The sequence below is a fragment of the Lactuca virosa genome, chromosome 3 (assembly GCF_052849685.1).
Source record: "Lactuca virosa cultivar CGN04683 chromosome 3, Lactuca_virosa_CGN04683_v6, whole genome shotgun sequence".
NCBI classification, from domain to species: domain Eukaryota; kingdom Viridiplantae; phylum Streptophyta; class Magnoliopsida; order Asterales; family Asteraceae; genus Lactuca; species Lactuca virosa.
The window spans coordinates 126,143,568-126,215,656 of record NC_136428.1 but is presented as its reverse complement, the minus strand read 5'-3'; the positions used below and the strand labels follow the sequence as shown (position 1 = coordinate 126,215,656).

Sequence of the window (72,089 nt, the reverse complement as noted above, 5' to 3'; positions counted from 1 at the left end):
GTTTCCTCACACAGCGCCAACTCGGTGAGTCGACTCTCTGACTCGTCAAGTTGGTCATTAAACCCACGTGGCCAATCCGACTCTACTCGACGAGTCGGGCATACAACTCGTCGAGTCACTCAATCAACCCCAAAAATAAATATATAAATATTATACCTGGGAGTCAGGATGTTACAATCCATTTTGTGAAGCAGTCCACTACGAGTATTAGGTATTTTACCCTGTCTGGGGCTTCTGGTAATGGCCCCACGATGTCTATCCCCCATTGGTAAAAGTGGCCATCGGCTGGAGATGTTTGTCAAAGGTGTTGGGGGTTTCTCCTGGACCGGGGAATATGTCTGACATTCTATGCACCTCCTTGTTAGCTCTAGTGCGTCCTGGTGTAAATTTGGCCAATGGACGCCCATCCAGAGTATCTTCCCCCTAAGGCCCTTTCCCCTTCGTGTGCACCTGCTAGGCCGACGTGCGCCTTCTGGAGTGCGTCCCTGCCTCTTGTCTTTGTTGGATAAGATGTCTAAGTCCATAACTTATTTGGTATATACTTGACCCGACCCGGCATGGTCCATTTGGGTTGCACTTCACCCAAACTAGTTATGGATAATTTTATGAGAGTTGTATACTTACGATTTATTAATATATTATAAGTTATAGTATATTAATATAAAGTCATGTTACTTAATTAGTTTTAATCTTGAATTAATTATGAATTAATTTAGTGATTAAAAGGAAGACTAATTAAATCATGGGCTATTATATTTATATGGTGTGGGCTAACACTCATTTGGGAATGGGCTAAGCTTATATGGAAGTCCATGGATGATCCATGGAGCTTTTACCCATGGATCCTTGGAAGAGGAAAAGACATGGGTTATTAGGGTTTCACCCTAACCATGTACACTATATAAACAAGCTTATGTTGCATGAAAAAGACACTAAGTGTGTGTGTAAGTGTGGTGGCCAAAATCAAGAGTTAGAATACTCTCTCATATATTTTCCAAGTTTGGGTGATTTGTGATTTCCATTTGAGGCATTCACATTATTGGTGCTTGGCTCTCAAACTCCAAGGAATCAACAATCAACAAAAGGTATGTAATTCATCTAGTTCCTTTATGGTTAAAAGTACCCCATGCCATGCTAGATAGGTTATAAACCTTGGAAAATAATATTTTGCATGTATCTTAGACAAACATAGATCCAAGGTTTAATAGGGTTGCATGTACACTTAGGAAGTGTTAGAATGCTCAAAACCCTACAGTGGTATAAGAGCGTAGGCTTGTTTGTTTGATACTTGATGCAAAATAGTGAAAAAAAGTCGAATTTTTTGCTGTCTGCCTGATGAACTCGCCGAGTCCATGGGGGGACTCGCCGAGTTCATGTGTAAACTCATCCTACTCGGCGAGTAGGTTCGTGCACTCGGCGAGTAGGAGCCTCAGAATGCAGATTTTCGACTTTTGCTGCTGGAAATGGACTAGAAACATTACCCTAAACTGTTTTGGTGTTTTAAAACTTGTTTTAGTTGGTGTAATGGTTGTTCTAATCCATTTACAATAGCTTATATCAAAATTTCATGTTTTGTATGTGTTCATGTAATTCTTGAAACTTTGATGATCATGTTCATGTTCTTATGAATTTAGAAGATGATAGGAATTATTTGCTGAATTGTTTAGGATTAATTCTTGATCATTTATGTGTTTTAATGGAGTCCATAATTTGTCCTCAAGTTATGGATATCCAAAGGTCACTTCTTTTAAACACACACTTAAAACACATAAGTTACATGGAAATGAAGAGTCTTCATTTTTATGAACCTTTAACTCATAAGTTATGAAATGAAAAGTTTTGAATAGTTTCAAAACTTGTCCTCAAGTTTTGGAATTTGTAAAGTTACACATATTGTAGTATACTTTAATTCCAAACCCTTAGAGTTTTAAAAGTTAAAATTCAAACCTTATACTCTTTATAACATTAATGGTTAATTATTATATATATGTATAAGATTAAAGTCGTCTTACCGCTAGTACGCCTCATTCACAAAGCCAGTCTATAAGGTGGGTATAAGGTTGTTGCCTATAAAATGGCAACTTAATGGGTGTCCACTCTCACCCACCGCTTGCTTGACTGGTGGAGGGTCGTTAGCCGAACGGGTAGGACAAGGACTTATAAATTCTCATTAAAAGTATGATGAATATTATAAAGTAACTAAACCTTTTATAAATTCCCAATCTTAGTTACTTTAGGAAAATGTGAATATGGTGCTAACCCATGAAATTCACACTTTGTACCTTACCAAGTCGTTGGTGGAGCGTGTGTGGTTAACCGGCACACTAACTTGGACTAGTAAGGATCACGAAGGGTGACTTAATGTTTATCATAGATCGGTGGAGCGTGTGTGGTTAACCGACACATTGATTAGGTGATAATATTAAGGGTACCAAGTGAATTTGCATGGTTATTCACACCTTGTTTTGTGATCCTTGGCATCCCAGTCACAAAACTTGAAGGGCACAATCGAGATTGAAACATGCCATTGAAAAGTTCAATGAATCTCAAAGGAATCTAGGAATTTCAAAACCAATTAAACCTAATAATTCATTTCGTTTTCATGGTGGAAATTGGTGAATCGTCATTCACCTACCTTCAAATATATTATAGCTTAGATTACAGCATCCCTCTTCTAAGTTATAATATATTGTGTTGGATCCTAGCCTTAATATTACATTTGGGTGTATTATTAAGGATTCGATATATCTAATCTAAACTTGTTTTCTTCTTTTCAGATGTCTTCCAACAACAAAGCTTCGGGCTCTAACCCTACTGGCTCCTTTTCCCTCATGAACCTTTGTGGGAGGGTCATCTTTGATGGTTCCAACTTCATGGATTGGATTCGGAACATCAGGATGGTCACTCGTTACGAGGACAAGGAATATGTCCTCGATAAGGAGCTAAAGGAGCTTGATGAGTCCACTGCTACTCCTGAGGAGGTCGCTGAGTATCAGGCACATGAAAGAGATGCCACCAAGGTGGCATGCATCATGATGGCCACTATGACAGCTGAACTCCAAAAGTCCTATGAGGACTATTACCCTTTTGAGATGCACCAGGATCTGATGGAAAGGTGCCATCAGAGTGCTCGTCAAGAGCGGTATGAAATAATCTCCTCCATGATCACTACCCGTATGAAGGATAGCGAACCAATCACGAGCCACATGCAGAAAATGCAAAGGTATGTGGACCGTCTAATGAAACTCAATGTGAACTTCCCTAAGGAGTTGGCAATTGATATCATTTTGCACTCCTTGCCCTCGTGTTATGATCAATTTCGTATGACATACCACATGAACAAGGAGGAAGTCACACTCAGTAAGCTTCAAGGACTTCTGAAGACTGCCGAAAGTGGTCTTAAGAGTAAGTCGGTTGCTACTCCTACTCCTACTACTACCCCTGTTTTGGCTATCGGGCAAGGCAAAGGGAAGAAGAGGAAGCACCCTTCGAAGGGTACCAAGGGAAAGTCCCTTGAAGGCTCCTCATCTGGAACCAAAGGTGGTTCTATCACTCCTTCTACAATCCCTAAGGATGCTGAATGCTTCTACTGTCAAAATAAGGGGCACTGGAAGCGAAACTGCCCAAAGTACTTGCAGAATGTCAAGGATGGGAAAGTGAAACCATCCCATGCAGGTATTTACACTATATTGTCTAATAACTCACCATATTCTAATTCTTGGGTTCTTGATACAGGTTGTGGTATTCACATCTGTTGTGACTTGCAGGGCCTAAGAAGAAGTGAGGATGTGGAGCACGGAAAGATAAACTTAATCATGGGGAACAAGAAGGTTGCACCTGTTACCAAGATTGGAGTTTATACTTTGTTGCTAGATAGTGGGTTAAAGTTAGATTTGAATAAATGTGTGTACTCGTCTGAAATGGCGAGGAATATTATTTCCTTTCATGCTTTGTACAAACAAGGTTTTACCTTTTCTTTTGATAATGAAGTTGGTAGTATTAATGCTTTCTTTAATAATATTCTTTATTTTAAAGCATTACCTTGTAATGGTGTGTATGAAGCTGTATCGGTTGTAGATAATTTAGGGAATAATGTATTGTGTATTGATTCTTCTACTAGCTTGGATAAAGCATCTTTGTGGCATTGTCGTCTTGGACATGTAAGCAAGAAACGCATAGGCCAGCTCCAAAAGGATGGAGTTTTGGAGTCGTTCGACCTCAAGTCGGATGATAGTTGTAAGTCTTGTCTACTTGGGAAAATGACAAAATCACCCTTCACTGGTACTTGTGCAAGGGGTGAGGGTTTGTTGGACCTTATCCATACTGATGTATGTGGACCATTCAAAACCGCCACAAGGGATGCTAATCGCTATTATGTGACTTTTATTGATGATTTTAGTAGATATGGTTATGTCTACTTAATCAAACATAAGTCATAAACTTTTGAAAGGTTTAAAGAGTTTAAACAGGAAGTAGAAAATCAATTGGGCAAGAACATTAAGATGCTTCGATCCGATCGAGGTGGTGAGTATCTTAGTACTGAGTTCCTCGACTATCTTAAGGAGTGTGGGATTGTCTCACAATTGACACCTCCCAGGACACCACAGCTGAATGGTGTAGCTGAGAGGCGCAATCGAACTTTGTTGGACATGGTTCGCTCTATGATGAGTCGAGCTTCGCTACCAATCTCTTTTTGGGGGTATGCCTTAGAGACTGCCGCCCACATCCTTAATCTAGTCCCTACAAAGAAGGTTGCCAAAACACCTCATGAAATGTGGACTGGGAAAGTTCCCAATCTAGACCATATCAAGATTTGGGGTTGCGAGGCATTCGTGAGGCGCGAAACTCATGACAAGCTCGAACCTCGAAGTGAAAGGTGTATTTTCATCGGCTACCCATAAAAATCCTTTGGTTACCTCTTCTACAGACCCAGTGAGAATGTGGTCTTTGTGGCTAGGAGAGGGGTCTTTCGAGAGAGAGAATTTATAAGCGAAGGAGACAGTGGGAGGCAAATTGACCTTGAAGAAATTCAAGACTCAATTGGTGAAGGAACCTCAAACACTAGCAATCAACTTGAGGAGGAAATTCCTGTTGATCCAGCTGACGAGTCTGTACTTCCGAGGCGTTCCACAAGGGTTAGGAACACACCTGAGTTTTATTATGGATTTCATATTACTACGGAAGGTGATACATTTATCAGTGACAGTACACTGGTAAATCTGGATGAACCTAACAGTGTTAAGGAAGCCATGGCAGGCCCAGAGTCTGCTAAATGAAAGGAGGCTATGGACAGCGAGATACAGTCCATGTATGACAATCAAGTTTGGAACTTGGTTGACAATGTACCAGGCCGTAAGACAGTCGGGTGCAAATGGATCTTCAAGAAGAAGACCGACATGGATGGGAAGGTGTACACTTATAAGGCTCGACTGGTTGTGAAGGGGTTTACTCAGACTCAGGGAATTGATTATGATGAAACCTTTTCACCAGTAGCAAAGATTAAGTCTATTAGGGTTATGCTAGCCATTGCTGCATTTCATGATTATGAAATATGGCAAATGGATGTCAAAACTGCTTTCCTTAATGGAAAGTTGGCTGAGGATGTTTACATGAATCAGCCAGAAGGTTTTGTCAGTGCAGAGTACCCCAATAGAGTGTGCAAGCTTGAGAAATCCATTTATGGATTGAAACAAGCATCTCGAAGTTGGAATCTTTGTTTCGATGAGAAGGTCAAAGAGTTTGGTTTCTCAAGAAGTGAAGATGAGTCCTGCGTGTATGTCAGAGCTAGTGGGAGTATAGTTAGCTTTTTGGTACTGTATGTGGATGACATACTACTCATAGGAAATGACATCCCAACCTTGCAGGAGGTTAAGTCCTGGCATGGGAAGTGCTTTGCTATGAAGGACCTTGGAGAAGCTACCTATATCCTAGGGATAAGGATATTAAGAGAAAGGAGTAAAAGACTAATTGGACTTAGTCAGAGTATCTACTTGGATAAGGTTATGAAAAGGTTCAACATGCAGAATTCCAAGAAAGGACAATTACCGATCCAAAGCAATGCCAAACTGAGCAAGGCTCAGAGCCCGAGTACAGAAGATGAGATAGCTGAGATGAGTCGATTACCTTATGCTTCCGCTGTTGGTTCGATCATGTATGCTATGACTTGTACCCGTCCTGATGTGGCCTTCGCTTTGAGCATGGTCAGCAGATATCAGGGGAACCCTGGCAAGGCTCATTGGACTGCGGTAAAGAATATTCTCAAGTACCTGCGGAGGACTAAGGATTGGATCCTTACCCTTGGTGGGAGTGATGACTTGAGAGTAGTAGGGTATAGTGATGCTAGCTTTCAGACTGATAGGGATAACTTCCGCTCTCAGTCGGGCTGGGTCTTTACCTTAAATGGAGGGGCAATCACTTGGAAGAGTTCCAAACAGGAGACTGTAGCTGATTCGACTTGTGAATCAGAGTACATAGCAGCGAGTGAAGCGGCAAAGGAGGCGATATGGCTGAGGAACTTCATCGGAGACCTTGGAGTTGTACCAGCTATTAAGGAGCCTATGGAGATTTTCTATGACAGCAATAGTGCGGTTGCCTTAGCCAAGGAACCAAGTGATCATGGTAGATCCCGACACATTGACAGAAAATATCACTTTATAAGACACAAGATAGAAGAGGGACTCCTCGTGGCAAAGAGGGTATCGTCAGATGAGAACCCTGCGGATCCCCTTACGAAGGGACTGACGAGGGTTAAGCATTTGCAGCATGCGAGGCGTATCAGGCTGAGGGACGATATTAGTTTTTACAGATTAGATAATTTTTCTGAAACTTGTAAAATGTAATCGACGTTTGATGATGAATAAAATGTGTGATTTATTTATAAGTAAATTGTTACTATCATTGTCAATTATTTACTATTGTTTCAGTTTTGCATGTTTTGACTTCCAGAATAATTAATTTATTCAAACTTCCACAATCAGTCATACGTCGGAAGTAGGTATGAATCAAGATTGTCATGAATTGGGTTTGTAGATGGCTAAAGGTGTTTAGACATAGCAATGGTTGCTACAACGTTCATGAGTGCTCATAAGTTATGAGTATTGGAATAAACCCACGCTCACTTGTATCACTTCATGGAATTTATCTCGAGTGATCGTGAGACGGTAATATCATATAAGTCTTCAAACCTAGAGATATGAGTTGTTACCTATGAGTTGGTTGTGCATTGATTGCACGTAAACGTATCAGTAACTTGATGTTATAAAACATGCCTTTGTGTGCAATTCAATAAGTAGTAGAACAAGCATATGAGTCGAAGTTTATCTGTTCCTTCTAGAAATAGAAGCGATATCTGGGCCCCTCGATGATTTTGTGTTGACCCATGTACCGGGCCCGGTCAGAACTAAATTGATGTGTTCAGTTAAGTTCTTTGTCAAACAAATCGGAAATCGAGAAACAACTGCTAGACAATAAGTAAGACATTGTTCCATGTATTTGTCCGGCTGATATCATGAGAGCAGAGGATTATATGATCACTTATCTAAAATGGCGCTTCATAGTTCACAAGAGTTTTCGAGAGCTACGATTGCCGGTTGGTTCCTGAAGTAATATAGGCAAATACAGTTATTAGACTTATCCAAGTGGGAGTCTGTTGGATAAGATGTCTAAGTCCATAACTTATTTGGTATATACTTGACCCGACCCGGCATGGTCCATTTGGGTTGCACTTCACCCAAACTAGTTATGGATAATTTTATGAGAGTTGTATACTTACGATTTATTAATATATTATAAGTTATAGTATATTAATATAAAGTCATGTTACTTAATTAGTTTTAATCTTGAATTAATTATGAATTAATTTTGTGATTAAAAGGAAGACTAATTAAATCATGGGCTATTATATTTATATGGTGTGGGCTAACACTCATTTGGGAATGGGCTAAGCTTATATGGAAGTCCATGGATGATCCATGGAGCTTTTACCCATGGATCCTTGGAAGAGGAAAAGACATGGGTTATTAGGGTTTCACCCTAACCATGTACACTATATAAACAAGCTTATGTTGCATGAAAAAGACACTAAGTGTGTGTGTAAGTGTGGTGGCCAAAATCAAGAGTTAGAATACTCTCTCATATATTTTCCAAGTTTGGGTGATTTGTGATTTCCATTTGAGGCATTCACATTATTGGTGCTTGGCTCTCAAACTCCAAGGAATCAACAATCAACAAAAGGTATGTAATTCATCTAGTTCCTTTATGGTTAAAAGTACCCCATGCCATGCTAGATAGGTTATAAACCTTGGAAAATAATATTTTGCATGTATCTTAGACAAACATATATCCAAGGTTTAATAGGGTTGCATGTACACTTAGGAAGTGTTAGAATGCTCAAAACCCTACAGTCTTCTCTACACACTTTAGCCATGGTGACGTCAATCCCTTTCGATATAATTCCTCTTCTATGATCGCATACGAGGGCGCTTTAACTCATACTCTCCTGGCTTCCTCGTAACCATCTGGTAGAATACCATGTTGTAAGTATTCGACGAGTGGGGTCATCCACGTGAATTCGGCCAGTGTCAGGGAGTTCAACTGTCGCTAGTCTATACTTCTTTCTTTAAGCACCTCCACTAGGACCTTCTTCGACAAATGGTCGAAACATGTTGATGTTAATTTGCTGAGGGTGTCTGCCCTTATGTTTTCACTTCTTGGTATTTATTTGATGGTAAATTCTTTGAAGGGCCTGACGAGCCGCTATACTGCCCTCACATATTTCTTCGTCCGTTTGTCTTTTGTCTCGAAGTTTCCGTTGATTTGATTGGTGGCTAGCCTTAAATATGTAAATGTTACTATTGCCTTTGCTCCCATTTGTTTTGCTAGCCATAGGTCAGCGAGAAGGGCCTCATACTCTGCTACATTGTTGGAGGTATGGAAGTCAAAGCGAAGGGCGTAAGTGACTTCTTCCCCTTCTGAGCTGGTTAGGATCAGACCTGCTCCTGACCTTTCCCTACTAGTTGCCCCATCGGTATACAAAGTCCACCTCTGGCCGTCCTTGGGTGCCTCCCCTGTTGATAATTTTCCCTCCTGGTTCACACCTTTTCCTTCACCTGAGATTTTAAGCAAGAAGTCTGCTAGTGCCCGCCCTTTGATGTTCGTCCGTGGTCGATAGTTGATGTCGTGCTCGCCTAGCTCGATTGCCCATTTTGCGAGCCACCCCGATGTTTCTGGCTTGAGCAGTATTTGCTTGATCAGGAAGTTCGTTAGCACTTCTATCTGGTGCGCTTGGAAGTAGCGTCTCAGGCGTCGCGCAACATATATAAGTGCAAGCACTAATTTTTTGAGGGTGGGGTAATTGAGCTCAGGACCCTGTAATGCACGGCTACCGAAATAAACCCGTGCCTGCCTTCCTTCCCTTTCCACAACCAGGACTGAAGATATGGCTTCTGCTGAAGCTGAAAGTTATACCTGCAACTTCTCTCCTGGAATAGGGCTGGCTAGCGTGGTCAGCTTATGTAGAGCCTCTTTAATTCGTTGGAGCGCTGCTTCTGCTGCTGCCATCCATTGGAAGTTGTTTTTCTCAATGCAACCTTTGAGGGTATGAAAGCGTGATAGAGCTTTTTCTGCCGATTTGGAGATGAAAGTGCTCAGGGATGTCAATTTTCCGTTCAATCCTTGGGCATCTCTAAGGGTATTTGGCGACGGGGCTTCCATGAACTTGTTAACTTTGACTGGGCTTGGCTGTATTCCTTTCCTGGTAATGTAGTATCCCAAGAACTGTCCTTCTTCAACCTCTAAGGTATACTTGCATGGGTTCAGTTTCATTCTGACTTGCTCTAGTGTCTTGAAGGTTTCTTCCACATCGACCAGTAAATTCTTCTCATCGGGGCTTTTGATGACCATGTCATCGACGTAGACATCAATATTTCTTTCGATCTGTTTGGCAAATTGATGGGTTATATACAAACAATCCTATGTGTGCATGAAACCCTAATTTTGGATCTATGTTTTCACTATTAGACATACAACAAATAAACACAAAAGAAAAACCTAACATGCATCTAAAATTTTGAAATACACAAAGAAAATATTAGAATTCATACCTTTGTTGCTATATAGTAATAAAAACTAGTTTCTTGAATTCCCTTTGCTCTTGAGAACAAGTACCACAAGTGTAGTGCCTCTAATGGCTCTCAAACACACTAGAGTGAGAGAATGAATACGAGAAAGAGGAAAGAGGGTAGCTTGCTCTAAAAATCGCCTCTTCTAGGGTTTCTCCAAGGTTTGGACGAAATCTAGTGCCCGGGGGCCTTATTTATACTTGAGGCTAGCTAGGGTTTCAGGGTGGAAACCCTAATTCCTTAGCTTAGGGCCTAAGCAAGTCCATGGACCTCCTTGCCTTAGGCCTTGAACGAAAACTCCTAGATCCTTCTAGGATTTTCGGCTTAGCCCTAATATAGGTGATCCAATGGCCCAAAGCCTCAACTATCAAATAATTACAAAACAACCCATGTACTTTTAATCAGTTCCTTTAATCCCAAAATTAATTCTAAATTAATTTCTGATTAAATACTAATTAATAATATGATTCCTAATTAATATATTATTCCTATAATATATTAATAAATCATATTTATTCCCTAATTTATTATTCTTAATAATAAATCAACCTATTTCCTTAACAGTTATCCTGTCTAGTCACCAGTGTGAAGGCAACCCAAAAGGACCATGCTACTATCGGGTCAAGTACATCCGAATTATAATTATGGGCTTAGACACCTAATCCAACAGTCTCCCACTTGGATAAGTCTAATAACTATAACTGCCAATGTAACTTCAAGATCCGATTAGCAATCATAGCTCTCAATAGCCGCTGTCGAACTCTGACGTGTCCTTTAGATAAGGGATCATGTAGTCCTCTGTTCTTCAAGATATCATGTGGACAAATACATGGAACATAGTCATACTTTTTGTCCAACAGTTTGTTTCCCGATTTCTGATTTTCCTGACATAGAACTTAATTGAACACATCAATTTAGTCCTGATCGGGCCCGTCACATAAGTCAACACAAAATCATCGAAGGGCCCAAGATATCGCTTTTAACCTCTTAGGATAAAAGGAACATATAAACTTTGACTTATATGCTTGTACTATTTACTCATTAAATCGTACACAACAATACGTTTTATAACATCAAGTTACTAATGCGTTTACGCATTATCAATGCACAACCAACTTGTAAACAACAACTCATATATCTCGGTCTAAAGACTATACGATATTATCGTCTCACAATCAATCGTGATAAATTCCATGAAGTGATTCATGTGAACGAGGGTTTAATCCAATACTAAAATCTTATTTCAGGAGCACTCATGCACGTTGCAACAAACTTTTGCTATGTCTAAACACTTAGACAATCTACAAGCCAATTCATGACAGTCTTGCCTCAATACCTACTTCCAAAGTATGATCGACTGTGGATAGTTTTAATAATTCTATTATTCAGGAAGTCAAAACATGCAAAAGTGAAACAATAGTAAACAATTTACACAAGATAGTAACTTTACTCAGAAATAAAACTCCTTTATTCAATCATCAAATGTCAATTACATTTTATCTATTACAAGTTTCTAAATAGCTATCTAATCACTAAAACTAATATCGTCCTTCAGCCTAATACTCTTAGCATGTCGCAAGTGCTTAACCCTACTCAGTCCCTTCGTAAGGGGATCTTCTGGGTTCTCTTCTGACAATACCCTCTTTACTACGAGGAGTCCCTCTTCTACTCGATGTCTGATGAAGTGGTATTTTCTGTCGATATGTATGGATCTTCCATGATCCCTCGGTTCCTTGGTTAAGGCGACAGCACCCTCGTTATCACAGAAAATTTCCATAGGCTCCTTTGTCGTAGGTACAACTCCAAGGTCTCAAATGAAGTTCTCTAGCCATATTTACTCCTTCGATGCTTCGCTCGCTACTATGTATTCTGATTCACATGTTGAATCAGCTACGGTCTATCACACCCCCAAACCAGATGGCGGAAACGTCTGGGGGTGGATGAATTTATTTGTAGTATCACAACACATGCATTATAGTAATCAGAGTACAAACAAATACTGTATTTAAAAAGTATAAGTATTTACATGTGTTTCATCATTGTATACTGAAAACAAATAGTTATACAAAAGAAGAAGACAAGACACAAATAGCTCCATCTTCTCAAAAGCTCGGGGAGTACCTGTCTACTGGTTCCCTGAGAATACAAGTAATTTTAAAAGAGAGTATCAACATAGAGTTGAGTGAGTGCATAAGTATTTATGTTTGAATGAATGTTATCTGTTTCTTGAATATGTAAACTGTTCTAGACAATCCTATATTTTCTGCTGTATATGAAAAGTAGTTTTAATTACATAAAACTGTTCTGTTTGTAAACCAATGTTCTGTATTTGTATTCCTTTTGTAAACTTCTAACTGAGAGTGTGCCTGGTTTCATCAACTGTTATTGTAAACTGTAATGTAATACTGTAAATTGTATCTTGAAAACTAGTACTTTAAAAATGTACTTATATTTAGTTAATTACACACTAAAGTATTGTTAATATCTTTTATATGAGTTATTATAATGCATGTGTTGTGATACTACAAATGAAGTCATCCACCCCAGACGTTTCCGCCGTCTGGTTTGGGGGTGTGACACGGTCTCCTGCTTGGAACTTTTCCAAATCACTGCTCCTCCATTCAGGGTAAATACCCAGCCCGACTGAGAGCAGAAATTATCTCGGTCGGTCTGAAAACTGGCATCACTATACCCTCTCACTCTCAAGTCATCACTCCCATCGAGAATAAGGACCCAATCTTTAGTCCTTCGTAGGTACTTCAGAATGTTTTTTACCACAATCCAGTGAGCTCTACCTGGATTCCATTGATATCAACGAACCATGCTCAAAGAAAAAGCCACATCATTGCGAGTAGACGTCATAGCATACATGTTCGAGCCAACGGCAGAATCATATGGTACTCGACTCATTTCTGCCATTTCGGCATCAGTACTCGGACTCTGAGTCTTACTCAGTTTGGTATTGCTCTGGATAGGCAATTCTCCTTTCTTGGAATTCCCCATGTTGAAAAGTTTTAACACTTTATCTAAGTAAAACTTTGACTAAGTCATATTAGTCTTTTACTCCTATTTCTTACTATCCTTATCCCTAGAATATAAGCAGCTTCTCTGAGTTCCTTCATAGTGAAGCACTTCCCAAGCCAGGACTTAGCTTCCTCAAAGGTTGGGATGTCGTTTCCTACGATCAGTATGTCATCCACATATAATACGAGAAAGCTAACTATACTCCCACTGTACTCTTGGCATATGAGTTCTCTCTCTCGGAAAACCCCTCTCCTCGCAACGAAGACAACATTGTCACTTGGTCTATAGAAGAGATATCGAAAGGACTTCTGTGGGTAGCCGCTGAAAATACAATGCTCATTACAGGTTCGAGCTTGTCGTGAGTCTCTCATCTTACGAAAGCCTCGCAACTCCAAACCTTGATATGTGCTAACGAGAGAACCTTCCTTGTCCACATCTCGTGAGGTGTTTTGGCAACCTTCTTAGTTGAGACTAGATTAAGCATATGGGTGGCGGTCTCTAAGGCATACCCCCAAAATGAGATAGGTAACGAAGCTCGACTCATCATGGAACGAACCATGTCCAACAAGTTTCGATTGCGCCTCTCAGCCACACCATTGAGGTACGGTGTACTAGTCGGCGTTAATTGTGAAACAATTCCACATTCCTTAAGATAGTCGTGGAACTCGATACTAAGATACTCACCACCCCTATCGGATCTAAGCATCTTTATCTTCCTGCCCAATTGATTCTCCACTTCTTGTTTAAAATCTTTAAAATTTTCAAAGGTTTCCAACTTGTGCTTGATTAAGTAGATATACCCATATCTGCTATAATCATCGGTGAACGTAACATAGAAGCGGTTAGCATCCCTTGTGGTGGATCTGAAGGGCCCACAAACATCGATGTGTATGAGATCCAAAAATCCCTCACCTCTTTCACAAGTACCTGTGAAAGGTGATTTATTCATCTTTCTAAGCAAACAAGATTCGCATGTTTCATCCGATTTTAGGTCAAATGACTCCAACACTCCATCCTTTTGGAGTTGTGCTATGTACTTCTTGTTGACATGTCCAAGACTACAATGCCACAAGCATGCCTTGTCCAAACCATTGGACGAATCAATATGCAACACATTATTTCCTAAGTTGTCTACAACCATCACAATTTCATATATACCATTACAAGGCAATGCTTCAAAATAGAAAGTGCCATTTAAGAAAGCATTAATAGAACCAAATTCATTGTTAAACAAAAATCTAAATCCTTGTTTATACAAACCATGAAATGAAATAATGTTTCTCGTCATTTCTGACGAGTAGCAACAATTATTCAACTCTAAACCTAACCTACTACTAAGCAATAAAGAATAAACTCCAATCTTGGTGACAGGCGACGTTTTCCTATTCCCCATGATCAAGTTCATATTCCCGTGATCCACATCCCTACTTCTTTTTAGACCCTACAAATTAGAACAAATGTGAAAACCACATCCTTTATCAAGGACCCAAGAAATATCATGTGATGAGTTGTTAGATTGAATAGTGTAAATACCAGCGAAGGTGGGCTTTAGCATCCCACCCTTAATATCCTGCAGATATTTAGGGCAACTTCGTTTCCAATGCCCTTTATCGTGACAATGGAAGCACTCTGCACCCTTTGGATTTGAAGAAGGAGCAGTAGAACCACCTTTGGTCCCACTAGAAGAGGATCCATCATGGGAATTTCCCTTGTGGCTCTTAGAAGGAGCCTTCTTCTTCTTTCCTTTCCCTTGTCCAATTGCCAAGACAGGGGCAACAGCAGTAGGAGTAGGTACAACAGACTTTCTTTTTAAACTACTTTCAACAGTTCTTAGTAGGCCTTGAAGCTTGCTTTGAGTGACTTCCTCCTTGTCCATATGATACATCATAAATAACTAATCATAACAAGGAGGAAAAGAGTGTAGGATAATATCAATGGCCAACTCTTCGTCGAAGTTGATGTTCAACTTCAGCAAGCGATCCACAAACCTTTGCATCTTTTATAAGTGGGCCGTGATGGACTCTCCATCCTTCATCTTTGTTGTGATCATGGATGCAATGATCTCGTATCTCTCCTGTCAAGCGCTTTGATGGTACATTTCCATCAAATCTTGGTGCATCTCGTAAGGATAGTAGTCCTCGTAGGACTTTTGGAGTTCAGCAGTCATTATTGCAAGCATGATGCACGACACCTTTGCCGCGTCCTTATCATGAGCATTATATTCAACGATTTGCTTGGGAGTAGCAGTGGTATGGTCAATCTCCTTTAGCTCTTTGTCAAGAACATAATCCTTGTCCTCATAGCGGATGACCATGTGAATGTTGCGAATCCAGTCGTTAAAATTTGATCCATCAAAGATCACCCTCCCACATAAGTTCATGAGGGAAAAGGAGCCAGAAGCATTTTTGTTTAAAGTAGACATCTGAATAGGTAAAGAGACAAAGTTTAGATTAGATAAGAATCCTTAATATAACACCCAAATGAAATACTAAGGCTAGGACCCAACACAATATTTCACAATTCGGAAGAGGGATGACAATTGCAAAATATTTGAAGGTAGGTAAATGACAATTTACCAATTTTCACCATGAAAAACGAAAAAGATTATTAAGTTTTAAATGAATTGAAATTCCTAGATTCCTTTGACATTCATTGAACTTTTCAATGTCATGTTTCAATCTCGATTATGCCCTTCAAGTTTGTGACTGGGATACCGAGGATCACAAATAAGGTGTGAATAACCATGCAAATGTGTTTGGTACTCTCGATGTCATTTATCACCTAATCAATGTGCCGGTTAACTATACACGCTTCATTGGTCTATGATAAACATCAAGCTCCCCTTTGCCACCCTTGTTAGTCCCAAATTAGTGTGTCGGTTAGCCACACACGCAACACCAACGACTTGGCAAAGTGTAAAGTGTAATTTCATGGAATAGCATCATTTTCACATTTTTCCTAAAGTAACTAAGATTGGGAATTTATGAAAAACATTTAGTTACTTTATAATATCATTATACTTATTAATGAGGAATTATTTTGTCCTATCCTACCCGTTTGGCTAACGACCATCCACTAGTCAAGAGTGCAGTAAGTAAGAGTGGATACCCAATTGCGGTCATTTTATAGGCTGCTTCCTTAAACACCCTTATAGACCAGCTTCGTGAATGAGGCCTACTAACGGTAAGACTGACTCGTCTAATACATATATATAATTATTAATCTTTTAATATTATAATAGTATAAGGGTGTATTTTAAACATTTCAAAATACTAGGGTTTTTAATCAATTTAAAGTTTTCAAAAAATTAAAGCCTTTTAATTTTAAAATCTTAAATATTAAAAACCTTGATTTAATAATTATCCAAAATTAAACAATTAATTTAAATTATTAAATCTTAAAGGATTATCCATTATATTAAACAATTAATTTAACCTAATCCCTTCATCCCTTAGATTTCGAAAATTTGAGAAAGGATATTTCAAAATCTTTAATTATCCATTTAAACAATTAATAAGATAATTACAAAATATGGCATTATCCTAATCCCTAAAATTTTGAAATCTAATCTTGGGAAGGAAGGCATTTTCGAAAACCCTAGGGTTAGACAACCGTAAAATCGAAAATTCGATGCCAAAGGAAAGGGTTCAAGAACCCTAACAAATTTCGAAAACTAGGGTTTTGAAACCCTAATTTCGAAAATCCAAGTCCTAGGGTTTATTTGCCATAAACCCTAATTTGTCAAGTTCATACTTTTGTATCAAATCTAATTAAAAAAGACAACCAAAATCTCTGATACCACTGATGGGTTTTATACAAACAATCCTATGTGTGCATGCAACCCTAATTTTGGATCTATGTTTTCACTATTAGACATACAACAAATGAACACAAAAGAAAACCCTAACATGCATCTAAAACTTCGAAATACACAAAAAAAAGATTAGAATACATACCTTTGTTGCTATATAGTAGTAACAACTAGTTTCTTGAATTCCCTTTGCTCTTGAGAACAAATACCCCAAGTGTAGTACCTCTAATGGCTCACAAACACACTAGAGTGAGAGGATGAATATGAGAAAGAGGAGAGAGGGTACCTTGTTCCAAAAATCGGCTCTTCTAGGGTTTCTCCAAGGGTTGGAAGAAATCTACAGCCTAGGGGCCTTATTTATACTTGAGGCTAGCTAGGGTTTTAGGGTGGAAACCCTAATTCCTTAGCTTAGGGCCTAAGCAAGTCCATGGACCTCCTTGCCTTAGGCCTTGCACGAAAACTCCTAGATCCTTCTAGGATTTTCGGCCTAGCCCTAATAAGGGTGATCCAATGGCCCAAAGCCTCAACTATCAAATAATTATAAAACAACCCCTGTACTTTTAATCAGTTCCTTTAATCCCAAAATTAATTCCAAATTAATTTCTGATTAAATACTACTTAATAATATGATTCCTAATTAATATATTATTCTTATAATATATTAATAAATCATATTTATGCCCTAATTTATTATTCTTAATAATAAATCAACCTTTCTCCTTAACAGTCATCCTGTCTAGTCACCAGTGTGAAGGCAACCCAAAAGGACCAGGCTACTATCGGGTCAAGTACATCCTCATTATAGTTATGGGCTTAGACACCTAATCCAACATAAATATAGAGTCGACTAGCCTCTGATAAGTTTCCCATGCGTTTTTTAATCCGAATGGCATCTTAGTGTAGCAGAAGGCCCCGTGGTCTGTGTAGAAAGTCGTGTTCTCTTCATCTTCCCTACTCATCAGAATTTGATGGTATCCTTTATATGCATCAAAGAAACATTTTAGCTTAAACTCTTGCAAGGATTCCACCTTTTGATCAATTTCTGGTAATGGGTAGCAATCTTTAGGGCACACCTTATTAAGGTCAGAATAGTCAACGCACATGCGCCACGATCCGTCATGCTTTCTTACCATAACAGGGTTGGCGATCCAGCTCAGGAAAACCGCTTCTCTTAGAATTCCTACTTTTGTTAGCTTGGCTACTTTGGCATTAATTGCTCTGTTGCGGTCCCCCCCCCCCTTGAACCCTCTTTTTTTGTTTGACTTCTTTTGTGCCTGGCTTGATCATGAGCTTGTGTTCTATAAATTTCCTGTCGACCCCTACCATGTCGGTGGGGGTCCAAGCAAAGACGTGTTTGTATTGTTTCAGGAGGCTGATCAGCGCCTGCCTGGTGGGCGCAGGAAGGTTGTTACCGATGCTGACCGGATGGTCCGGGTGCTCTTTGTTGATAACTTCTTTGTCGTTTGTTGGCTCGACACACAACTTTTTGCTCTCCTGTACTATCTCTGTCGGCTGCATGATCTCATAACACTGTAGTTCTTTTGGTGGTGTCACAAGGACCGTGCCCGGCCCCTCGGCGGTGCTGAACTTTACGATCTTATGCATTGTTTACGGGACCGCTCCGAGCTTAAGCAAGGTTGTCCCATGATAATATTATGCTCTGTTGGATGTCGTATTACTACGAAGTCTATCAGAGCCGTCTTCCTTCATAACTTTTCGTAGCTAGTCAATGTGAGAGGCAGGTGGATTGTTCCCATTAAAAATAGGTTGTATCCTATGAAGCCTATAAGCCTTCTTGTAGCGGGTTTGAGGTTCTCCTTCTATCTATCACGGAGGAGGCGGAAAGAGTGTTCGTAGACGATGTCCGTCGAGTTGCCCGTGTCGATGTATACCCTGTGAATCGTTACGTTTTTAATGGACCCTTGAATTATGAGCGGGTCATCTCCCTGCCAGCCTTTGGGCGGGGGTCTCTACTTGAGAACGTGAGCCCCTGCATTGACTTGGTGAGACCCATCAAGTCGTCGTGCTCTTCTTGTATTTCTCGCTTAACTCGTATCATGAGGATTTTCCTGGGTTGCACATGCTCTTTCGTTGCATCCTTGGCGTTTTCGGAGTCGAATTTAGCACGGAGGCTTCGCGCTACCTCAATGAGGTTTCCCTTTAGTTATTTTCCTCCATTTCTCTCTTCAACACCAAACAATTGATAGTGTCGTGATTTTTACTCTTGTGATATTCACAGAATCGTCCTTTTGCTCCTTTAGCTGGCTAATTGTCTGTAACCACATAAACATCCGGTCGTCGACACCTTCTGTCGTCCCTTGGGTATGGCCTGAAGCGCCCATGCGGATGCTTTCCACACCCAAATGCCTGCTTCCACCTTGTGTTTCTGCGTGGGGCGGACTATGTCGCTTCGACACGGAGGCTGTCATGGCATTCAAGTATGCTTGCTTTGTCGCTTCTCCTTCCTCTTTCCTCAGATATTGCTCTACCTTTCCTTTAGTTTTGCCTGTGTTTGCAGGTTTTTGCCCATTTGTTTCTGTGATAAGGGGTCCGGTAGGAGTCCCCATGTAAAAGCACATGCTATTAAGCCTTCATCGCAGTCTAGGACATCTAGTGTGGCGTTTGTGAATCTTGTGACATATTCTCTTACAGTTTCCGCCTCCTTCTTCTTATAGCCGATGATAGAGTGCAAGTCTCCCTTGTATTTCCTCGGTTGCATGAAATTTGTAAGGAAGAGGTACTTTAATTGCCCAAAGTTGTATATGCTTCATGGCCGAAGCGTTTTGAACCATGTTCCAGCGTTGCCGTCTAGATTCGTCGGGAAGTATGTGCACCAGAATCGTTCGTCCAACTTGAGTGACGTCATCGTCCACTCGTAAGTGTCGATGTGGCTGTCAGGGTCTGTGGTTCTATTGTAGGTCTTCAAGTGTGGGAGTTTAGCTGTGTTTGGGATTTCATAGTCTAACAGCTCTCTAATGAATGGAGACAGCACGTTACGCGATAAGTAGTCTTGGTTTGGAATGGGTAGTGCGCCTTGCAAGTTCTATTGTTGGGCCATGGCATATGGGTGCACGATTGTGTTATTATATTGGGTGTAATGACTAGGGTTTGGACCATAGAACACTTGTTGTGAGAACGGTAACGTTAGCAGATGGTTGGGTGGTATGGGAAGGTTTTGTGTATGAAGGTTATTGGGCATAAGCTGCTGGTGATAGGGATTGTAGAAGGAAAAGGTGTGCTCGCTGGGAATGGCAGTGTCAGGAAGGCTGTTGTTTGGTTTATCATCGCCTAGGCCAGTGGTGGCATTGAGAAAGTTGCTTGCATTTCTCCCGGCGTCTGGGCTATCAATGGCGAGAAGAGTGTTGGTTGGATGTCGATTGTCTGGTTTGCCCGCGACGTTGCTTGGAAGGTCGTCGGCTGTGTTTTTGCCATCAGGTTCAACAGTGGTGGTGTCTGAGACACTAGCGACTGTGCCGTTTCCATTTGGTTCAGCGATGGTATTTGAAGAATTGTTGGTTGTAAGGCTACCATCTGGTTCATCGTCGACTGTTGGGGTGAGGCCATTGACGGCGTCGTGGTTGTTGGCGCTATTGGTGTTTGAGATATCTGTGTCGGGGTGATTGTTGTCAATAAGGTGGCAGAAGAGGGTTGAACCTCGTCGGCCGGTTGTCCTTGTCTACCTGGTGTTTCGGTGGTTACCACTGAACCTCCATCATTTGGCATCTCTCTGATAACCATTGTGGGAGGTGGGGTTTGTTATAACGACGCCATTGACCGAATAAGACTGGTTGGCGTTCCACTGGTTCCTCCGGTGTCGTCGGATGCCATTTTCTTCAGGTGAACGGTGTGCTTTTAGTTTGTTTTTTGTCACACAACGGATGGTGCCAAATGATGTTACCTCGAACACCACCTTGATAGTATTCCGGGAAGAATGACTTTGGTGATCGTGCATGGTCACAACAAGAAGAGGCCGTCAGCCGTTTCCCGGGAGGAGTTTCCGGAAAGACGCTCCGACGGTTAAGTCAGTGGGGTGTTTCTAGGGTTTATCGAGTGCAACTGGAGAAAGATCACTTACTTGTCAAGGCATTGAAGATAGCCTTTTATACCAGGCGCTCCTGATCGTCCGTACGGGACAAGGATGTCAGAGCCGACAGGATCAAGAGCGCTGATTGGAGGACCCTGCTCCTCTATCTGTCAGAGCGTAGCGATTGGATCTGGTGGTAATGCCCTGAGCATTTTCTTTGTCTCTTGACCTTTGTATTTGTCCCGAAGCGGAAGGTTCCCCAAGCGAGGGCGAGCCTTTCTTCGGGAGCGTCGTGCTCTTAGGGGCGCTGGCGGGTGCTAAGCTCCGTCGGGTTTGGCCTGTCGGGCGCGCCTTGCTTTTAGGCGCTCTGCTATGACCGGGCAGGGTCGACCTACTAGAGGTTGGTTGAATCTCTGTTCACTAACCAAATTGGCCGGAACATCAAAGTCTACGTAGATGACATGGTCCTAAAAAGCCCAGAAGAGCAGAGGTGGATGGCCGACGTCGAAGAAACACTAAAAAACTTGGAAAAAGTGAAGATGAAATTGAACCCCACAAAGTGCACCTTTGGGGTAGAAGAAGGACAGTTCCTGGAATATTACGTCACAAAAGAAGGGATCCAACCTAGCCCCACCAAGATAGAAGAACTCAAGGAAGTGTCATCACCCCACATGCTGAGAGATGCTCACGGCCTGAATGGTAAACTAACAACACTAAGCCGCTTCATCTCTAACTCAGCCGAGAAGGGCATGTCGTTATTTGACACACTCGAAGGATGCATCGAGAAAAACAACTTATGTTGGACACCAGAAGCCGAAGCTGCACTACACTAAATAAAGGAGGCATTACAAGCATTACCCACATTAGCTAGCCCAACTCCTGGCGAAACACTCCAAATGTACCAATCAACATCTAATGAATCCATTTCATCAGTTTAAGTAGTGGAGCGACAAGGAAAGAAACTCCTGGTTTAATTTGTTAGTCGAGCATTACAAGGGCCAGAGCTCAACTATCTCATCATGGAACAACTAGTACTAACTCTGATCTACGCATCCGACGATTACGACGATACTTCCAAGCCCACCAAATAGAGGTATTAACCACATGCCCAATCAAGCAAGTGCTCCCAAACCAGAAACCTCATGGCCCCTCGTAAAATGGGCCATTAAATTAGGGGAACATCATATCAGCTACCTTTCCCGAACGAATATCAAAGGACAGGCGTTGGCAGACTTTTTGCTAGAAATACTAGAAGAGCTACAAAAGCAAATCCAAAAGAGCACCTAAAAGGAAGCACATCACGAAGAAGACGACCAGGCCTGGACCTTATACACAGATGGAGCCTCCACAAAAGAAGGATCAGGGGCAGGCCTCATCTTCACTAGCCCCACGGGCGCAGAGGTCACATACGCCCTACATTTCGATTTCCACAGATCCAACAATGAAGCCAAGTACGAAGCCTTGCTAGCAGGGATGAGACTCACGGTGAGAATGGGGGAAGAAAAGGTGGCGGCCGTAACCGAATCGCGATTGGCCGCCAACCAAATTATAGGGGAATTCGAGACGAAGGACAAAAGGATGGATAAATATGTGAAAGCAATCCAGAAAACCACAAGCTCACTAAAAAGCTTCATCATCAAATAGATACCAAGGGGATGCAATAGGCGAGCCGACACTTTGAGAAAACTTGCGTCGACATGCTTCACCCACCTATCCAAATAAATCTTAGTAGAAGTTCTCAAAGAACGAAGCATCGACAAGTACCAGGTTCACTCCTTATCCACGACACAGCCAAATTGGATGACGCCCATCATAGACTACCTACAACATTACATCCTTCCAAAAGACTATGCAGAGTTACGTAAGACAAGAATACTGGCCCCACAATATGCCATCCTGGGAGGGTTGTTGTACAAAAAGGGTACACAACTCCATGGCTCAAATGCATAGACAAAGCTTGTGGTGAAAAGGGCTTTCAAGAAGCCCACGTTGGGCCGACGGGGGCCCACGAAGGGGCGAGAGCCCTTACAGGAAATAATACTCTGCATGAGACTCTACTGGCCGGACATTCACCACGATGTAACCAAGTTAACCCACACATGTGTAGAATGTCAGACCTTTTGCCCGATGCATGACGTTCCCCCGACACCACTAACAAGCATTATCAGCCCCGTACCCTTCTACCAATGGGGAATCGACATCGTAGGATCATTTCCGGAAACCCCTGGTAAATTCAAATTCCTAGTCGTAGCAGTGGATTACTTTACAAAGTGGATAGAAGTAGACGTATTGGCATGCATCGCGAGAAGGCGGATGATCAAGTTTCTGTGGAAAAACATCATCACAAGGTTTGGAACGCCCAAAGTTGTAATCTGCGATAACGGTTTACAGTTCTCTGAAAACCCATTTAAAGCTACTGTACGGAGAAAGGCATAGATCAAAGGTTCTCATATGTGGCATACCCTTAGGCGAACGGACAAACGGAGGTGTCCGACCGGACGCTTGTGAATGGAATCAAGAAGCGGCTCCGGAAAGCCAAAGGCAATTGGATAGACGAGCTCCCAGGATTTCTATGTTCATACAAGACCATGCCTCGTACAAGCACAAATGAAACCCCATTCAGCCTAGCCTATGGCGCGGAAGCAATGCTACTAGCATAATTAATGATGGGATCAATACGCACAACATATTTCCAGGAGCAGGGAAATGTCAAGGATTTAAGGAAAAACCTAGACCTCCTTGAAGAATGTTAGGAGCATTCCAGCATGCGCCAAGCTGCATACAAAAAGGCTGTGGAAGCATATTACAACCAACGAATAAAAGATAAGGCCTTCGGAGTAGGAGATCACGTCCTGCAACGGAACGAAGCTAGCCATGCACAACCACGCGGAAAATTGAGCCCAACATGGGGAGGACCATACAAAGTGGTCGAGACGCACCACAACAGGTCCTACTCTCTCGAAAACACCGAGGGGAGACCGATACCAAGAACATGGAACATATGACACCTAAAGAAATTCCATTTCTAAGGGCGTTCCAAGATATCACCGAGCAAACCCCTATGCAGAAGGGGCAATACGCATCACAAAGCAACCCACATCAAAAAGAAGTCGAGTAGAAGAAGTCGCCGAGGGAAATTTCAAGATTTCGCAAGGGTTACTCTATTTCTTTTAGATTCAGGGTAAATTTCATACCAATCTCGAATTAATTTGTGGTTATGACAAACATGATTATAAAATGGTGTTGAATTGAAATACAATTATGCATAGTTTTTGTAGAAATTAATCTCAGATAATTGTTAGTCAGTACAAATAGAGATACAATATACAGTTTATTAATTGGTGTAGTTATAAAGAAGCAGGAGGCTTCGATTCTGTTAATGGCGGCAGCTAGACGTATCCAAAAGCCATTTTTATTTAAGTATTTGAAGTACCCATGTTTTCTATCAATTCCCCTATGTGTATTTACTTTTCAATTTAACCAGAAAACTAATTCTTTATAGGTATAATGATAAAGTTGTTTTTCACCATTTATGTAACTATTTTCATTTTTGAATCAGTGTTAATATGAGATTTCTTTTAGATGTTCATAATACAAAGTGACTTTACATTTTAAACATTGTGACCAACTCTTTATCCTTTTAAATCATCTTCTTTACCCTTATTCACACGTTCAAGAAAAACACTAGGTCCATTCATTTTTTAGATTCTTCTATAGGAGCTATAACCATTGACCCATAATAGAGTCCTCCGCTAAAAAACATTGATTTCGGATGTAAACCATACTCTACATTCTTTGCCCATGTCCGATCTTGTCTTCCCATACCAACATTAGGGGGTGTTTGACTTAGTTTTTGAGAGGGCAAAAGTCATTTTAGGAAAAGTTGCAAAAAATCAGGTTTATCTGATTTTTCTAAAAAGTTCATTTTTCTTATATCCAAAAGTAGCTTTTACAAGATCTGTTGTTTTAATCAAACATCTTTTAGTTTTTTATCTTTTCCTAAAAGTTAGAAGATGTTTTAAAAGATAAAACAAACACTCTCTAGCTATTAAAATATTAATGCTATGTTTGAGAGACTAGTTTTTTCTCAATGTATATTTTATTTTGAATTTGTTAAAAAAAACATTTATAAAAGTACTAAAACGTAATATTAATGTTTGTGCACATATTTACTTGCTGGTGTTTAATGGTTACCGCTTAGGATTCGTCAGTTTAGTTGTGGTTTAGGAAAATTTTCCTTTTTGTTTTGTATTTAAGTAGTGTGGAATAAGTCATTTTATTATTAATAAATGGTATGTTTGGAAGAATTTTAAAAAAGATTTTTAAACTCGTTGAAAAGTTAATATGTGTAACTTAAAAAAAAAAAAAAAAAAAAAAAAAAAAAAAAAAACTAGCTTATAATCTATTTGTGGTTTATAAAACATGAGAACTTCAATAATCTCGAAAAATAAGCTAACTTATAAGCTAGTTATGACTTACCAAACATAACCTAATATTAAGATTTATTCATTGTAAGTTTTCCAGTAGTAAATTTTCAATTACAGAGGTTAAATTCTCTCTCTCTCTCTCTCTATATATATATATATATATATATATATATATATATATATATATATATATATATATATATAGTATGATATGTAATTTGAAATAATTGTAATCATAATCAGATTGATTTTGGAACCAAATATACCCAAAATCAAAATCAGATTGAGCATAAAAAAAAATCGAAGGAAAGTTTCAACCTTCGCAAGTGTTACTCCACTTCTTTTTTATTCAGTGTAAAATTTCATACCAATCTCGAATTAGTTTGTGCACACAACAAGGAATAAGTCCTTTAGAGACGACAGCTTTAGCGACGACTATAGGCTTTAGCGGCGACATTAGATAACGTCGTCGCTAAAGGGCTCCCACTGTCGCTAAAGGACTTCTACCGTTGATCCTCTACTGCCACACGCCATTTAATCGTGACTGTAGGCTGCTATAGTGATCCATCGGTTAGGGTTTCATCTGGTAGGAAGCAATAGCGGCGACGCCAATTGTGACGACATGTCGCCGCTATTGACAGCGATCGGCGTGAATGTCATCGTGACCCTTCAATTGTTTATAAATCAGACGGCTACAAAACACGCGTGTTTTTCCCTCCAACTTGTCGCCGCAATTGCTAAAGGCGTCGCCGCTAAAGGGACCGACCTTTTGACTACCCCTTCGTCCCAGACGACTCAGTTTTCTGGCTACCACCACTCCTCTCGCAAATTCCGGCGGCCATCGTGTTCCGGTGCGTTTTTCCGTCAATTTCCGGCGTACTTCACCAACACAAACCACCACTCCTTCTAGGCTTTCATTTTCCATCAATTTCTAGCAGATTCCGGCAATATCCGACCATTTCCGGCGAATTCTAAGTTCTCCGGCGAGATTAAAACTCCGGTAAGGTGCGTTTTGCTCTTCTCTTTTATCTTTCTCTTGTTTTCGGACCTATATTTAACCTTAATTTCATTTTTTTGTGATTTTAAGTGAACTCCGGTGGTGCTCTCACAATTTTCCGGCGGCTAGAAGATTTTTCCGGCGACTTCCCTTTTCCGTAAACCAGGTTCTACTTTTTTTTTTTCTGTTGATAATATATATAAAATGTATATATTTTGGTATGTGAAATTTGAATATTTTGATATGTGGAATTAGATGAAGTATATGAATGTATATGCAAATATGTATGTGTGTATATGTATGAAAAAAATGTATATGTATGTGTATGTATGAAAAAATGTATATGTATGTGTATGTATGAAAAAATGTGTATGAAAATGTATGTATAATTGTATTTTTATGTGAAATATATGTGTATGTGTATATATATGAAAAAATATATGTGAAAATATATATGTATATGAATTGTAGGCATTTTTATGTGAAAATATAGGTATTTATATGAAATGTATGAAAATGTATGTGAAAATATAGGTATGTGAAAATATATGCATTTTTTTATGAAATGTATGAAAAATGTATCTGAAAATATAAGTATTATGGGTAACAATTTTGAAGATGTTATCTTGGGTAAACAAATATAAACTTGTTTTTTTTAACGAATACTTTATTTAAAATCATCAAATAAATTATATTTTTAAAAATTTAATAACATATAACGTTACGGTATCCATAAAGAAATAGTAATATCTTACTATTTTAAATAAAGCAAACTAAAAATAAAATAAAAGACGTATGTAATAACTAAGAGACACTAAAAATGAAAAATGTTATATCTTAAAAATATGCAATTGGTTGATTTGATGATGTGGGTTCTTATAAGTACCTTGTCTCTATTTCATTTTTCAAAAAACATCTACTAAAGTGACGACGCTAAATATGAAAAAAAAGATGATATATATAACAAATATATAATATGGTTTAAAGTACAATGTTATAAGAAAAAATAAAAATGAGAAATTAAGACGCTAAATTTACTAAGTTATAATTACTCAAAATAGAAAAATAAAAACAAAAATAAGTTGGAATTAAAAATCAAAATATGGAAAAAAAATGATATAAATAACAAATATATAATATCGTTGAAAGTATAATGCCATAGTAAAAAATCAAAATCAAAATTAAGACACTAAAGTACAATGATATAATAAATAAGTAAGTTATTTTTAGTTTAAGTCTCTTCTTTTTAAATCATCAAAAGCCTAGAAATACCCGCCCGAAATTGATTTAGAAATTAATTTCAGGTTGTCCCCGTTTTGGGACTGTTTTTTGAATACCTTACCTCATTTAGGATGTAAATGTGTATTACATGATTGATTGTTTAAGAAATATTTGGTTGTTATTTTATCTTTGCTCCTCGGTATATAATTATATATATATATATATTTAGGAGCTAAGGGGAAATGCTGCCGAATTTTTCTTATACGGTCAATCACGTAATACACATTTGCATATGGGGTAAGATATTCAAAAAGTGGGTTTAGAAGCCTACCCTTGTGAATAAGCTCGCGTTGTTCGGTTTTCTATTCCATCTGATTGAGCGGTTACTCTATCCTTATAAATATTCAATCCTAATTCTAGTTCTTGTAGAGTAAACAGTAAAACCTAACTAATGTTTCAGTCGCAACATGTCTATTGATAAAACGTGGACTACTATCTCTGAATATTATTAAAAGAGAACCCTTAATTCATCAATGAAACAATCAGGGCCCTTGATTGTATTTCAATCTTATGATTTCCACCATTAGATCAAATTGCTGACATCATCTACCCAAAATATAATCCAAACATTTAATTATAGAATCTTTAAATTTAGCAATTACATTTCAAACACAATTACATTTAATTATAGAATCTTTAATTATAGAATCTAGCCATACTTTCTAAAATATATTTCACAATTCGAGCACAATTACATTTAATTATATAATCTTTAAAATCAGCAATTATGTTATCGATTAAATCATATCATTCTACTTATATATGAGATATCAGTTTCTCCATAAATCTGGCCAAAAAACATGAATAGCCGCCCCATCTTTCTCCTCTATTTTTCTCTCTTAAACCATAATTCCCTAATACTCTTCGTCCTCATGTCAATGGTCGTGCTTCAATTGATGCTTTGTGTGTTCATAACAGAATGTAGCACCATAAGGTCGTTTCTTTTTGCTCATGTATTCTTAGAATTTGTGTATTGACTCTTCCTTGCTTTTCTAATTATCACACCTCTGTTTTGGCTTCACACAAATCTCTACAAACTGAAGCATGCATCTCCTTCAAGACATCTTTTGACGATCTATGCCATCATTAACCCTAATTAATATTATCCATAATTTAACTCCCTTATTTATAGCTTTTCGCTTCAAAATTCAAACCCGTTTAGTTTTTTCTTTTTTTAAAATGTCATTAAATAAGCACACTAATAATATGTTATCTTTAGTATATATTAAAATAAAAAATCTTATGACATCATCTTAAACAATCTGTGCCCTTGATTGTATTTCAATCCTATGTTTTCCACCCTTATATCAAATTGCTGACATCATCCTCCCAAAATGGAATGTATTTAATTCGTTGAAATGGATTGTATTTAATTCTAATAAAAGATTCCCAAATTTTAAATCTAGAATTTTCGGTTATCAAAGTTTTAAAATGGTCAACTTTAAAAACATATTACTAAAAACCATTTCAATTAAGACATTAAATATCAACCATTAATATAAATTTGTGGGTTGATGAAAATACAAAGGGTAATAAGGTGGCTCATAAGGTTTTACGATACTTTCCCGTGACCCCCAGACTACAACGTTTGTACTGTTCTAGACACACAACTACATATATGATTTGGCACAGTACCGGACGATCCAAAGATGGTACGATGATTCATCCAGTTGATGGTACTTCATGGAATGATGTTTCTAAAGTAGAAAAGGTTGGCATGTTCCAATATCTTTCGGTAAATTATTTATAAAGTTATATATTTAATATTGTTTAATTTGATTTATTTTTAATTTCTCTATTTTTTTTTGCAGACATGGTTTGATTTTGGAGCAATTACAAATGATCTCATGGCTACAACTTATTGGGCGTCACTGAACAATTAGACATGTGCGCGGTATAGAGGCCGCAAAAATATTGCAAAAAATCGTTTCACTGATTTTGCAGGGGATGTGGAGGCAGCAAGGGCTCAAGCCCCTACGGGTATGGAGATGCAGCGTTGGAATGCTGCTATTGACCACTTCTTAACAGAAAAACATCAAAAACGATCCGCTGGAAACAAAGAATGTTGGAAGAAGCAAGTAGTTAAGAATTGTGGAGGGACGTGCAGCTATGGTAATGTTTGTTTTAAGAAAGTAAGTTACGATAATGCTTATTTAGTTATAACATATTTTTTAATGTTTATTCAAGTATAACATATTTTGTAATGTTAAACAGAATTTAAATAGACTTGAAACATTTTATCGTGTGCATGTGAATAAAAAAGGAGAATTTGTTGATCCTTTGGTTGAAGACCAATATGTAAGTTATTATTACTTAAAAATGAAGTAAATTGTTGTTTTTTTTGTTTTAGTTTTAACGTATATTAACAATCTTTGTGAAATACAAAATGCGTTGATTTCTGAGGTTGCTCTACAGAATCATCACATAGCCGACTCTGGTGGTCAGACACCATTGGTTGTATCGCAATATTTGAGAAGGTGTTGGGTACACGAAGGGGGCATGTGAGAGGCATTATGCCTAAACCTTCTTCAACTGCGGGTACAAGTGCTTCATCCCAATGGCAGTCACAGTCACAAGCACCGCAACCAACACAGGTACTTGTTAAATTCTTAAAGAATTTGGTAGCTTTGTTATATTGTTAAGAGCTTAATGTATTTGTAGTAATTTTTGGTAGCTCGGTAGTTTGTTAAATTGTTAATGACTTAATTGATTTGGTGCTTTGATGGTTTGATAGTTTGTTGAATTGTTAATGACTTAATGTGCTTGTGACTTAATTGTAGGATGTTGATGTGAATGCTTTTCTTCAAAACCTGACATTTGTGACGGCCATTGGAGACATTATTCGCTTGTTTAAAAAGCAAGTCAACAACGAGGAAAACAACGATAGGGAGGACGATGGGGAAGACGAAGACACATAGTATTTCTTGTTTTATGATATGGAGGATGTTGTTTTGGATTTTTTTAGATAGTTTATGGATGATATATTAGATGTTTGTTTGAGATTTATTAGATATTTTATGGAATATGGTATGTTTGATGTTTTTATATAATGTGGTATGTATTTATTTATGTATTTTTATCAAAACTGCATTTTATAATATATATATATAAACTAATATTATAAAAAATATGTTTTTTCTCAAAAAAAAATTTAAAAAAAAACATTAGTAGCGACGCCTTTAGGGACGACTAGAACCAATTGCGACGACCTATACCTCCGGGGAGGTTTGCCGGAAAAACTCCGGTCGGTTGCCGGAATATCCGGAATATGAATAGAGACGACATTATTTGCGACGACATTCGTGTAGTAGGGACGACAAGTATTAGACACGACGGTATTTGAGACGACAACGGGCTAAAGGTTAGGTTTTTTGTTGTGGTGGGTATGACATTGTGAGGTGTTTATTATTCGTTTGGTTGAGCCCCCATAATTAATTCGACCCGAAAAGCTGCTAAATATATATGGTGTTTTTTTCTTAAACATGATTATAAAATGATGTTGAAATTCGATTATGCATAGTTTTTCTAGAAATTGATCTCAAATAACCGTTAGTTGGTACAAATAGAAATAAGATATATAGTTGATTATTTGGTGTAAGTATAAAGAAGTCGGAGGCTAGCTTCAGCTAGACGTGTCCAAAAGCCACAGCACCATATGGTGAATTTGAAGTACCCATGTTTTTCTATCTATTCATGTATTTGTATTTACTTTCAGTTTAACTACAAAAATTAATTATTTATATGTATGATGATAAAGTTGTTTTTCATCATTTATTTGATTATTTTCATTTTTGAATCGGTGTTACTATGAGATTTCTTTTAGATGTTGATAATACAAAGTGACTTTAGATTTTAAAAGTTGTGACTAACTCTATGGGAGATGACAAAAAAGACAGATGAACTAAACCCAGAGAATGATAACATTATCCTTCTAAACCATCTTCTCTACCCTCACTCATACGTTCAAGAAAAAGACTAGGTCCATTTCATTTTTTAGATTCTTATAAAGGAGCCATCACCATTGACCGATTAACTGTTTATATATATATATATATATATATATATATATATATATATATATATATATATATATATATATATATTTGTTCAAAAACACATTTATAAAAATATAAAAACTTAATGTTAATGTTTGTTCACATATTTATTTGTTGGTATTTAATGGTTACTACTTAGGATTGGTCATTTTGGTTGGGGTTTACGGAATTTTTCCTTTTTGTTTTTATTTAAGCTGTGTGGAAATAAGTTTTTTATAGTTAATAAATTATTAAATGGTATATTTGGAAGAATTTTTTAAAAAGCTTTATAACTCCATTGAAAAACTAGTCTGGGTAACTTTTCAAAAAACTAGCTTATAAATTATTATTGATTTGCTAAACATTGCAACTTAAAAAAAATAATTATAAAAAAAACCAAAAAAATAAGTTAGTTGTGGCTTACCAAACAAAGTATAAAAGTTTTGTTCATTAGATTTAGTCATTGTAAGTTTCCAGTAGAAAGGTTATAGTTATATTGAAGTTAAATTCGGATTGGTATGTAATTTTGTCGAAATCAGTTTGATTTTAAAACCAACTATACACAATTTCACATATAATAACTTTGATAGGTACATTTGCTTTACGATTGAACCTTTTAATTAGAATTAACTTAAAAACAAATATAAATGTGTAGCAAATCGATTGAAATAATATTACATTTCTAATTCCATGAATCACCTAGGATACAATTGTCTCTTGGCTTTAGCTAACACCTACTGCTAATTTCTTTATTAATCTTTGTTGTTCTCCAAAATCCCATGAGAAATACCACTAAAAGTTTAACACACTCCTTGTAGAAAAATATGACCATGACTTCTCAGTAAAGGACACTCCGTGTGGAAAAATATGGCATTGCCCAAATTTTCCTTTCTTGAAGAGAGAAAATAAAAAACAAGAAAATAGTGTAGCTCAAGTATAAATGAGGACATGTAAATCCTCTTTTTTCATTAAGTAACATGGCAAAGCAAATAATGTCTTCTTCAAACTTTTTATTTTTCTCTTTAGCTCTACTAATCATCACTCTATCCCCCATACCAAATTTCGCTTCTGCTTCTTTAAAGGAGGCAAATGCACTTCTTAAATGGAAAGCAAGCCTTACAATCCCAAACAACTCCTTACTCTCTTCATGGATTCCCTTCCCTATGAATTCCAATGCATCAGTTCCATGCAGTTCTTGGTTTGGAGTAGTTTGCAACGCTGATGGGAGCATTCACAAGTTGAACCTCAGTTCATCTGGCTTAAAAGGTTCACTCCACCAATTTTCATTCTCTTTACTATACAATCTTACACATTTTGATCTCGCTATGAACAACTTCTTTGGCCCCATCCCTCCAGAAATAAGACTCTTGTCCAAACTTGTCTATCTTGATTTTTCAAAGAATAAGTTTTCTGGAGTAATCCCACCTGAAATAGGAAACCTGCACAGGCTAACCAACTTGTACCTAGACTCAAACAATATATATGGCCTAATTCCTTCATCATTGGGTGATTTGACATCTTTGAATTTCCTTTATTTAAGACAAAATCAACTCTCTGGTCCTATTCCTATTGAACTTGGGAACTTGACATCTGTCACTACTCTTGATGCGAGCAACAATCAACTTAGTGGTTCTATTCCTTCATCATTGGGTGATTTGACATCCTTAAATGTCCTTTTTTTGTACACAAATCAACTCTCTGGTCCCATTCCTATTGAACTTGGGAATTTGAAGTTTGTCACCGATCTTGTGGTGAGCGACAATAAACTTAGTGGTTCTATTCCTTCATCATTGGGAGATTTGACATCTTTGAATTCCCTTCATTTAAGTCAAAATCAACTCTCTGGTCCTATTCCTATTGAACTTGGGAACTTGACATTTCTCACTACTCTTGATGTGAGCAACAATCAACTTAGTGGTCCTATTCCTTCATCATTGGGTGATTTGATATTTTTGAAAATCCTTTATTTCTACAAAAATCAACTCTCTGGTCCCATTCCGATCAAACTTGGGAATTTGAAGTCTGTCACCGATCTTGTGGTGAGCGACAATAAACTTAGTGGTTCTATTCCTTCATCATTGGGAAATTTGACAACTTTGAATTTCCTTTATTTGCACCACAATCAACTCTCCGGCCCCATTCCTATTGAATTTGGGAATTTGATGTTTCTCACTGACCTTCATATGAGCAGCAATACACTTATTGGTTCTATTCCTTCATCATTGGGTGATTTGACATATTTGAATTTCCTTTATCTAAGAGAAAATCAACTCTCTGGTTCCATTCCTATTGCACTTGGGAATTTGAAGTCTCTAATTAAGCTTGATGTAAGCAACAATCAACTTAGCGGTTCTATTCCTTCACTACTAGCAAACCTCAGCAACCTACAGCTTCTGTCTTTTCGTGTGAATAAATTATCTGGTTCAGTTCCACAAGGATTGGGAAGTCTACATTCGCTTGAGCTGTCACATAATCATTTTTCTGGTCATTTGCCTGAAGATTTGTGTCATGGGGGAAAGCTTCGACATCTTTCAGTAGCTGGTAATCATCTCACTGGCCCTATTTCAGGAGGCTTACGGAATTGTCCTAGCTTAATTAGGGCTCGTTTTGACCAAAATCAATTCATTGGAGTTATATCCAATAGCTTTGGCATCTATCCACGCTTAAAATTTCTTGATATCAGTCACAATAATTTTCACGGGCAGCTTTCTCAAAACTGGAGTAAATGCAAGAATTTGACATCCTTAGTGATGGCCAATAACAATATCAGTGGTAACATACCACCAGAGTTTGGAAATTCGACTCAACTACAAAGGCTTGATCTTTCTTCCAATCACATGGTAGGTGAAATCCCAAAGGAGTTTGGGAAGATGAAAAGTATGTTGAATTTGTTTTTGGCTAATAACCAACTTTCAGGTATTATTCCTCCAGAGCTCGGATCTTGTGATCTCCTTGAAGTATTCGATCTATCCACAAATAGATTGAATGGGTCAATACCAAGAAGTATTAGTCAATGGGAACATATCCACTACTTGAATCTTAGTAATAACAAGCTCAGTGAGAAAATTCCATCTGATATTGGTAAATTAGTTCATCTTACGGAACTTGATTTATCTCAGAATTTGCTCACAAATGAGATACCATCTGAAGTTCAAAGTTTGAAAATTTTGAAAATACTCGATCTTTCCCACAATAGACTGTCTGGTTCCATTCCTAATGCTTTTACAAGTTTGCCCAGTGGGATTGATATCGACCTGTCCAACAATGAGCTCACAGGTCCAGTTCCCCTTTCCTCTAACTTTGTGAACGCGTCCTTACAAGGCAATCCAGGTTTGTGTGGAAATTTTACAGGACTAAAATTTTGTGCAAATCAAATCTCAGAGAAGAAAAATGATCCCTTTCATCATCAACTCATACTTGTAATTATGCTCCCTCTTATCGGGGCAATTTTACTTGGTTTTTTCATGTGTGGCCTCATTGCTTATCGAAAACAAAAGAGACATTCTCCACAGAAACCATTGGACAAAGAAGGTGGTGATTATTTCTCCATAACAAGTTTCGATGGAGGAGTAGCATATGATGACATCTTGAAAGCAACGAATAATTTTGATGAAGCATACTCCATTGGGACTGGAGGATATGGGACTGTGTACAAAGCCGAGCTACAACCTAACAATTTGGTAGCTGTCAAGAAACTTCATTCATCATCATCTGAGAATGTTGATCATAATGGTTTCCTTAATGAGGTACGAGCATTAACAAACATAAGGCATCGAAACATAGTGAAACTTTATGGATATTGTTCACATGCCCGCCACTCATTTTTGATTTATGAATACCTTGAAAAGGGAAGCCTTGGATCAATCTTAAGAAGTGATGTCTTAGCAAAAGAAGTTGATTGGTTGAAAAGGGTCAATATTGTAAAGGCTGTAGCTAATGGTTTGGCTTATATGCATCACGATTGCACACCTCCTATAATTCATAGAGACATTTCCATTGCCAACATCCTTCTTGATTCTGATTATGAGGCACATATTTCTGATTTTGGCACTTCCAAGCTTCTAAAGCTAGACTCATCCAATTGGACTGCAATTGCTGGGACCTATGGTTATATCGCACCAGGTAACGTAATCATATGATTGTAGTTCTACATTTTCATAGAATCATGTCAGGTTGATATTACTTTTTTTGTCTTATGTATCTTTGGATGTAGAGCTTGCTTATACGATGGTGGCAACCGAGAAATGTGATGTGTATAGCTTTGGGATTGTTGCAGTAGAAGTGATCATAGGAAAGCATCCTGGTGAACTGCCAACATTGTCTGCTGATTATCTGGTGTTGGCAAATGTTGGAGATAGTCGGATTCCACTTCCTTCACCACAAGTTGAGAAACAAGTAAATTTAGTACTCAATATCGCAAGAGCATGTTTGAACTCAAATCCAAAAGAAAGGCCAATAATGCGCCAAGTTTCAAATATGTTCATGAAGGATCTGCTTTGAATTGACATCTCTGGTTGCCTGATACTGTGTACTTCCAATGTGTAATTTTCTTAAGTTTCTTATGATGCATCCTGATTATATGTATTAGTTTGAATGCCTAATGGTTAAAAACATTTCATATGTTTTATAGCACCCTGTAGTATACCTATAATGTGGAGACTTGTATACCGTGTATGTGATCCTGTTTGAGCAAAGAATTTACCAATAATTGCTTCAAAATTATCCTAGATTTGGGCACCTCTGTTATTTCAGGTGTGGTTTATACATACATGAAAAATAGGAACATATATCAAATACAAATGATAATTTTTCTACTCAAATACAAATTTCAAAAATGTTTTAAAATATATATACAGAGACACAATCTCTAGTTACAAATACCAATAGAGTAAAATTACCAGATGAAGGTCATCCATCATAGACTTGACCTGATGCAACAATATTTTTTCTCCAATGCATGACAAAATAGATATAGACTCAAATACAGAAACCAATAGAGTTTTACATGATACATACAAAAGTATTTTCATATTCTGTTGGTATCAGTTGCAATTAATCTTAACACTAAAAAAAATATCCTAACAGTTATATGTAGAAAAATCTTAAATAGTTTATGTTGGTTCTTAAGCAATGTTCTACAGAAGCCTTTTCTGTATGCTCGCTCAAATGGAAGACAACTCAGACAATGTTGGAGTGTTATTTAATTATTTCATATTTTCTGCAGCTGCTCAATGAAATTAGTATTTTGTTATCACCCTGAACTAATCTTATCATAAGAGGCTAAGAGGTTACTGATTTAGTACCTTATACAAAGAGGCTTTTTTTTAATATGAGAAATTAGCGAAACAAGATTTTACCAGTTAAGTACTTGTCTCCTGTAAATGTTCATTGTTTTCTAACATTCTATGAAACCACAGCACTGCGCTATGAACAAGTCATACAATAAATGAAGCATTAAATTCAAAAAATTCATTTAGGCATTTCATCAAACACTTATTATGAACTATAATCACATTTTTTTTGGAACAAGCATGTGGTAGCGAACCTAAATACGTTTTAATCAATATCCACTTCAAAGATGAGAAAGAAGACGAGCAAAGAAACCAATACATACGTTTTATTTGGTATCCACCTCAACGATGATCAACACTTCAATCACTCTGCTTCAACTATGGAAATGGATTTAAACCAATACAAAATCACCAATCTGTTTTAAATTAAAATATTTTCTGCGATTTGGTAGTGATTTCTTATGGATTAAAAACAATCTGTGTAATCGATGAAGGATTCAAATGATTTGGTTGTGATTTTTGCACTTGGGACTTCGGAGTCTAGCCATGGTTCTGAGTCGGCAACGAGAGTTACCATGGTTAGATAGACAGAGGTAATGGTCTACTGGAATCTAGGTATTGTCAAACAAAAAATTACTACAAATATATGTAACCACTTGATAGTTATCATTTTAGTTTTAACTAGATTTTACTCGTCATTTGTTGCGGTGACACTAATGGATTTAAATTTAATTTTGGTAATTATATTGACAAAAGTTTGGTAACGTTGTAGTTGTTTGTAGAGTAACATACAAGGTCGGTAACTTCAATTTTTACGGTTGAATAAAAATGTATTATGTGTGATCGAACTCATATATAGGAAACATATATAAAAATAAGCATGAAACGTACACAAAATTTAAATCGAAAGGTAAAGAAACTTGCATTTAGATCGACACGTACATATAAATAAGCAAGTAAGATTAACTTTTTTATGTTAATGAACGGAAGTTCAAATAATAAAAAACATATTATATGTGACCCGGCTCATACATAGGATATTTGTATAAAAATATGCACGAAAACGTTAAAAATTTATGTCAAAGTGTAGACAAACTCAAATTTATATCAACATGTAAATTAAAAAAAAAAATAATAATAAAATAAAATAAAATAAAAAACATTTTTTTAGAATTGACAAACGAAAGTTCTTAATTTACATCGGAACGTTGACCAACTTGAATTTATACCGACACATACATAAAAATAAGCACGTAAGAAATTAGTTTTTTTTAAGTTAACGAACAAAACTTGAATTTAACCTAACCTAATCTAATGGAAATAACTAGTTACAAGATAATAAAATCAGTGATAAAAATATCAATGATAATACTATTTGATAGTTCCAAAAAAATATATAAAAAAAAAAAGTGAGAAACACCACCAATGAACCGGTCACTCGCCATTTTTCTTTATATGTCGGCGTATGAAAATGTGAAGATGCCTCCAATTTTTGCTTGTTGTGTTCTTTTTCCAGCCCACACTAACACCCCGTTCCCACACTAACGAAAGAAAGGAAAGGAAACGGGTGGAAATGAGAAGAAAATAAAAGAAATTGGTGTTCCCGAGTTTCATTAAAGGAGGGAAGTGGAAGGAAGTTGAGGGAAAATGGGATGGTCACTTTCCCTCCTAACTTTCCTTCCGATTTGGGGGGATTTGGAAAGAAATAACAAAATAATTCATTTTCCTTCCACTTCTCTCCAACTTGGGAACACAAAAGAAAATTTTGTTTTCCTTTCCTTTCTCTTCTTTTCTCTCATGACTTTCTTTTCTCTTCTCTTCTTTTCTTTTGTTAAACTCGGGAACGAGGCGTAAAGGAAATGGTGAGTTGCAATTAAATCTCTTGTGGGCTGCATATTGGTCTGCCATATAAATTACTTGGGCTGCCAATTGGGTTGCCGGACAGCTTTCTGCACTGTTGTTAACAAGGCCGAAAATCATATCAAATTTTGTCGGAATCAACTAATTTTTTGTGATATCGAAAATCAACAAGATGGGAAGACATCTTTAAAATTTCAGCTCTATCCTTGAACATTGCCCCTCCATTGGATCTCTTGAAGAAGGTGGTGCAATGCTGTCAAAATCCGAAAAATAATATATATCATTTGTTTTTCTTGTAATAAACCAATATATCATCAATAAATTTAAATCGAAAGGTAAAGAAACTTGCATTTAGATCGACACGTACATATAAATAAGCAAGTAAGATTAACTTTTTTATGTTAATGAACGGAAGTTCAAATAATAAAAAAACATATTATATGTGACTCGACTCATACGTAGAATATTTGTATAAAAATATGCACGAAAACGTTAAAAATTTATGTCAAAATGTAGACAAACTCAAATTTATATCAACATGTAAATTAAAAAAAACATTTTTTTTAGAATTGACAAACGAAAGTTCTTAATTTACATCGGAACGTTGACCAACTTGAATTTATACCGACACATACATAAAAATAAGCACGTAAGAAATTAGTTTTTTTTAAAGTTAACGAACAAAACTTGAATTTAACCTAACCTAATCTAATGGAAATAACTAATTACAAGATAATAAAATCAGTGATAAAAATATCAATGATAATATTATTTTATAGTTCCAAAAAAATATAAAAATAAAAAAAAGTGAGAAACACCCCAATGAACCGGTCACTCGCCATTATACTTTATATGTTGGCGTATGAAAGTGTGAAGATGCCTCCAATTTTTGTTTGTTGTGTTCTTTTTCCAGCCCACACTAACACCCCGTTCCCGAGTTCAACTTAACGAGAGAAAAGAAAGAAAATGAGTGGAAATGAGAAAAAAATAAAAGAAATTGGTGTTCCTAAGTTTCATTAAAGGAGGGAAGTAGAAGGAAGTTGAGGGAAATGGGATGATCACTTTCCCTCCTAACTTTCCTTCCGATTTGGGGGGATTTGGAAAGAAAGAACAAAATGATTTATTTTTCTTCCACTTCTCTCCAACTTGGGAACATAAAAGAAAATTTTGTTTTCCTTTCCTTTCTCTTCTTTTCTCTCATGACTTTCTTTTCTCTTCTCTTCTTTTCTTTTGTTAAAATCGGGAACGAGGCGTAAAGGAAATGGTGAGCTGCAATTAAATCTCTTGTGGGATGCATATTGGTCTGCCGATTGGGTTGCCGGACAGCTTTCTACACTGTTGTTAACAAGGCCGAAAATCATATCAAATTTTGTCGGAATCAACTTATTTTTTGTGATATCGAAAATCAACAAGATGGGAAGACATCTTTAAAATTTCAGCTCCATCCGAGAACATTGCCCCTCCATTGGATCTCTTGAAGAAGGTGGTGCAATGCTGTCAAAATCCGAAAAATAATTTATATCATTTTGTTTTTCTTGTAATAAACCAAGATATCATCAATAAACACTATTACAGATCGATCCAACATCGTTCTGTGCACCCGGTTAATGAGATCCATGAACGTGGCTGAAGCATTGGTGAGGCCAAAAGGCATCACCATGAACTCATAATGACCATATCAAGTCCGGAAAGCTGTCTTCTACACATCATCGTCTCTGACCCACATCTGATGATCCCCGATCGCAAATCAATCTTGGAGAACCAAGGTGTACCTTGAAGCTGGTCGAAAATATCATCGATCATCGGGAGGGAATAACGGTTCTTCACCGTTACCTTATTCAACTCCTGGTAATCGATACACATACGATGAGACCCGTCCTTCTTCTTCACAAACAGAATTGGTGCTCCCCAAGGCGAACTGCTTGGTCTAATAAATCCCTTGTCTATCAGCTCCTGCAATTGTGTAGAAAACTCACGCATCATGGGAGGAGCCAACCAATATGACGCTTTGGCTATCGGAGCCGCACCTGGAACCAGATCAATCCTGAAACTCCACTTGTCTCTCCGGAGGTACCCCAAGCATATCCTCTGGGAACACATCCGGATACTCGCACACAATCGACACATCATCCACGATTGCCTTACCCTTATCCCGAGTATCCATGACATAGGCGACGAAACCTAAGCAACACTGATGAAGGTAGCGTCTTGCTCAAGCTACAGAACACATAATCGGCCCACGCTGCGGTCTCTCACCCTGAATCACCAAATCTCCCCCACTTGGTGTAACCACCCAAAAATCAAGGGTAAAAATTTCATTTTTAATATAGCTAAAACATTAATATCATTTATTTCAAATCATCGTTAAGTAAAACATTTATCAGAGTTCATCCCAAAATCGTTCATTGCGGAAATCATAGGTGTGTGCACTGCGATCAATCCGAGCTCTTCTTTTCCAAAACGTTCATACTTGAAACCAAAACTATAAACCGTAAGCACAAAACTTAGTGAGTCCCCCAGAGCATACCCCACACACAATCCACATAACACATATCATATTAGCCATAAAAGCTATCTCTACCGCATACCATATATCAATTAGCTATAAAAGCTACCTCTACCACATAATACAGATCAATTAGCTACAAAAGCTACCTCTACCACATATCACATATCCATTAGCTATAAAACCTACCTCTACCATGTATCACATATCAATTAGCTATCAAGCTATCTCTACCATTAGCCACAAATGCTATCTCTACCGTCAGCCCCAAAGGCTATCTCTACCGTTAGCCCCAAAGGCTATCTCTACCGTTAGCCATAAAGGCTATCTCTACTGCATATTACCACATATTCAAGTCACACACCTTTACACAACAAGTATACCAAATATCATAAAATGGGCCGGCCTTGGTGCCTTAGACCCATTGGTATGGTGAGAAGACTCACCTCGCACTGAAGAAGCTTCCCGCATGAATTCCTTAGCTGCTGCCCCGCCAGCTTCCCGAGCTGTCACTACCAATCAATATACCCAATTAGCAATTGGGTCCCACACCATAATCCTTAATCCATACATGGGGTAAAATGACCATTCTACCCCTGGCCTAGTACGATCCAAACTTAGGCCCAAACCCAAAACAAAAGCCCAAAACTAGGTAGGCTTTCCAAGCCTACTAGTGGCCCACTAATGGCCCAATTTGCCAAATTGGGCCCAACCCCTCTAATGGGCCTTACCTTAAGTCCAAACATATTCTTGGCCCAAAACATCTGACTTCTGATGGTCCAATAAGTCCCAAAGGTCCAAAGTCCACTGCTTGGCCCAACCCGAGGCCCAAAACACTCCAAGCCCAATATTGATGACTACGCGGGGCGTACTCCCTTGTACGCTAAGCGTACTAGCCAAATGGTGTGTCCGCTGGGCGTACCTGAATGTACGCTCAGCGTACTCCCCTGTTAAGTCATTTTCCCATTAAGTGCTTAATACTCAGATCCAGAAGCTACAATCACAGATCCAAGTCCTCTTCAACGTCTAAAACCATAAAGTTGCTTACTTGATGGCTTTACATGACCCACATAAGCTCAAACTCCAAAAATGATAAACGGCTTCCATGGAAATGGTCTTAACTCATGCATGAACCCATAAAGACCTCCAAGATGACAACTTTCTGCCTTAGGGACTCATCAACCCTGAGAGTGGCAACTCAAAGCCTAAGAATCAGATTTCAATCATAAAGTTCCATCCTTAGGACCAAAATGAACTAAAACTCACAATGGTAGATCTAAGAGATGAAGGATCAAGATCAACGCTTTATACCTTCATCAAGCTGAGAATGAGTCCCAAATGCTAGATCCACAAGCTCCTCCTTGATTCCCATCTTTGCAGCAAGTTCCAACTTCTTGAAATGCACCACAAACCACCCAAAAATGCACCCATAAAGCTCACAACACTCTTGGATGAAGCTACCACTCGAAATTAGGGTTTAAGGCTCTAAGAATGAAATGGAGGCGCACCCCCTCGGACTTAAGGTGATTTAAATAGTGAGCCAACCCTAAAAATTAGGGTTTAGGGACTCTGAGGGTACGCTGGGCGTACGCCTCTCCACACCCGCGACCATATATCCATATACGTTGGGCGTAACCTAACTTACGTTGGGTGTACCTAGCTAAACGCACGCATGCATTCCTTGCATGCATGGGCTGCCTTGTCACAAAACTCCATTAGGGGCTAAAATTGACAATAACTTCAAAATGCCATAACTCCTTCATTCTAAGTCCGTTTCCGACGAAATTGATATCCATGAAAAGGTGGCGGGAAGCCCTACGCTTCTAGCCACACTCCAAGCCTAAGACTTTCCGGATAAACCTGAGACCCCATAAAAGACCGAATCGCTTATATCCTGGGCCTCCGAACCCGCAACCGAAGTACTTTTCAAAACCGGGTGTTACACTTGGGGTTCGAACCCGAACTAAATGCTGCTTACAGTAGATCATTGACCCATTAGGGCTCAACCAATCCATGATGATGATAACCTTGTTCCCAAGCGGTGGAATGGGAATTAGATCAACCGGATACTGCTTGCTGAATAAATGGAGAGTACAACCCCGATGGACCCTCGCAACCCGGACCGTCCTCTCATCAGAAATCTCAATATCAAGAGGAAAAACCAGCTCCCCCGGAGTTCCTGCAAATCTCTTGCTAAGCGCAAGCGATTCAAAGGATCGGGTAGCCCCTGAATCAAATACTACCAAAGAAGAGATATCGTTCACGAGGGACGATCCTAAACTAAAACACATAAACATAAGCAAACAATTCAATATAGATAAAGAGATTAGGAGAAGATACATACCCGTCACAACATCGGGAACTACGTGTGCCTCCTTTGCCGTCAGTTGGAAAGCCCTGCTCTTTGCCGCAGGCGTATCTGTCCGGACCTAGCGGCTTTCAGCAATCCTAAGAGTCGCAGGAGCGGGTGCTGGCACTGGTCCTGCTACAACTAAAATCGGACAATGGGCCTTCTTGTGGCCCCTCTGATTGCACTGAAAGCAAATCAAATCAGATACTGGGGGTGATGATGGTGGTAGTAGTACAATCCCTGTTGATATTACCAGTCTGGCCGCACTTAAAGCAACCAGAACCACCCACCCTGCACGTCCCCTCGTGCGACCTGCCGTACTTTCCGCAGCGGCCTCGAACCTGCTGGCCCTTCCCCCTCATATCCACAACCTTGGTCCTCTTGCCTGAACCTCCTGATACCTGAACCTCATCCGACTTCCTATTCTTCTCCATCTCCAGATCGATCTCCCTCTCTCTAGCCCTCGCTATCATGTCTTCCAGTGACCTACAGCTGGACCGGCTCACAAACTGCCGAATGTCACTCCTCAACATCTCATGGTACCATGAATTCTTCATCTCCTCGTTCGCCACATACTGCGGAATCAGAAGCGCCCTCTCCCTGAACATAGCGGTGATCTCAACAACCGTATCAGTAGTGTGGCAGAGGTCCTGGAACTCTCACGCCAACTGTTACGCCTCAATCACCGGTGCAAACTCAGCTCGGAACCTAGTCGAGAAATCACCCCATGTCATTGAATCAACAACATCATCACCCACAACACGCCTTACCTCCTCCCACCAATCACGTGCCCTAACCTTCAAGAGGCACGAAGCTAGTCTAACCTTGTCCCCCTCGGGACATCGGCTGGTACGGAATGTGTTAGCAACATCTGTTAACCACTTGCTGCTCGCAATGGGGTCCCTCGCCCCATGATAATTTGGTGCTCCACATGGCCGGAACTCCCTGAAAGTCAGAGAACGCGTCCCAACCAAAGCCAAAATCTCAGCGCGGAAGGCACTCAACAGCTCATCAAGAATCTCTAGAATACCCTTCTTGGCTCCAGAACCTGAGCCCGAACCCTCCCCGATACCGGAACTGACGACTGGTCTGCCTCACATTACCACCATACTGAAAATAGACCAATACAAACCATCAGAATACGCATCGGCATATAACATCAGGGAATCACAGCTCCACAAGCTCCCTGGCTTCATTACAGCCCTCCTTAAATCGAGTACGAATCCTTTGCTTCTAGTAGTACAAGCCCATACTATATTCCACACATATCCGTACTTTCCTTAGGAAGTGCCTTAACTCAGCCAAGTTACTTTGTATTCAAGAATTCCCCTTACAGATAAGGCTCTCAACACTAGATCTCATCCTAGCTTTTCCTAGAGCAAACTCCATTCCACTCTCTGCCATCAGCTGCAAAAATAATTCCCTCTAACTTCCTCTAACTAACTCACGAATACAATTACATATCACTAAAACTAGATAATTGTTTGAATGAGAGGTCTCACACTACAACGGTTGGACTCAAACAAGAGTTGCGCAATAGGGTTAAAACCTAACCTTCTAAAATAATTTAGTTGCCATAATATGTAACTTAACATATTCGTTTACTAGTTAGCTAAAACTGGTTAGAACTCCTAAAAGCACAAAGCAAGCAGCATTCGAGCATCAAGTATCCGAACCAAGCATAACCTAATCAGGCCAACCTATCACTGACTGATCAGTAATAGCATGCAAGTCTACAAGCTCATACAACAGGCATACAAAGGCATCTCTCCTAGCATACTATCATGCAAAACTGAGCAGATCCCTAGCCCTAACTAGCATGCGATTCACAGATTTACAGATCAAGCATATCAAACAATATGTATGGGTAATTTGGGAAAACATACTTAAGCTCGACTGATTGCATGCACCACACCCTTTTCTTAAATTATGTTTCTTTTTGAAAACTTTGCCAAATCTTCGGTTTGAGTTCAGAAACACATGAGAGTGTGCCCGAATCCCTCAAACCAAGGCTTTGATACCAACTTGAAACAACCTTAAAAACATGACCCAAAATTTTCATTTTTGATTTAAGTAAAAACAATATTCCAAAACATCATTCATACAACCTAATAAAATAAGTATGTCAAACATCATAAAAATCAGAGTATGTCCCATAAACATAATCCATATGGTGTGTGCGATGCAGTTATCCCAAGCTCTTCCCCTTGGAACCGGAAGTACCTGAAACATAAACTAAAACCGTAAGCATAAAGCTTAGTGAGTTCCCCGAGATACCACATATCATACATAGCATATAACGGGCCCCGACCAATGAGATATGGGCCCTGACTACACTCGTATAACGTGCCCCACCCACACTCGCACAACGGAACCCGCCCAATAAGAATACATACACAAGCACATACAAGTATCACCCAGACACCAAGTATACTAACATATTATATCATGGGTCGGCCTTGGTGTCTTCGACCCGCAATACTCGGTGAGGAAACTCACCACGAAAAGCTTAATGAAACGAATGATCCCTGATTGTTGGTCCTACAACTCCACGAGCTATCAATTGTCAAATAAAAACCAATTACCAATTGGCATCTAAATCGTAACCAAAAATCCCTACTTGGGGTAAAAAGACCATTTTACCCCCTAACCTAGCTTGGTCCAAGAATGAAGCCCATAACCACAATCTAATGGGCCCAAAATCCAAAAAATCCATCAAGGAGAAAATATCGCCCAATCCTTTCTGATGGGCCTTAGCCCAATGCCCATGTAACACTATAAATTTTCAAACAAAATTTTCATTTTTAAACCACATAAAACTCAGTATCACATTTCGCAAAAACCACAAATGTATCATTTGTCAAAATACAAATCAACATAATGACTGATAATATCCCAGAATCCTCCAACATAATCTTGAAAAGGTATGTACAATCAAGTCGGTGCCTTCCCGCGATCCTGAGAAGTACCTGAAACACATATCACACAACACGGTAAGCACGAAGCTTAGTGAGTTCCCCAAAATACCACATACACAAATAATACGCCTCTCATGGCTATAGCTCGGCATGGACCCTCCGGTCATGCTTCTCGGTGAGGACCCTCCGGTCTCACGGCTTGGTGTGGACCCTCCAGTCATGTGTCTCAGTGAAGACCCTCCGGTCTCATAGCTCGGGTTGGACCCTCCAGTCCTGTATCTTAGTGAAGACCCTCCGGTCTCACAACTCGGTTTGGACCCTGCGGTCCTAACTCAGTAAAGCACAGAATAATATAACATATATCATAAAGACAAAATGTATAATATCACATAACTCAGTATAAGCACATAGTACCCTCCGATCGATAACTCAAATAACACCATCTGCTCACTCAGTATTACCATTCAGGTAAGTATAGTAAGAAGACTCACCTCGTAAGTAAAGCAAGTATGTCTCGTACTCGAACCACCAGTCTAGCCTCCGCTTAACATATATTGTAATTAACTCTAATTAATAAACGGTTGAATCAAGGAAGTGACCCTCTTAAACTTTTTATCCGAAGTTATCTCATGCTACCGCAACCTCAAGTGAAGATGTCATCCGCAACTACGACTAGTTATTTTGTTTCTTTAACTTACATGATATTGTCCAGTATGCCTTGCATGGACACTTTATTAGAATTTTAGTAGTTGTTTATTCACCATGTACGTTCTCGAGACTCTATAAATAGAGTTCTCTTATTCTGAATGAAATGCAACTCTTATCTCTCATTTTACATCTCTATTCTCTATCTGTATTACTCTCTCTATTCTTACCTTCAAAGATCATTCTGAACTTACACTCATATATTAAGATCGAACTCTCAAACTCTCCTTTGGAGCAAGTCCTCGTGACTTCATTCACTTTAAGCTGATCACATATACTGACTCGGTTTGAATGCATACCTTGTTAAGAATCAGCTTATTTTTTACTTGATATATAACTTGTTGTCATTTACATTTCCTTTACTTTTCGCAATTACAATTCCGCATCTAAAAAATCTAAAAACTCTAACTTATTATTGTTGAGCTTTATGATCCTTTGAGATTAACTTCATTCCGCAATATATAACTTGTACTACGTTTGTTCAAGTGTTTCTCAAAAGTTTTTCTCTCAACAATTGGTATAAGAGCCAAAGTGGTTGCTTTTTATACAAAGCTTTGATTTTGAAAAGCCTTCTATACCACTAAAGCTCATTTTCTCAAAACAAAGAAAAACAAAGGAAATATGGCACAAGCATTATCACTTAACGTTTCCAATAGTGTTGGTGGTTCCAATCGAGCCCCAATACTTTTTGCTAGTGAATATCATCACTGGTCTCAAAGAATGGAGAGGTATCTAAAAAGACTCGGTAGAGATGTGTGGAGATCCGTGGAAGAAGGACCTCATGTTCCGGTTCTCACACTTGTTCAAGCCGATGGTGCTCAAGCCAGACTAGGAGGAGCTCAAGCTGCAATGAATCGTCCCACGAAAGACGATATTTATAAAATGGAAAGTGATGTTGTTGCTTTTTATGAAATATCCTACGGAGTTTCTCCTGACAACTTCGATATTATCATCAATTGCAAATCAGCCAAAGAAATCTGGGATGTTCTCAATAACTTGTATGAAGCTTCTGAGCAAGCTCAAGATAAGAAGCTTACCACCGCACTCAACGAATTCAACAACTTCAAAGCTCATCCTGGTGAAAGTCTTGAAGACTCCTTCAAAAGATTCAACCTAATTGTCACAAAGTTATCAAATGCTGGCACCATCCAAAGTAATCATGAAATAAATCTTCAGTTTCTCAATGGTTTGGGTAAACACTGGACTACTGAAAAAATGATAGTCCAAGGAGATATGAAGATTCACACACACTCTCTCTCTTTTCAAACTATATGGTGAACTACAAGCATAAGAATCAACTGTGCTAAAAGACTATGCAGACTTCGGAGGACCACTCGCTCTCATAGCTCAAACCCCTCACAACAAAAACATCCAACCTTACTCTCCCTCGTATGACAATCCACCACATTCATACGAAGCCGACTCATAATATGACGATGAAGAAGAATTCCAAAACAATATTGCCCTTGTTAGCCAACAGTTCAACAGGCTACCACCCTCATCTTTTTGCAAAAATCAGCAGTTTACTAAACCTCCCTTCAACCGTAATTTTAACTCGAAGAACAATCATTCTCGATATCCTAAAAATCCTCACCAGTCTCCGCAACCTCAGAATATTCATCAATCCAAGGAGGCACCACAGTCTATCAAGCCTACTCACTCCAGTACCTCAACCGAAGACAAGAATGATGTTATCATTTGTCACAAATGCAACAAAGAAAACCATTTTGCCAAAGACTGTAAAGCAAATGTGGTGAAGGACAGAGCATTCTATCTTAGAATGGCTCAAGAGATGGAAGAAAAGGAGAAGGCAAGGGCATACGTGGCCCAAGTCAAGAGGGATCATCAAGTTTGGTCTTCAGGAGATGAAGATGAAGATTTCAACAACATCAAGGGCAAGGGAAAAATTTGCGTGATGGCAACTGCTAATGAGGATGGTTCGACAAAGCTGGAGAAAAACTACTACTACATGGCAAAAGATGGAACTCTCAACATCGTTGAACAGGTAAAACTCATGATCCAATCTAATAACTAATACATGCATGATTGTCAACCTTTCTTAGACAACCTTAATCACGGTTGTGTTGCCGTCCTTTCAGACTATAACAAGGCCTTAGATGAGAAGAACATAACGTCCCAGGAAATGTTTCATGTAAGAGGACGATTAGAAGATAAGAGACTCAAATTTGCCATGTTGGAAAAATACTTACTGTTAGAAAAGGATGCCAGAATGTTGTGTGAAACTCAGCTACGGATAGCTTTGAATCAAAGGGATCTGGCCCAAAAGGAAAATGTACAGTTAAATCTTTTAATTGAAAATTTGTTTAATGAAAGTGAAGCTATTGAAAATCTTGTGGATAATGGAACCATAGATAGCACATATAATTGGGGTTGGTCCAATGGGTATTCCACCGCAATGGACTCATCACCCCGATTCAACAAAGACCGTCCCTATGTCCCTCCGGATCGAGAGTTTAATTTACCAGTCAATGACAAAAGATTCCCCGAGAACATTAGAACCCACTTCGGTAGACTTCATAATCTGAGAAAGAATTGTGTCATCGAGGAAATTCTTCCTGAAACCTCGGATCACTCAGGTGATCAAATTCCCATAATTGGCACAATTTATCCCAACTCCCAGACATATTCAGTTGTTGATGAAGAGATTCTTATGGAAGGACTGGATAAAACTGTAGAGCTGACGTATTTGTCCTCAGACCGCAGTCCCGTTCTCTGTAGTCTCGGACTGCAGTCCTCAACACTGCCTTCCATAAAATGTCAAACTACGGAACAATCATTGAGTTACTATGCGGTAGTCCAATCTTCCTTACTGCAGACCACAGTTAAAAGCACAGTGACTGTTCAGCCAATTCTTCATGAGTTGCCCATAGAAAATTTTGAATACGGTCAATGATCTATGAGTCTTGAGTCTTCTAGTTTAGATGACTTAAGCCCTCATTTTCAAAAATAGTCAAATGTCTCTAGGAAACCGTAGTTGAACATCACTGACTGCGGTTCACCAAAAACCCAAGCAAAACTGGCTTTCAAAGAGGAACTTAAATCTCGTGGTAAAAAGCGAGAAATCTTTTTCAAAAACAAAAAACAAAGCCAAAGTTTCAATCCAAAAGAGTCTTGAAAAACCTGTTATATCAAATCAGTTTTCAAAAAACACTGCAGTCAACAAATTAGACAAAGAGTAATGTACAGTTCCAAGGATTTTTTCAAACTCTTCTGACGAATATCAAAAGGAAGTCAAGTCTTTTCAAAGACATCGTTTTCAAATCTATTCCTTGGACGACCCAAAATGGAAAAGGATTTTACCAACTCCTACACCTTTTAAGTCACATCAATTTGTCAAAAGAACACAAACTAGGAGGAATTCACGTGCTCACACTTTTTCAAATCCCAAGGGCACCGTAGTCAGAACTCACACTTGGACTGGTCATAAGACTCACACTACACCCTCCGGACCGTTAGCCAAATACAGTGTCTGGATGAATGAGAAAAATCTTACTTTTGGATTTTATCATCAGAAAAGGTCATATCAAGGTCAACCTCGTAATCCCACGAAACATCGTAATTCTCTAAAACCTCATAACACTCCAAAAGTTCACAAACACCCAGGTCTAGGTCTCATGATTGATACGAAACCTGTCCCTATGGTCCCTGCTCATGCATCTACGAAGAATAACTCACACGTAACCCTGGGCTCCAAACTAGTTTGGGTGCCCAAACTAACCATGTAATTTTTCAAGCAATGTGCAAGGAGGAACAAGAAGAGGAGTGGTTGATAGACAATGCTTTCTCCTTGCACATGACCGGAAGGTTAGAATACCTTCGGGATTTCAGGCCTATATGTAATGGTAGAAACGTCACATTCAGCAACCATGTGAATGGAATAATCAGAGGTTACGACATGTTAACAACAAGGAACTTCTCAATTCAAAAGGTTGCTTACGTAGAAGGGCTCAAGCATAATGTCATCAGTGTAGGACAACTATGCAAAGCAGGCCATCGGGTTGAGTTTGATAATGAATACTGCTACATTATGACAAGTGATAGAAGCAACTGTTTGATCAAATCTAAGTCCGAAGGAACAATGTATCCTTTGGATGTCTCATTGATCATCGGCAAACCAAAGTTATGCTTTGTGTCCAAAGTAGTATCCGGAGTCAGTTGGATGTGGCATCGCAAGCTATGCCATCTGAACTTTTGGTATATCAACAACCTTGTCACTGGAGAACTTGTCCAAGGTCTCCCAATACTAAAGTACAACAATGATACTCTCTGCCCAACTTGTGAGTGTGTCAAACAATCAAAGGGAAGCCATCCACTGGTGATTGATTCATCAATTTCTGAACCCTTAGAGCTTCTACACATTGATCTCTGCGGTCCATCCACCGTAGCCAGTCTCCATCACAAGAAGTACATATTGGTTATAGTTGATGACATCACTCGTTTCACTTCGGTCTTCTTCCTGAGGCTCAAATCTGAAACACTGCAGGTTCTGATTAACTTCATCAAAGAGATTGTACTTCAAATCAAGTTACCGGTGTGAAGAATCTGAAGTGACAATGGAACCGAGTTTACGAACCATCTCTTGAATAGATTCTTGGTTTCCAAAGGCATCAGTCACAACTTCTCAGATCCCTACACACAGCAGAAAAATGGTGTTGTAGAGCGAAGAAACCGTACTCTGGTCGAAGCAGCCAGATCTATGCTAAACTTTGCAAACCTTCCTCTCTACTTTTGGGCCGAAGCAGTGTCAACTGCATGCTTTTTTCAGAACCGAAGCATTGTTTGCAAGCGTCTCAACAAAACTACTTATGAGGGCCTGAACAACCGCAAAACAAATGTCAGATTCTTTCACATATTTGGGTGTAGATGTTTTGTGATCAACAACAAGGATCAACTCAACAAATTTGCACTGAAATCAGACGTAGGAATTTTTCTCGGCTACTCAACAAACAAAGTAGCCTACAAGGTTCTCATCTGACGCATAAGGCTGATAGTCGAAAGCTTCAATGTTAAATTCGATGACTATTACGTCCGCAACACTGCTCCCTCATTTGAGACAAAGTTCATCATGGAAAGTGATATCCCAGCCTCCTTGGGTCCTCTTAACATAGTTGAGGTCAACTATGATGACCTTTTATACCCCGCAGAGACTGCTCATCTCTCTGAAATTCTCGTGTCTCCGGTTGCTCAACAGCAACATGCACTACAAGAAAAAGACCCTTTTACGACGCGCAAAGCACGACACTCATTGATTTATGTTACGCAAAAGAGAGTGACATTAAAAAAGTGTCATCTCTTCAAAAAATTTAAGGATTTATGTCACACATTATTGCGTGCCCTTAAATTAGTGTCTCAAGAAAAGAAATTAAAAACACGGAGGGTGCTTTATTTTAAAGGCGCGTCCTCTATACCTTTCGCTTTATAATTTTAATGAAAACGCACGTTTAGTAGAGGGGGAAACGAAATCCCCAAAATTTTGAAAACCCGTCTTCTACCTTCTTTCTATCTTTCATCTTCTCCCCTCTCCCTCCTTCTCTCTCCTCTCCGATCCGCTTCTCCGCCACTCCTGACCTCCTTATCGCGGGAATCTAAAAATTAGAAAATCCCGTCCTCAAAAAGTCTAAGAAACTAGGGTTTTTTCATCCCTCAAAGAACGACCCACATCCTCCATAGATCGATCTCTATCGCTTCATTTCTCACAGGAAATCGAACACTTTACATTCACAGGGCCACAATTGTAAGGATCCTCACTCACATTTCTAGAGAATACCTTCGCATATATAACACGATCATCTTCACGAAAATGGCTGCCACCATTGCTTGAGTCGGCTCAAGCTACGATCGACAATTGGAGCTCAAAGCTTTCGACCAAACAAAAATCAGCGTCAAAGGCCTCGTCGATGCCGGAATCCGGAAAATCCCTCCCATCTTCTTCCATCCATGGGACACCACTCCCAAAATATCCACCGCTGCTGTCAAGATTCCAGTCATAGACCTTCAATCGACCCATAGAGCATCGATGGTGGAGATGATTCGTGAAGCCTCCGCGAATCTAGGTATTTTTCAGGTGGTGAATCATGGGATTCCTGTGAGTGTTCTGGATGAGGCGGTTCAAGGAGTTCGTAGATTTCACGAACAAGATGACGAGGTGAAGAAAGGGTTTTACACGAGGGATCTTTCGAGGACATTAGTGTATAACAGCAATTACGATCTGTATAGTTCCCCCGCCTTGAACTGGAGAGACACCTTCTTTTCATTTATGGCTCCGTCACCTCCGCCGCTTGAGGAATTACCGGAGGTTTGCAGAGTCATTCAAATCGAGTACTCAAATCAAGTCATGAAATTCGGAGGCGTACTTTTCAGATTATTCTCAGAGGCATTGGGGTTGAACGTGAATCACCGGAGGTTTGCAGAGACATTCAAATCGACTAGGGTTTTTTTTCATACATCTGGTTCGAGATCAATTTCTCCATTTCCCTCTCTCTCCCTCTCTATCTCTCTCTCTCCCTCTCTCTCAAAACATTAAACAATTTCTCAATTTCTCATAGGTTTCCATCTTTCATCTTGTTTTCATCTGTGACTCCTTGATCGCCTCCTTCTCTCCTCAGCGTTTCATCTGCCACCATCTGGGAAATTTTTACTTTTCTTGTTCCCTTCAATTTCAGTTTTAGCTTAAGTGATGTACAATTCGTTAACTTGTGCTGCTATTTCATGCAACTTGATATGCTACAAGAAGAGAATGAATGACAATGTCCTTGAGAAGGTGGGTTCTAATTATGGTATTCTTTGTTTATATATATATATATATATATATATATATATATATATATATATATATATATATATCTGGTCTTCATTGTTGAATTTATATTGTGCAGCTTAGGTTTGCTGAAGAAAGTTGTCAGGATGCAGAGATGAGGGTTAAGGAGCTTGAGAAGTAGGTGCTCACTCATATTCTTCTTATTTTGTGTCTGTCATATATTGGGATCTAAAAGGTTACATACTTTCTATTCCCACTGAAATAATAAATATGATCTAATCTAATCGTTTCACTATTTTGAACTTAAGAGTTATGACACTCATATCCCAATTTGTTATTTAAATCTGAGCCCATTCTTTTATTCACTTCACTAGCTATTAGTTTTTCTGTTCCATTTTCAACTGTTTTTTTTGGAGATCCGTGTGAGTTGTAATTGGAATCTGGAGATCTTGCTGTGTGTAGGTTGGAGGCTCGCTGATGTGAGGGCGATTTGGTAAATTTGGGAGATGATGGTTCTTGTAAGGTGGAATCTTTTTCGATTTGGAATGTTGAGGTCTCGTTGTGGGTTCTTGCAGGCATACTAAAATGATATGAAATAAACTCATTAATTTTTTTTTCGTAAAGTAAAATTACTCATAAGAAGTAAACTATAACTTTGTAATTTACTTGCTCTAATATAAGAGTTTAAGAGCATCTGGATTTATCTTTTTGGTAGTTTAGCTGCTTCATCACATCTTAAAAGCTCTGCATACAACCCATCTGAAGCTATAAGTTCATCATGTGTCCCAATCTCCATTAACTGACCTTCCTCCATCACAGCTATAAAATCAGCATTTTTAATTAACGAAAGCCTTCTACCAATTATAATGGTTGAACGACCCAACATTAACAAATCCAAAGCCTCTTGAACAGATCTTTCAGCTTCAAAATCAAGTCCACCTGTCACCTCATCAAGAAGAAGAATACAAGGATTCGAAAGCACTGCCCTTGCAACCGAAAGTCTTATCTTCTGTTCTTCTGTTAAAGATAAACCAGCCCTACCTACCTGAAAGCAACACATGTTTTCTCATTAGGTTAAAAGGATAAAACTGTAATTTCATATACTCTTTTGGTTTTTAGTTACCTGTGTATCGTATCCTTTTTCAAGTGAGCTGATGAATGTATGTGCATGAGCTGTTTTAGCTGCATCTTCAATTTGAAGTGATGTGGGATCTCTCCCATAGGCGATATTGTCCCTGATACTTAAGCTTAGTAATGCAGGCCCTTGAGTGACTAAACCAATTTGGCTGATTAGCCCCATTTTTTATATTATTATTATTATTTAATTATTTGATATTGCTTCTAATATTTTTTTGTATGAATATGTATGTATTGTCTCTTTTAGGTTGCTTCTCAAGTTCATAGAGGTCAATATTCAAATAGCTTTGTTGATGGTTTTGTATGATTATTAGACATTCGAACACTTGATAGGTATGTTTTCCGTTTCATCTTAATTCTCCCACTGTTACTAAATTACCCATATATGAATTCATGATTACTTAATTTAATGGTGATTTCCAATCTTTTTTGATTTCCAACTTTCATCGCTCAAAAAATTGGATCTGTAGGTTGCTATTATTCCTCACAATTTAACCATATTTTTTCACTGTTATGCAGTTTTATGACAAGTTTAACATCCGCCATAACATCGTTGAACTTCTAGAATACCAAAATGCTTGGAAACAGGTAACTTTTTATTATTATGCCTCCAATAATTAGGTATAGAGCAGGAGAGGCTATGTGACTGGAAATCTTTATATTTGATCAACGAACCTATGGCATCCAATAAGTCGGAACAAATTGTATGAACAAGGTATGCAAAGAAAGGTTCACTACAAAAACATTCCACGTGGTTGAGTATAGTTATCGATGTGCTTTTAGGGAACCTTTTTGGCCTTACATTGCTGACACATGTAAATTCTGCCTGTTTGACTATTTTGACCTTCACTAGTGATGTTACAAACCACTAATAAGCTGTGCACGATTAATGGGAAACCCTACTTGTTTTAAGTTGAACACTAAGCTTGCAGGAGTTCTTGACACTCTTTCTTTAAATTCAATTCAAATTTGGTCTACAATATTAGGCTCCATGCGTTTTCTTTTTATTTTTTTTCATTAAAGTGTTAGCCATAACCTGGGTTATTTTTGGCAATACAACCCCTGTTGCACTAACACTTGACATGATTACTATCTCAACAACATATATATTCAACTCTACATTGGTTAATATCCCTCATTTATTTTAGGTAGATACAGGCAACAACGACATTGTGGCGTCATTTTTGGTAATCAACAATCTGACATCATTACCCTTGAGTTGTTTAAAAATGGTTACTGTTTGATGTTTTGAATTTTATTACAGGGGCAGAAGTGGAATTCACTTTGTGAGAGGTTAGATAGCTATGATTTGTTTTTTTGATTAAAGAAAAATGTATGTTTTTCTGTTTTTTTCTGCTTAACAAACATTACATTGTTGACATATTTCCTTGAGAGTTTCTTGACCCAACCAGGTATTGTTGCTGAAAAAAGCATGCTTTGCCTCTGTGATGGAAGCTTTTCCAATATATGCTCTACATCTTCCTCAAAACCAACAGCAAACATTTGATCAGATTCATCAAGAACCAAGAATTGAACCTCCACCAAATTTAGGGTGTTACCGTCAATAAGGTCAATAAGTCTTCCTGGTGTTCCAACATCACATCAACTCCACGAGACAATGCATTTTGCTGTGAATTATATGACACGCCACCATAGACACAAACAATGCTCAAATATGGAGCAGACTCTTTGATCTCTGATTCTACTTGCCTTGCTAACTCCCTGGTAGGTGCAAGGACCAAGACTCTGGGAAGACGTTGACCACGCCTTTACATAAAAGATATAAGAAACCAGTTATATACAACATATTATTTGAATTACCAAGTACTAAATGTTATATTATTTGATTTTTTTTTCAGAAACTAGATAAGCTTCAGGAGGAAGAACAAGTTGACGAGCCATTCATCCGAAAATAAATAAAGATCAGATCTCCACAACGTGGAAGAAGTGGAAGATCTGTTGTGACAATAAAGAATCTACAATTTAGCTATGAAGACAAGGTAATTCATTAATAATAAGGTTGAACTTTTTTATTTTCTTTGTGATAATTAAATATGTAAGGATATGCTCTGGTTTGTTTTTTTTGTAGGTTCTTTTAAAAAAAGCTAACATATCTATCGAAAGGGGTGATAAAGTTGCCATAATTGGGCCAAATGGTTGTGGAAAGAGCACTCTACTTAAGTTAACTATGGGTTTACAAAAGCCCAACAGTGGTGAAGTAATTCTTGGTGAACACAACGTGCTTCCAAACTACTTTGAGCAAAATCAGGTGACGCATTCTTCTTTGTTTCATAATTTCCTCATATTAAGGATGTTTGTTGTAAAGTATTTCGGAAAAGAGTACTCTACTTCGGTTAATTGAGAAAGCCTCGTTTTTTAAATTTTATATTAAGTTGTTCTTTCTGCATGAAGTGAAAAAGAAACATCCATTTACATACTATATATATTATTAGATTAAGGGGTTGTTTTTTTTACTTAATGGGCTTAATGGGTTAAGAACTTAATCTTGATTTATTCTACACAGAATGACTTGATGGGTTAAGCCAAAAATTCAGGCTTAATGTATTAAAACACTAATTCTATGCCTGTTTTCCCTTCTTTTTTTCTTTCCTCCCAACTCTTCTTTGGAAAGGGTAAAATGGTCATTTCATTTCATTAAGATGGTTTATTTAATCTAGAATAGAAACAGACTCGGACAAAAATAACACCTTGATGTTTATAATAATAATGTTTAATACTAACAGAATAGTAGATTTTTCTATGAACTCAAATCAGAATCATCATTTTTTTAAACATGATGAGAAGGTTACCGAGGGATAAGGATAGTATTGTCAGTGAACAATGTGAACAGGGACTAGTTCTGATCTATCGTCTATACAAAAGGCGTAAATGTCCTTCTTATCCTCATAATTGAAAATAGTCCGTGTAACAAATATGAATGATTCCTTTAAGATTAGTGATTAAAGAGAATCACCCTCCATCGTATATGGTTTTCACCTTTGGTAACATAAAGATTCCTAGATTAAAGCTCATTATGTGATTGTGTGATTAATAATTTTTTTTTTGTTTAAGGTAACGCTTCAAGCCCTTACTTGCCATCCATGTCCGGTGGACAGCCGCCCATAACACCGAGTTCAACAGTTTTACCTGGTACACCTGGTGGCAAACCAATGACACAGAGAATTTTTTGACATGATATGTGAAACAAGAGATGCTGGAGCCCTTAGAGAAGCTAAGTAAAAACTGGAGAAGTGAGTTGAAGAGCTGACATGGAGATTAGACTTTTAAAAGCATTTGAGGGTATATTTTGTTATATTTCTTGTATCTAATTACTTTGTACATTTTTGTTACAACTTCTATTGATTTGTTTTATCTTTCCATGGAACGATTATTTGTATGACATTAAATTTTATGCCATGAATTGTATTTTTCGTATATGCTATTTTATTTTCTATTATGAGACATTAAATACAAATTTAATTTGAAAAATTAGTAAATCTATAAATAATATTTTTTTTAAACATTTAAAATTATGATACGCAAAAATGTGTGTCATCTTCATTTATGACATGACCTTTCTTGACAGGGGCTTTAATGATACGCAATGCGAGTCGTAAATTCGCGTCGTAAGGTTACGACACGCAAATGCGTGTCATCTTCCTTTATGACAGGGCCTTCCTTGATACGCAATGTTTGTCGTAAACGCGCGTCGTAAATGCTTGTCGTAATTGTGCGTCGTAAATGCATGTCGTAAATAGACGACGCGCAAAAGCGCGTTGTCTCTCGTTATGACAAGGCCTTTCTTGACACGCATTTGCACGTCGTCGGAGCCTTTTACGACACGCATTGCGCGTCGTAAAAGGTTGTTTTTCTTGTAGTGATGCCGAAGTCTCTGGCCCAACTCTATCTGAAGATTTGTCATTCAACACTTCCACCTTGCCGGTTGAGGAGGAAAGCTCAAATCCGGTTTAAGTAACAACCATCGAGGTTCCAGTGCTTGAAGAAGCAACTCGGGCATCTACTCCCGGAGTCAACGTCCCATCAAATGTCTCCTCAAACTCTGATGATGAAGAAATAGAGAATATTGACACAAGAACTGACTCAAGGAATATCACTTACTTACAAATCCAGGGGGAACTCCCGTGCGCAATCCAGGGGGAACTTCACTCAAATGCTGATCAAAGTCCTTCAGTCCAAGACACTCCCGCGGGCTGTTCACAAGTCGAGGGGGAATTGCCTTCCCCAACTGCAGAATCTCCTGATATCGAAGACATTCCCTCCACCGTAGTCGATGATCACCTTCAACCTCGACTGCACGTCTGGACAAAGGACCACCCACCGGGTCAAATCATTGGTAACCCAACAGCAGACGTATAAACTCGATCTTATAATGACCTAACGGACCACTGCCACTATGCAGCCTTCATGTCCGCAGTAGAGCCTCGATCCATCAAGGAAGCTCTCCTAGATCCTGACTGGATCATCGCCATGCAAGACGAACTAGCCGAGTTTGAAAGAAACAAGGTTTGGAAACTGGTTCCGAAGCCAAACGGTCACACCCTTGTTGGAACAAGATGGGTGTTCAAAAACAAACTTGATGAATCCGGTGCGGTCGTGCGAAACAAAGCAATATTAGTTGCTATGGGGTATAGTCAACTGGAAGGTGTTGACAATGATGAAATTTATGCCCCCGTAGCCAGGATGGAATCCATACACATCTTCTTAGCATATGCGGCACACAAAAATATCATAGTACATCAAATGGATGTAAAAAGTGCTTTCCTGAATGGTAAACTGAAAGAAGAGGTTTACTTGCAACAACCTCCAGGCTTCGAAAGTCAAGATTTCCCAGATTATTGTTTCAAGCTTGAGAAAGCAGTCTATGGTCTTAAGCAAGCACCAAGGGCATGGTACAAGACTCTCTCTGAGTTTCTTGTCACGTCCGGATACAAAAGAGGTGTGATTGATCCCACATTGTTTAGAAATACAAACGGTAATCACCTTATGCTTGTCCAAATCTATGTGGATGATATAATATATGGTTCAACAGATCAAGGTATGGTGGATGAATTTACAAAGCTCATGACTAACAAATTCCAAATGAGGATGAATAGAGAGATCAATTTCTTTCTAGGACTCCAAGTGAAACAAGTCCCTCAAGGGATATTCATTCATCAGGAAAAGTATACCTCTGAAATGCTGAAGAAATACGCAATGGACAATTGTTCCGCCGCTAAGGTTCCTATGACCTTCAGATATAAGATTTTTGTTGATCCTTCCGTAGAATCAGATGATCTCAAGACTTATAGAGGAATGATTGGTTCCTTGATGTACCTCACTGCAAGCAGACTAGACATTGTCTTCGCAACAAGCTTATGTGTCAGGTACCAAGCTGATCCTAAAGTATCGCTCTTGACCGCAGTCAAGCAAATCTTCAGATACCTCAAGGGAAACAAAGCCCTAGGCCTCTGGTACCCCGCAGGGAATGATTTCAGCCTTCACGCCTTCACCGATGCGGATCATGCCAGATGCAGATTGGATATAAAGAGTACTTCTGGGGGTTGTCAATTTCTTGGAGGAAGATTGGTCAGTTGGTCCTCAAGAAAACAAAATTGTGTTTCTTTGTCTACCGCAGAAGCTGAGTATATGCCCGCAGCCAGCTGTTATTCTCAAGTCTTATGGATGAAAACCCAACTGATGGACTACGGATACAGAATGTTGCAGATACCGATTTACTGTGACTCAGAGAGTGCCATTGCGATTTCGCACAATCCCATTCATCACTCAAAGACGAAGCACATTGAACTTCGGTATCACTTCATCAAATACCATATTCTCAAAGGTAACATCGAACTAATTTTTGTCAATACTCACTAAGAGATTGTTGATGTGTTTACAAAGGCACATGATTCAAAAAAACTCAATAGTTTTCTGAAAATGTTAGGGATGATGAATCCGGACCTGCAATTGTTTTTAAATTGATAGGTATCGAAGACCGCCTCTGTTTTCCTTTGTTGTCCTAAAGTAATATATCTATCATACATGGTTTCAATATACTCTGTATACCGCAACCATATATCATACTTATATTCCTTGGGTCTTTATTGTTTGTTGTTTCTGATCTTTTATCAAGTGTTTCTTTCAGATCTTGCTACCGCAGTAACACTGTCTTCCACCGTAGTCATTAAACCATCCACAGTCACATTGAATGAATCCTCAACCATTTCATAAATTCACTGATAATATTGTGTGCTATTTAATGATTTTCTTTAAATAAAGAAAAACATTCTCAAACAAAAAAAAACATTCATTTTGTAGCATACAATGTTTCAGTTTCTTTCAAAATCACATTTATCATGTCAAACCCATTTTAAGAAAAATGAAAAATAAATTGTTTTCCCATAAAAGAAATCTTTTAAGAAATCTTTTACCTTTTCATGTCACATCTCTTAGCCGCAAAACGTCTAATCCGTTTCCACTTCCCTATTAGCCAACATATTTTTAACCCCCACCTTCCACACGATCTTCAACGTGTGATAATAATCTGACATTCATTAAATGCCCTAATCCTTTTTCTTTTATAATTTAAAAAAAACAAATATTTTCAATTAATTTTTGAATGGCTGATAATGGATTAAATCCAAGGGTTTTTACCATTAACAGTTGTTAATAAATTAATTTGCATAACTTTGGACATCCGATACTATAAAAACCCTTTTTCCCTCCCAAGAAAGCTTTAGGCTTTCTGAACTCTAAGACGATCTTTCTTCTTCTTCAATCTTCTTGCACTCAAGTTATTTTTCTGCAAGTTCTTCAAAACTTTTCAAAATGGTGAAATCCGGTATCTCGAAAAAACAATCCAAAGCTTATGGGTCAGTGCAGCCAACTGGTTCTGAATCAACCACAAGAAATCCACCACCAACGATAGGCTCAAGCAATTTTAGGGCTATTTTTGAAGATCACCCTTCATACAATGAATCGATTCGACTGATGATCAAGTTTCTGTCATTCCATCCATTATATGGTGCATTCAACTCCTTCACAAACGTGGTTCCTCTTTCCACTTTGTTCAAATGTGGATTCTCTGCATTTCGCCCAAACTCAAACCCTCAAGAAGTTCATATGAATTTAATCGATGATTCTTTAGTCATTCTGACTAAAGTCAAGTTCTTTGAAGCAATCAATCTCCGTGTTCTTCCTTCAACAAGATTCTACTCTCCAAGTGCAAGCGACATCACATCAACCCTGTACCAGATGGGTTATCAAAAGAAGCTTAAATGGATTGGCGAATTCAAGAAGAATCAACTGACTGTTGTTTGGAAATTCGTTTGCCACTTTGTCATCCGCAGTCTCTCTGGTCGAACTGGAGGCACGGATAACATGGGACTGAAACTGCTGGAAATAGTGTGGAGCATCTTCACATGCAATGCTGTTAACTACGGTAAGATACTATGGGATGATTTTCTTCAATACGTTCCCAAGGAGAATCCGAAAGAAGACCCCACTGAACTCACCTTCGTACGCTTCTGGTCTCTATGCATCTCGGACCTCCATAAGGATGCTAGACTCAACATGGGTGATGATATCAACTTCTTTATTACCCGAGACTTAAAAAGGTACACTATTTCAAAAGATCAATCAATTTTTGGACCTATAAGAAGATTGCCTGCCCACATCTTGACATCAATTGGACTTGAAACCCGAGAAGTCACTGATCACATAGAGGCTACATATGGTATTGACCCATACTATTCTTCCCCGACTCGTCCCAATCAACCGTTTATAGCCACTACCGCAATCCAAGGTCCTTCAAGATCCGCACCTGCCTTATTCCCTCCTACCACATAACAATCTAACCCTCCCACAACTACACGTCGTAAGAAGATTGTTCATTCCAAGAAAGCTCCCCGCAGCAGAATCCGAAAAGGTGAATCCTCAAAGAAACGCAAGACCAGGGCCATCGAATCTTCGGATGACGCTCCTGTTTCCCCTACCAACTCTTAAGGTGATATTGCTGTCAATGTTGATGAAGAATCTGATGATGAATCCGGTCCAATCCTCAGACACAAAAGGAAGAAGACCATCCTAAGCTAGAGCCAAATGCGTGCCCGTACAGATACCGCAGTCTCTCAAAAGACTCCGGTAGTCCTTGGTGCCCCCCCAGGCATATTCCCTTCAACCCTCTCTAGATACTCAGATGCAGCAAGTGCATCTGTTTCACTTGATCATGGAGACACAACCCCATCGGGATCCCAAGAGGATCTCAGTGGTAATACTCGCCCTAAGGTCTCCAGGGCATCCCACCTTCATGTCTTTAATCCAGAGGAGTTGCGCTCCATCCTTCTTTCAGTCACCCAAACACTTCAAACAGATAACTAATTGCAGGGCACTTCTTTCGCCCATGCCATAACCGAACCGAGGCCACACTTGACTACGGGTCAAGGTGACCGAGGAAGTTCAGGAAATCCTACTCCACCACCATTACACTCAAGTGGTTTAGGGGTGGTGAGCACAAACGTGCAAGGATCCAAACCATAGCCAAATACTGGGCAGAAGCCTTCAGCAACGCTAAAGCTATCCATGATATTCTAAAAATTCAGAAGTGGATGTCCAAGATGGAAGCTACGGTACACCTGGCTCAAAATCTCAATGATATTGGTCCCTCTTAGCCTCCCCCCACTGCTGAACAACATGACTTGTTTGTCGATGGCACCGCAATCGAGATTAGTTCAAATCCGGTGTTCGGAATCAATGATCTTGAAATTAATGAAGTCGATCCGCCTGCTCACTTCGATGATTTTCGTGATGATCTTTGATGAATATGAAGAGTCCAATGGTTCTCAACACTCCACCTCTAATCCAAAACAGAAGAAAAAGAAGAAGAAGATGGCTATTATTCGCAAATAAATTTTCAGTCTTCAAGATAAAGTGAATAAGATTCTAGCCGCAGTCACAACTCCTCCACCGTAACAGACTGAAGCTGCTGGGCCGCAGTCCCTAGCAGAACAGGTTGAACGTCTCAAAACTAGGGAAAGACTGGCTGCTGAAAGGATTTCATTAAAGGTTGAAATGGGCATTCGAACCCTAGATTAGAACAGAACTGCTGATCACAAAGCGTTCCTGGCAACTACTGAACGTCTGATCTAAGAGGTATCTGCAATCAAAACTGAACTCCAATCTACAATTGCGGATCAAGCAGTCCAGTCGAAGAAGCTTGTTGAGGAAACTCACAACGCTTATGAGTCCACAATTGCGGTCCTTCAATCCACAATCAACAACTTAAGGCGCTCTCTATCCGCAAACTTCCATGGTCAAGAGATACTGAATCTTACCAAAGAAATTTATCAACTTATCTTCAATACCAAGATTCCAAACAATCAACAACTCTCATATCTGATCAAGTCTCAGTTTACCACCGCATTCTCAAAGATTGATGGTCTCCGCCAGTGGTTTGAGGAGCAACAACTTGTTAGTTCCTCAAAAAGGGGAAGTGAACACTCAAATCCACAACACCATCAATCTCATGAAGCAATTCCCACTCCAAACTTCGGTCCATCTCACTTTAGTACATCACAGCCAAGAATCGAAATTCTACAACACATTCCTCAACAAACTCTAATTGCAATTGCGGATATACACAATCCTTCCTATCCAATACAAGCTCATCACTCCCCTTCTCCTCAACACTCACCAATTCAAGAAATCCATCATTCTCCACCTCGTTCTGAAACCCCACCTCACTTCAAAAATCTGGAGCCAAACATGTCATCCGAACACTCCAATGACTCTCCTGCAACTATTCAAAGGAAAAAAGACTGGCGAGCTGCAAAATTCGCAGAACAAATCTGGAGAGATCGTGGCTATGATACGACTATGGATGAATCCCAGATCAACTCCTGGGTTAATCCTACAAGAAGATTGCTTGATGATGACTATAGGCCAGTTCTGACCTACGTAGAACCTCCCTCGGATGGATACTGGGACATTCCAATCTCTCCCAATGCCAAATTCTTCACTATGTTTTAACCTTTCAACCGCAGTCTACCAGATGACCAGAGGCTCCCTCTTGAATTTGAGCAATTGAACAAATTCCACGCCAAGCACATATCAGCTCTTGAAAGTATTTGGTCTAACGATAGACCTTCCGCAGTCAAGAGCTAGAAGATCAGAAGATTCATGAAGTCAAACTTTGTCCAGTACACACTGACAAGAAGAGGTGACTATTATATCAGGACTCAAGCATACTTTCCCTACATGAATGCGGAGGAAGTGTTTCTAATCGCCAGGGTGTTTCAGATCAAGTCAGAGAAACATCCAAAGATGAAAATTGCATTTGAAAAGGCATGAGAATACCTCAAATCTGTAGTAGTTGGCTTCGCAGAGATTGATGCAGACATTCATCCTGCCCTTGCTCAAAAATTCAATCTCCCTGCACTTGATCCAACTCCCTTCTTCACCGAAGGATATCAAAATCGATCCCTGGGTGTAACCAAATTTCCAGAGGTGGGAGTTGTGTTCCAAGAGCAAACAACAATGTTAAGTACTTCATTCCCATCACTGCTATACACCACCTAACCCGCAAGCAACTGGAAGTCACCCTGACTTCGGCGCAGAGAACCAAAAATACTACGGATGAAGTAAAGTTTGAGATCACAAGGAGAATCACCTGGTTAGGTGAAGTAAGAAAATTCTGGTGGTTGCTGATCAAGTTTTTGAAGCTTAACAATTAGTGAAGTTGAAGAGGTCACTTAAGGGGAAATTGTTGAATCAAGGAAGTGACCCTCTTAAACTTATTATCCGAAGTTATCTCATGCTACCGCAACCTCAAGTGAAGATGTCATCCGTAACAACCTTATCCACAACTACGACTAGTTATTTTGTTTCTTTAACTTACATGATATTGTCTAGTGTGCCATGCATGGACACTTTATCAGAATTTTAGTAGTTGTTTTTTCACCATGTATGTTCTCGAGACTCTATAAATAGAGTTCTCTTAATCTGAATGAAATATAAATTTTATCTCTCATTTTACATCTCTATTCTCTATCTGTATTACTCTCTCTATTCTTACCTTCAAAAATCTTTTTGAACTTACACTCATATATTAAGATTGAACTCTCCAAATCTCCTTCGGAGCAAGTCCGCGTGACTGTAACGCCCCGATTCTCAGGTATTGTTTAAATAAGAATTTAATTGGTTTCAAGGTCTACTCAACGAGTTGGTTGTCCTACTCGTCGAGTAGCAGCGAGTTGGTTCGTGTAATTAGTGGCCTACTCGCCGAGTCCATAAAGGGACTCGACGAATAGGAGCTGGAAGAATAAACCCAAAATCTCGGGGTTTTGCACCCTATTTAAGGAAGCATAAGCCTCCTTTGGCCTCTTTGCAGTCCTTTGACAGCTCAGAAAACCCTAATTCGTGTGGTGTTTCATTCTTGTGTGTCTAAAGCTTTGGAGAGGAGATCTTTTGAGAAGAAGAGCTTGGAGAACAAAAGGCTAGGAACAAGGAAGTATGGGAAATCAGAAATCTACCTCAGATAGCATCATTTGGAGGTATCAAGTCATCACCTTTTCTTCTTTTCCTTCTAGACCTCTTTTGGTTGAGATCTAGGGTTTTTATGGTTTGATTGAGAAGATGAGGTGGGATGTGGGCTAGATCTGAAGTTGTAACTTCAGATCTGGACCCTTCTGGGGTTCTATAGTCATAAAGCCCCGAATTTGGTCATGTATGAAGCCTCTTTGAGTACGAAACCCCCATTTTGAGCTTGGATTTGACATTAATAGCCTTTGTAGCTATGCATGCACGTAAAGTTTGCAACTTTACGTGAAAAGCATGCCTTAGAAGCTTGGATCTGTAGTTTGGAGCCGCTGCATGGCTCAAATGAGTCTGTATGGCAAAAAGGTCTGAAGGGACTCGGCGAGTCGCATGGTCGACTCGGCGAGTCATATGAAGATAGGCATGAACTCGGCGAGTTGGAAGAACAACTCGGCGAGTCCGATGAAGATTGTCGTAGACTCGACAAGTGGATGAACAACTCAGCGAGTCGGTTGAGGTTGCCTTAATTTATGTATGCACGGGTAACTGTCGAGTTGCAAGAAGGAAGATCGACGAGTGGCCTTAGGGTCTCGATCGTAAACCAAAGGAACTCGACGAGTCACACAGGTGACTCGGCGAGTGAGTTAGTACTTCAAGCAACTCGGCGAGTAGCCGAGGGTACTCGGTGAGTCAAGGTCAACATGGATTGTTGACCTTGACTGATGACTTTGACTTTGACCAGGGTTTGATTAGTTGGCTTATGGGGTACCTTGAAAGGTTGGGAACTTATGGGTATGATTATACTATGGTAATTGGTGGTGGAGTTTGTGGCAGTGATCCGAGGGTTGAAGTTTATCTACCAAGTCGACATCTGCAAGGTGAGTTATCCTCGCTATATCGATAGGGTCTAAGGCACCAAGGCCGGCCTTTTAGTTGTTATCATTATGGTATGCTACATATGGTTATGATCTGTTAGATCGGAATCGGGATAGAGAGTATGTTATGCTCTAATGATCTGTAGGGATTGATATGTTAGTGACCTGCTAGGTCAGTGCTCTAGTTATGAGAGATTTCTATGTTTGGGTGATCAGTGAGATAGACATACTTGATGTTTGTATATGCCAATATATGTTAGTTATGCACACATGGTTATTTGCTTATTTCTTGGGTTGAGGCGGTCCTGCTTTGTGCTGAAGGCCAACACACCCTATGAGCGGTCCGGGGAGACTGTAGGGCCACGTGGCGGTCCAGTCGTGCCGAAGGCTCGGTATAGATTCAGTTAGACTGTAGGCCCTGTAGGGCGGTACAGTCAGGCCGATGGCCCAGTATGCATGTTGATTGATTGATTATTACGGATATGGGATTATCAGTGTGGCATTGGTATTTTAGGGGTAGCTCACTAAGCCCTCGGGCTTACAGTTTTCAGTTTATTGTTTCAGGTACTTTAGGAGATCATGGCAAGGCGAAGGCGTGACCGTGCCGCTCCTCATCCTTATGATCTGGATATTGGGACACTCTGATGAATAATGATTGAAAACATTTTTTTAAACAAATACTATTTTTTTTATTTATGATTGAAAAAGTTTAAATTTGGCGTAAAATTTTTGGATGTTACAAGTTGGTATCAGAGCCTTGGTTTGAGTGAATTGGGGGAAACACACGTGTGAACCCAGTCTCAAATCAAGGAAATTTTCGGAATAAATTCTAAAATGGTTTTCAAAATAAAGGATGGAGGATGCAGAGGGTACGATCAGCCGGAGCCTATAAGTAAACCCAAAAATACCATACAGTTATTGATATTATGATATGTTAGAATAGTATGCTAGTGCTAGGCTAGGGATCTTCAGGAATCGCATGTTAGACTTGCCTGGTTATATGATGCGTACTACCCTAGGGTTTCTTGTATATGGAATTGACATCATTACTGTAGTCGTTAGTGTAGGCATCACGGCTGCGCGTAATCAAGATCGTATAGCCTGAGAATGTTTGATTCAGTCTTCGGTTAGGATTGGATATTCGAAAGTCTATTGGGTCCATTGTTATGTGCGACTAGCCTGCACTAGCACTGCAGGGGTTGATGAAAGTTTCATGGATGTGTGTGTTATGAGGAGCTGTGAGATCAGTTGTGGGACAGGCGATGTTCCCTAGGAGTAAGGGTTGAGCGCATATTATGTTGATGATAGTGTTAGGGTGTTGTGGTGATACTTGAGACAAATATGGGTAGGTGTGGAAGGTAGAATGGGCCCGTACTACTGAAAGTACAGGACCCATACGCGTAGCAAGGAAGTGACAACCCCTAGGGTTCGTGGGTTTTGGTATCCCGCTATTATGTTATTTATCTAATGACTTGAGTACATTTTTTTCAGTATGGTGGTGACGAGACGTTTTACTGCTGGATCCGGGTCAGGATCAGGATCAGGATCAGGATCGGGAGACGGAGGGTCGGAGGTGCCGATAGCACCTGAGCCCGTGGTACAGATAGGGACAGAGGAGTTGGATACCAGGATCCAGGAGATTATGCACGACGAGATTGCTACGGCATTCCGAGCGCAGCTGCCAGAGATGTTTGGGTCGATTAAGACCGTGATGGTTGAGTACTTTGATGAGCGATATGCAGCTCTAGCAGAGACAGCTGCCGCTGCAGCCACATCGGCTGTAACTGCGGCAGGGGTTGGAGGAGGAGCCGGCAGGGCTTTCCAGTACCGGGACTTCGATAACACGAAGCCCCCGACGTTTGATGGTACACAGGATGCGATCAGGGCTATGAGGTGGTTATCTGACATGGAGGGATGTTTATTTACGGGTTCATGTCCTGCTGACCAGAGGGTCAGGTGTGCCCTGAATCTGCTGAGGCTTGGGGCAAAGGACTGGTGGAGACTGACGACAAGGTTGTACACTGATGATCAGCGAGCTGCTGTTACTTGGGAGCAGTTCCGGGATATGTTCCGCACCCGCTATGTTCACTGATGATCAGCGAGCTGACGACAAGGTTGTACACGCGTTGAGCGGGAGCGGCTTGCTCAAGAGTTTCTGACTTTGAGACAGGATGGGGATTCAGTGATGGAGATCACTCGTATGTTCACGGAGAGGGCTATGTTCTGCCCGGAGTTTGCTTCAGAGTAGTCTCAGATGACTCATTATCTGAGTATGCTCAAGACTGATATTCGACAGTTTGTTTCTACGCAACGTTGTGAGACTCTTTTGGATCTTCAAGAAGCCGCGAGGCGGCGCAAGTTGGAGATAGAGTTGCAGTTGAAGGAGCAGCGTCAGGTTCCGGCACAGTCTCAACCGACACCTAAGCGGTCCAAGACCGCTGATACTCGGACCGGGGGCCAGCAGAGCCACACTCGTGGAAAGTGTGGCAGGGGTCATTCTGGGATTTGTCGAGCAGGAGGTGGTTGCCACAAATGTGGTAAGGAGGGGCACTATGCCAGGGACTGTCGCCAGTCCGCCCCTCCAGCAGATATGAGGATTTGTTATCATTGTCATCAGGTTGGTCACGTGAAGACCAACTGCCCGCAGCTCGCCGCCAAGCCGGCGCAGGGATCAACACTGGCTACTTTGAGGATTGGGGATGGGAGGCCAATCAAGGTGGAGCCTCCGAAGGCTCAGGGGCGCGCCTTCCAGCTCACGGCTGAGGTGGCCAAGGCAGCACCGGATGTGGTTGCTGGTATGTTTCTATGTTCTGTTCCATTTATTTTATCTATGTTATGTTTATCGTTGGTACTTGTGTTTAGGTACGTTTTTAGTAAACTCTTTGCCTGCATGGGTTTTATTCGACTTGGGGGCGAGTCGGTCGTTTGTATCTCAGACCTTCAATAGAGGGTTCAATGTGTCGGTAGATGAGCTTGAGTGTCCGTTGCGAGTTTCGATCGCCAACGAGCACGGGATTTCTGCTTCTTCAGTTTACCGAGGATGCGAGATGGAGATTTTCGGGGTATCATTCCCGATAGATTTGATTCCTATTCCCATGGGGGAAGTATGTGTGATCGTAGGGATGGATTGGCTCAGCCAGTTTGGCGCCATGATCGACAGTGAGGGCCAGCGAGTAGTAGTTCGAACCCCAAGTGGGGGAGAACTGGTGGTATATGGTGAGGGCACCAGAGTAGGATCAGGGTTTTGTTCGGCCGCCAGGCTCGGCAGTATATTCAGCACGGATGTGCAGGTTATTTAGCGTGTGTGGTGGACACGCGGGTCAGGGATGAGACTTGAGTTTCAGAGGTCCCGGTGGTTAGAGAGTTTGCTGACGTGTTTCCAGAGGAGTTACCTGGAGTGCCTCCGGAGAGGCAGGTGGAGTTTAGGATTGATCTGGTGCCGGGTGTGGCCCCTATCGCTAAGGCGTCGTACCGACTGGCACCGCCAGAGATGCAGGAGTTGTCATCTCAGTTGCAGGAGCTGCTGTGTAAGAAGTTTATTCGTCCGAGTAGTTCCCCATGGGGAGCACCGATCCTCTTCGTCAGGAAGAAGGACGGTTCGCACAGGATGTGCATCGACTACAGGGAGTTGAACAAGCTAATGGTGAAGAACCGTTATCCACTCCCAAGGATAGATGATCTTTTCGATCAGCTGCAGGGTGCATCTTGGTTTTCCAAGATCGACTTGAGATCCGGGTATCACCAGGTTAGGGTGAGGGAGGAAGACGTGGAGAAGACCGCGTTTCGGACTCGTTATGGTCATTATGAGTTCGTGGTGATGCCGTTTGGGCTCACCAACGCGCTGGCAGTGTTCATGGATTTGATGAATCGGTTCTGTAGACCGATGCTCGATCGCTCAGTCATTGTGTTCATTGATGATCTCTTGGTGTATTCCAAGACCCGAGAGCAGCACGAGGAGCACCTCAGGGAGCTGCTGGAGGTTCTGCGACGAGAACGGTTGTATGCCAAGTTCTCGAAGTGTGAGTTTTGGTTACGAGAGGTCCAGTTTCTCGGACATCTCGTTAACCAGGAGGGGATTTTGGTCGACCCGGCAAAAGTTGAGGCGGTTATGCAGTGGGAGATTCCGAAATCTCCCTCAAACATTAGGAGTTTCTTGGGATTAGCAGGGTACTACCGGAGATTCATTCGAGATTTTTCCAAGATTGCAGTACCCCTCACTCGTCTAACGAGGAAGGGGTGGATTTTTGGTGGGGCCCTGAGCAGCAGAGGGCGTTTGAGACCCTCCGACGATGTTTATGTGAGGCGCCAGTGTTGACGCTCCCCGAGGGAGTCAAGGATTTCGTAGTATTTTGTCATGCGTCCATCACAGGTCTGCGGGCGGTCCTCATGCAGAGGGGACGGGTGATAGCCTATGCATCGCG

The 72,089-nt window shown here is 39.5% G+C and overlaps 1 protein-coding gene and 1 long non-coding RNA gene across 2 annotated transcripts; both read left to right on the top strand.

Annotated features, from left to right (window-relative positions):
- Positions 1-32,693: 32,693 nt before the first annotated feature.
- Positions 32,694-36,216, top strand: LOC145164023 (uncharacterized). Its single transcript, XM_079082752.1, has 2 exons — positions 32,694-35,838; positions 35,930-36,216. Exons 1-2 carry the CDS (start codon positions 32,694-32,696, stop codon positions 36,214-36,216), a joined length of 3,432 nt encoding a protein of 1,143 aa, XP_078938878.1.
- Positions 36,217-55,555: 19,339 nt separating this feature from the next.
- LOC145162600 (uncharacterized) lies at positions 55,556-56,424 on the top strand. The gene is made up of 3 exons (XR_013739200.1): positions 55,556-55,594; positions 55,781-55,976; positions 56,414-56,424. It is a non-coding gene; the product is annotated as an uncharacterized LOC145162600 (long non-coding RNA).
- The last annotated feature ends 15,665 nt before the right edge of the window (positions 56,425-72,089 follow it).

Bases quoted from the DNA above. Each gene is read 5' to 3' on its own strand.
- LOC145164023 (XM_079082752.1), top strand. From the start codon at position 32,694: ATGGCAAAGCAAATAATGTCTTCTTCAAACTTTTTATTTTTCTCTTTA. The intron at 35,839-35,929 runs GTAACGTAATCA...CTTTGGATGTAG, and splicing joins CTATGGTTATATCGCACCAG to AGCTTGCTTATACGATGGTG.